The sequence below is a fragment of the Halichoeres trimaculatus genome, unplaced genomic scaffold (assembly GCF_033239565.1).
Source record: "Halichoeres trimaculatus isolate MK-OKI-2021-1 unplaced genomic scaffold, fHalTri1.1 fHalTri1_scaffold_10, whole genome shotgun sequence".
Classification (NCBI taxonomy): Eukaryota; Metazoa; Chordata; class Actinopteri; order Labriformes; family Labridae; genus Halichoeres; species Halichoeres trimaculatus.
Genome location: NW_027437187.1, coordinates 1,537,587 through 1,609,425, shown reverse-complemented (window position 1 = coordinate 1,609,425; position 71,839 = coordinate 1,537,587). Strand labels below are relative to the sequence as shown.

General features: G+C 41.8%; 3 protein-coding genes across 4 annotated transcripts; 2 read left to right on the top strand and 1 right to left on the bottom strand.

Annotated features, from left to right (window-relative positions):
- Positions 1-25,548: 25,548 nt before the first annotated feature.
- On the top strand, positions 25,549-39,057 carry gal (galanin/GMAP prepropeptide). Of its 2 annotated transcripts, XM_074678123.1 has the most exons (7): positions 25,549-25,687; positions 25,780-25,860; positions 28,594-28,648; positions 32,106-32,177; positions 35,662-35,748; positions 38,520-38,591; positions 38,714-39,057. In XM_074678123.1, the coding sequence occupies exons 2-7, from the start codon at positions 25,780-25,782 to the stop codon at positions 38,773-38,775; spliced, it is 429 nt and encodes a 142-aa protein (XP_074534224.1). In that variant the 5' UTR covers positions 25,549-25,687; the 3' UTR covers positions 38,776-39,057. The 2 variants fall into 2 exon arrangements, with proteins under 2 accessions (XP_074534224.1, XP_074534225.1); XM_074678124.1 differs by lacking the exon at positions 32,106-32,177 and having other exon boundaries at positions 38,714-39,053.
- Positions 39,058-39,062: 5 nt separating this feature from the next.
- Positions 39,063-49,629, bottom strand: LOC141796839 (C-signal). Its single transcript, XM_074678121.1, has 6 exons — positions 49,364-49,629; positions 47,864-47,915; positions 47,494-47,681; positions 44,444-44,599; positions 44,236-44,346; positions 39,063-41,756 (listed from the first exon to the last, which is right to left on the bottom strand). Exons 1-6 carry the CDS (start codon positions 49,508-49,510, stop codon positions 41,643-41,645), a joined length of 768 nt encoding a protein of 255 aa, XP_074534222.1. The 5' UTR covers positions 49,511-49,629; the 3' UTR covers positions 39,063-41,642.
- Positions 49,630-50,059: 430 nt separating this feature from the next.
- On the top strand, positions 50,060-65,131 carry tesmin (testis expressed metallothionein like protein). The gene is made up of 13 exons (XM_074678304.1): positions 50,060-50,243; positions 52,462-52,686; positions 52,918-52,998; positions 54,389-54,482; positions 54,570-54,668; positions 57,140-57,284; positions 57,427-57,455; positions 57,541-57,626; positions 59,236-59,289; positions 61,848-61,950; positions 62,932-63,069; positions 63,714-63,817; positions 64,751-65,131. The coding sequence occupies exons 2-13, from the start codon at positions 52,463-52,465 to the stop codon at positions 64,911-64,913; spliced, it is 1,320 nt and encodes a 439-aa protein (XP_074534405.1). The 5' UTR covers positions 50,060-50,243; position 52,462; the 3' UTR covers positions 64,914-65,131.
- The last annotated feature ends 6,708 nt before the right edge of the window (positions 65,132-71,839 follow it).

Sequence of the window (71,839 nt, the reverse complement as noted above, 5' to 3'; positions counted from 1 at the left end):
GGTTCCTGTCACACCAGTTGACAAAGTCAGAGACAACAGTCCTGTTTTCCTGCTCGTCCCCCTGTGATACGCATCCGACGATGGCCGCATCGTCAGAGAAAGATGAATTTGAGATTGTTACAGTTTTTCTTGATTGTTTACAGAAAATTTCTGAAACATGCCTCATTCTTCTCTCAAAACTCCATGCAGAAATAAAACACACACACACACACACACACACACACACACACACACACACACACACACACACACACACACACACACACACACACACACACACACACACACACACACACAAAGGCCTACCCCTCAATCCTCCCACAAAATGAAACTTACTGTTAAAAAAAAGACAGAACATTTTGCTGCCTCCTCTGTTCATCCTCTCATGATTTCAGTTTCCTGTTCAGGAGACAGTAGAGGTCTCACCACATGTTGGTGATCTTTCAGTTCTGCTACAAACAAACAGACACTAAAACACTGCAAATACAAAGTAGGACTTCATTTCCCAAATACACAGACTTTATTTTTCAGTCCTACAGAACAGTCCACAGGTCGTACTGTCCCACTGTACTCTCTGAGTTCTGTACTGATCTGCAGAGTAGATTTCAGATCTGTTCTCAGGTCAGAAAGTCCTGATGATGGATGTTTCAGTCTACCTGCTCACATCTGGCTGTTCCCTTTGCCTAGCCTCCCTCATTGTTAGACCATGGTGGACCTCATGGTCAACCAAGTGACCAGATAACCAGAGATTACAGTCCTTGTCGTCCCTGTCCTCCTCCTCTTGCTCTCACTCCTCTGGCTCTGGGTCTGTTTCCAGTGTTGGCATCCATTGTTCTGAAAGAGAAAAACTCACCTGTTGACTTTTTCTGCTAAAGCTCTGATTGCTGATTGTTAAACTGTGTGACAGGTGTTGCACAATGAGTCAGTGTGCACAGCTGAACAGTTAACTTTAGAGCAGGGGTTGGCAACCTAGGGCAGGGCTGCCACAGCTGGCACAGGAGGTGATTTATGTTGGCACACAGAGAACAATTACAATGAGGCAAAGGACAAAATAAATAAATTAAATAAATTAAATAAATAATAACAAAACTATCGTATTGTGTTCTATAAATGTTCTTACAAGTGTGAGAATGTGCCTTGCAAGTGTGTCACAGCAAATCTCTTGGGACTTCAGTTTGCTCACTTGCAATCACATTCATTCAGCAGTTATCATGGCAGACAAGCTAAGTTCCAGTAGTTCTTTCCAACATAGTTGATTTATTGAGTAGTAGATTTATTGCCAGAGGAGGTCAGGCGATTTTTCCCCTTTGCTGTGAAAGTGTGGTATGTAGGACATCAAATGTGCAGGTCTTTTTGAGACAAAACATGAAAAAAAGACACTTCAGAGATAAGAAGGGTAAACAGGAGTCAGTATAAACAGCGTTGGCAAAATACGCTCAATAAGGCAACACATTTAAGACGTTCTGCACTGTGAAAAACCAGGCAACAGAGGGAAGTTAGACCATTTCTCACTGTGTAGTGAAGCACAGAAAACCTCTAACTGACTTGGGATACAGAAAGGACATATTATTTGATGAACCACCAGATAAAGTTACGATTATGTTGAGAACAAAACAGATGCCCCTTTCAGCAAGAACTGTGGAAAGGTGTGTTAGTGGCACAGCAGCAAACTTCTGCTCACACTAAATTTAGTGTGGCTGTGCATCAAAGTGTGAACGTCAACGATGGCCCACGCTTGGCCATGTGGTGAGATACAGTGATGGAAGATAGATGAGGGAGGAACTCCGCTGTGGGCATGTTTAAATACTGCAAAAAATACCATAACAATAGATCATTTACTCATTATTTTATGAAAGCAGGACGTATTGGCACTTTGGGCACGAGTGTATTTTAAAGTGGCTCAAGTCATGGAAAAGGTTGCCTACCCTGCTTTAGAGTTTTGAATGTCAGTGTATATTGAAAAAAAAGAGATTTTATTGAAGAATATTGTGAAAAATGCAGGAAATTGTTGATAGTGATTTGAAAAAGTGTGTTTTAGAAACTGCAGTTTGAGTGTAAAGCAGGAATTGTGTCAGGGGGTTGGTGCATGGGTTACATGTTGTGGTCATTGTCTCAAGTACCAGTGTTTGTGTGTAAAGAAAGTTGTTTTTGAGCTGATATTATGACCAAATACGACATATCATTATTCAATAACAGGTTAACATGAGGAGAAAGACACTCACAGCCAACATGCAGTCAGCGTGAAGCAGCTGCAAGAGTCTCTGAACCAGACACAGCAGAGTACATGGTCCATTCAACAAAGGATCCATATGTTTGAGTCCTAACAGCAGATAATAGCATGAGGACAAAGAATGTGTGTGAAAGAAGAAGACTGACAAAAAATACACTGAATGAAATGTTCAGAAACATGGAAGTCAAAGTGACGACGTATGAAGCAGCAGACACACGTCATCTGTGGACAGTCAGAGAAATGAGCTAACCTGACCTCAGGTGTGTCACATAATGAGAGCTGTTGGTTGTTACACAGAGGTAATTTACTGTTCGTGACTCACAATGATCCTCCAGGACAGAGAAAAATCACCAGCAAAGGAGAAAAAGAGGTGGTGCTGATTGAAAACATAGCCATACACCAAAACTACTCGGAGCGTCTTCAGACAGAAACAGAGACTTCTGCTGAACCAGTAATAAACCTGTTTCCTGTTGTCTCACATCCACAGCTCCTGTTTGGGATCAAGTCTGCAGGCTGACGAAGGAGTAAACATCACATGGCTGAGTTTCATTTGTGCCCAAACAAAGAAATCCTCTGTTGGGCTGGGCGTATTACACATCAGATCAGAAGAAGCAGAGAGAGACTCTTCCACAAAGAGAGAAGCCATTATACCTTCTCTGCCAAATAACACATAATTGTTGTGTCACGATTTAATGTGTTTGGACGGCTGACGTGCTCAGTGTGAAGATGACATAAATGAGCTGTGATTAAGTGTAATTTGCACATATTAAAAGTAGGAGGTGACAGAGTGTCAGCTCTAATGGAGAGGACGCTGGACTACCTCTGTGATCAGGTACATCAAACATAAAGGATTACTAATTTATGATCACATACACTGCTCCGAGGTAACTTGATTAGAACTTGATCAAATGTGCTGATTAAATAAACAACATCGTGAACAATCCACGATCCAGTTAAGGAGCAGAAGATCAATGATGATCTTCTGCTTTGTGTTTTCTGGCGTGTTGACTGAATTCATGCTAAAACAACGCCTGCATCGATTCTGCATCACGACAAGTTTCAGGCATGAAAAAAATCAACCCAGCACACAAACCATAATCCCGACCCCTAAAAAGTTGGGGCATTGTGTAAAATGCAAATAAAAACAGAATGCAGTGATTCACAAATCTCATAAACCCATCTTTTATTCACAATGAGAATAAGACAACATCAGGTGTTCAGACTACAGAACTGCTCCATTTTTAAAAACAAATTGGCTTTGAATTTAAAGGCAGCCATGACTGAAAAAGTTGGGACAGGACCATGTTTACCACTGTGCTGCATCTTCTCTACTGTGGACTGCGGAGACCAGTTTCTGGGGTCTTGAGGGGACTGAAGGCCTGTTCTTCCCTGATGTGAGACTCTAGCTGCTCAGCAGTCCTGGGTTTGACAGATTCTTGGTTTTATGATGCACTAAACCTTTTAAGTGGTGAAAGATGTGAACTGCAGGCTGGGCAAATTAGCACCTGGACTCTTCTACTACAGAGCCATGCTGTTGTAAAGGATACAGTATTTGGTTTAACACTGTCTTGCTTAAATATGTAAGGCCTGGTCACACTGGCAAACTGTACCGTGCTTAAACACGCTTCAACCCTAAAGCCCAGATTGCTTGGCCAATATGACCAAAATAACAGTGTATCATTCGTTCATTCCATATCCATTTTAGAATCCAAAATCAGAAAATGGATAACAATGACGAGTAAGAGGGGAAGCATGCCACTCTTAGGAGGCATTAGTAACATGACATTTCCGCCTGAGGTTGTGTTGGATGCTCTTGTCTCACAAGAGCAAGGCTGGAGCTACATATTTTAGTACAAAATTCACCTGAGTTAAAGACAATAAAAACTGAACCCAGCCTCAGCCTGAGCTGACGATCCTGATATTACAGCCCGTCCTTTCACATAGATTACATATGAATGTCCCCTGAAAATGAATGGAAAAGTCATAATTCCATCTATTTGTTTACAAGCTGGATAGAAAAGATCATCAAGTACGGCTAGCTGCTTCTTATTTGCCTTTTGTTGCATTTCAAACATTAACCCCTTGATGCCTGTTGTCGCAAATTTGCGACATACCCTGTCTGGTCTTGATGCAGCTGAAATGACCATTGTATCTCATTTCTACCTATTGATTCATATTCTACACAAACCAAAGATTGTATCAGATCCACTCTGTCACAATACATTGGTCAGGGAATGAACTTCTCAGGTCTGTATATAGAATATACCTTACTTAAAACTATTGTGTGTACTAGACTCAAATTTACAATCTCCACTTAATTCAACAACTGTAAGAATGCAAAAACACATAAAGACATTCTATTTTTATAATTGTTAATTAATTCAGGCAGGAAGGGGTTAAACAACCTGTGCTTTCAGTAAACTCCCAGTTAGTCCATAGCTTATTAGCTACCATGAGCAGCTCACAGACACATATTTTCGCACTAAACACCAACAAAAGTCTGCATTTTAAATTAACTATGTTACTCACCTATTGACAACTTAAGTCCTTGTAAGCTGATGAATTCAGCTGTAACCTCTGTTCACCTTGAACTTTAACAACCAGCCATCACACTTTAGTCTCTTCATGGAAAGAGAAATGCTTCCTCTGGTTCAGTCAAAGTTAAGTGTTGTTGGTAGTTTACTGCCATCCTTTTGCTGTTTATCCCTCCATCAGCTGGAGCTACATCTTCACTGCTGTGAGCCTGGATTGCTTTGAGCATGCTCAGCTCCTACTTCATGTTTATCTCATCTATATTCAGTTAGCCATGTGCTGCTTACACAGATAAATGACTTTTGCTCAAAACACTCTCTGTTTTTCAAAAACTGTGGTTTTCCATGACTGTTATGGCAGCCTACAACCGCACAGATCCTCCCAGATTGATCATTTTTTTACAGTGATAAAACAAAAATACTCCATTTTCTGTTGATTCTTCTGACTGCTCACATTCAACTCTATGCTAGTTACGGGGATTTTTCCACCACAGTGATGGCAGATTGTCAATTTCCGGCGTTTCTAAGTAATGGTCTTTACACGCCCATGAATCCGTAGGGTTTCAGCCACAAAGCCCACCTTTCAATTCTTGCTGATGATTTGGACTTTGGTGAGTAGATACCACCCAAACGGATCAGTGTGTGTGTTTCAGCAGTCCTCCTGAACTCTATGATAACTTCCTTGGCTTTACTGGTGTTGAGCAGCATGCTGTGCTGGTCGTTAGATCGGCTGGTGATCTGTCTGGGATGTACTCCGCCTTTCATTCAGTGACAGTTGGATAGACCCCAGCCTCTCTGAATGAGTTAGGAAGTTAAGATAACAGATGGATCAGATTACTTGATTTTAAGGTTTGAAGCATTACCCAATTTGTGCAGTGAAAAATGAAACCTGCAGTCTGAAATTCTGGCACATCAGAGACCAAAGGTACACCACAGGTCTGAAAATACAAACACATGGCTGAAGTTTTCTCATTTGCACTTTTCATAAAGTATGACACACACACTCCTCTGGTTTCATCCTGGCACACAAAGGTGTCACACTGCTCCATTGTCACACACACACACACACACACACACACACACACACACACACACACACACACACACACACACACACACCGCTGTGAAGATGTTTGTCATGAGTCCATTATGGAGCACCAATGGAGTAGAAAACAGAATCAGGCATGAATACAGCTCCACCGTAATCGTTTCCATAGCAGAATCAGACTTACAGCGGCACAAACATACTCACATGTTTCAGGTTGTAATTTGTAAGCTTCACGCATCAGATGAAGAAATAAAAATAATAAATGGATAAAAATAAAATCTAAACAGCACATCAGAAAAAATTTTTAGACTTTTGACTGGTCATTGCCTCCTTAAATATAGGTTTACTGTCCATTTGTGTCAAGAGGACTCATCTGAATTCTGTTTGTTAAAAGCATTTTGGCTTTTATGTGTGTCAGGTGTATAAAATAATTCTAATGGTGCGGCCACACCAAACGCGAATTTGCGGCGCGACTACATACAAAGTCAATGCAAAGACGCGATTAGCCGCCGATTCGCCTCGGGCGGCGCGATTCGCGCGTTTGGCGCGACGTCATTGTTTTGACGACGTTGGGGGGCAACTGCCGCCTGCTCCGGCTCCAACTCCGCCGGAGGATGGAGGAGAAAACAATCTGTGTGGTGTGTCATCATCCAGAGTTATACGATACGACGTGTGTACTCTACAGAGACCGGAAAAACAGGAGCAGGCTTGGTTGAAAGTCTCTGAGGAGACAGGTTTTGAATGTAAGTTCTGAAAACATTTGTTCCCAGCTGGATCTGCCTGCACGGGCTATCACTGAGTCCGACTGTGTTTTCCTCAGCGGAGTTTTGAGCCTGATAGAGAGGAGGAAAGAGCGGGGCAGGGGCAGAGCCAGGGAAAAGATGGAGGTTCTCTGTGCTCCTCTCTTTCCTCCACCCCTTCATTATCCCCAGGGAGACCTCAGGGAACATAGGTCGGGGGGTCTGGGGTACGAGGGTACAGGGGTACGGGGGGTCGGAGGTTCGGGGGATCGAGGATGAGATCGCAGGGAACAGCCAGGCAGGGCCAGTGGAGGTGGATTACCAGGGAGAGGCAGCAGGCCTTGATTGTGATCTCCAAAGCTTTCACACACTCTCCTGTCATGCTTTGGAAACCACAGCTCATTGTTTTTCAGATGCTCTTTTGGACTTTCGGTCTTAAAATGAACGAGCTCTCTACTCCGCATGCGCAGTACCGCGCTAATGCGCATTCGCCCCTCAGTTTGTCAAAAAAGTCCAGCGACGAGACTCAGGTGTTCACGCGGCGCGTGACAGGCCATTCGCGCGAGTAAATTCACGTGTTCGCGTTTGGTGTGGCTGCGGCATAAGGCTTGATGATTTCCCTTGAGCTGATGAGGAGGAGGTGAGGACGACGTGCTGGTTCTCGGATGTGAGCTGGGAGGTGATGACGTGGAGCTGTCCTTCCATCCATCGTTGTTGGGAATGTGGGATCTATCTCCGGTGGGATGGACGAGCTAGCTGTGCTAGCCCAGCGGCAGAGGGGCTGCCGGAGGGCAGAGTGGCATCGTGTTGTTCACGGACGTGGCTGACAGAGCTGACATCGGACGCCGGCGCCACATTGGAGGAGCTTCACCTGCTGTGGGCAGACAGGATCATCTATTTTCTTGTGGACATTTTTGCACTTTCTATACACTTTCTTACTTTTGTTTTCTTGATTGCTGCTGTGACTCCTGAATTTCCCCTTGGGGATAAATAAAGTATTTTCTATTCTATTCAATTCTTTCTAATTAAAGGTTTACTTGAAGTCATCATGTATTTACATCCTTTTTTGTAACATTTTCTTTTTTTGTTCTAATTTTCATAGCACTGTTTGGGGTTTAAGTTATTGTTATAACAAAAGAATGGTAAAGTGTGACAAAAAAATACACAATAAATAAATAAATAAATAAATAAGAATATTGTAAAGGTATCTGAAGTGAGCTACAAGGCAGTGACACTGTTCTTATCTGAAACTATCCTGTGCACATGTACAGAGTGTTCAGGGGTTTTCTTCAGCATGTTTCCAGTCTCACATTAAAGGAGCTGAAGGCAGTCTGTAAACTCTCACTTCATGACTTCTTATCCCTTATTTACACGTTAAGCGTGAGCGCCGTGCAGCATGAGTGCAGTGCAGAGCAGGGCTGTTTTGGGCCCGCGCCAATTCACACTGGATGCGTCTCTAGTACATGTACTTGCATGGTAATGAGTTAGCATGTTAAAACCCCCTGGTCCTTCCTAAATTTCAGCAGCTTCAGTCCATGCCTTCTCCTTTCTGCTGGTGTCCTTATAGAAGATGTAACAGGAAACGAGAAACAGCGGACCAGGTGAAGTGGTAGAGAGCAGTAAGACGAAGGGGATGGGGAAGGAGTGACAGCTGGGATTGGCCCTCAGCCTCTGATGAAGACGACAGAAAAAAAGAGAATGAACTAATACAAGGGCATAAAGAAGAATAAGCAGAGAACTTCGTCAAACAACCCGTCCTGATGTGTCCTCCTGTGGCAGCGGCACAGTGATGGATGCTCGTCATCACGTAAAAATAGACTTTTAATCTGGAACTTCTGCTGATTGTCCTGTTCCTGCTTTTGTGTGTGACAGTAAGAGTCAGAAACTCTGCTGAGGATCCCAGGATGATCCCAGGCTCTCTAAATGCTAATGATGCCTCTGTGTGTGTGTGTGTGTGTGTGTGTGTGTGTGTGTGTGTGTGTGTGTGTGTGTGTGTCACAGAGAGTCACTGCTTTGGATCAGCAGGGAGGCACAGAGGATATAATCTAACCACAAATACACAGGCTTCTCATTTCAGCGCAGAATTATCACAAAGACCCAGCGAGAGCTTCGATCCCAGCTGCAGATTTCAGAGCTGTATTACCTGAAGAGACCTGGGCTCCAGGTAAATTACACATGCTGTCAGCTTCATTTCACCGTGAGGAAGGATCACGGTGTAATCCAGCTCAGATAAGTTAAGACATGAGCATGAGAACACTGTGCTACATCTCTGACAAAAAGCTCAACAGGCTGAACAATCCAACGCGTTAGAAACAAAGCGCTAGGACAGATCAGAGCCAGAGCAGGAGAAAGCTGAACAGGAGAGAGCACAGGCTAAACTACTAAAGGCTACATTATGGGTGAAACCGTTTGTGCTAATGTTGATTCCAACCCACAGTCAGCAGTTATTCTGCAGTGGTCTGTTCAAACTTGAGAGTCTATCAATAAAATGAAGAGTGAGGTTACGTTAGCTCTGATTGGAAGATGACTGAGAGGACATAACCAGGATTCACTAGATGGAATACAATCATGATAATACTTATCATCTTCTGCACTTTTCTGTTTGTCTCTTCACATCTGTGGCCCTGTTTCCACAACATTCTTTTACCCTACAACGCAAAAGATGCAGACCCAGAGAGACTGAAAACGCTGTAGTATGCATGCCAGGCCTGTAGCTGGCGGTGTAACTGAATGTACAGCCACATGACAGATTACTGCCTTGGAAATCCTGTAGAGCTTATGCTAGTATGTTCTCCTTTCTTCGGACAACTGTTTGCATCCCGATCTGCAATCATTTTTGGTAGCCAAGTGCATATGAAATCTTTTTTCTCTGTCTGACCGACAGCAAAAAATGGGTCACTGATTTACCATTTTGTGTGACAATAATCCTACACACCTGTGTACTGGATAGGCTCTATGCACAGATAACTTCTGCATTAGCACGAGGATGCTTGGGTATTTCTAGTTACAAAAAGAAACATTAGAAAGTGACAGTAGATGGTGTTATGATGATAGAGATTAAATAAATAAGGTGTTAGCCGGAGTTACCTAAAGTGTCTGTCAATGATTTATGGAGAATCGTCCAGGTATCTAGTACAAAACCATGTAGCAAGTTGTATAAAGGCCTTAAAATTTACGTGTCTTTATTTTTTTTGGAGCGTTGAAGGTGCTTTACTAACACTAGCTAGCCTGAGCTAGAAGACTTGCTTTTGTGTTTGAAGTTAAGAACTTCAGGTCAATCATACTTTACAGTACGTTTAATCATGTGTATATACCTCTGACTTAATGTGTTTGTACATTTATTAAAGCTTAAGGTAAAAACAAGGCTTCAAGAGATCTCCCTGAGAGCCCACTGATACAGAACTCTCTGACAAGATATGCTAGTTGTTAGCGTAGAACGGTAAAACTTCCATTTTCAAGCAAAGTTTCAACGTTCATCACTGAACACACAAACAAGTCTATTAGTCTCAAACACAAGATTCATTTTTGACCCATTTAACATCTTATATAGCTCTGAATTTACCAAAATACTATAAACCGCTTGGCACTAGCTTGATGCTAACATACATTGGAAATTGTATTAATATGTTAGCTGATGGTACACATTTATAAAACTTAGTCTTGCCAGCAGAATATCAACTTTCACCACTGAACACACCAACAATTAAACATAACTTCCTGACAAGAGATTCATTTCCCGTCCATTCAGCATGTTTTATCTCTGCTACAGCACAGATAAGAGATGGAGATGGCTGAAAGAGCTGTCATCCCGTCTATAAAAGGACATTATGTACGATCACACATTGTTGCTGAAAAAGCAGACCATAATTAAAAACATCAACGTAACCATTAACATTAACCACACAGAAACAAAGGAAATGCACCGTTTTGGATGATTTGACGACAAACATTCAATATTATCATTAGGTAGCACGGCACTCTACGATAACCGGAAGTTTACATGCCACCTTATTTTTAACCGGATATACACTTTGTGCATAAGACCTATTCCATTCTTTCATGAGAGTGCCCCTAACCCGGTTGAGCTTGAGTGAATACGTTGCATGGAAATGTCCCATACACAAAACAGGAGAAGTGCAGAAGTGGTGCACAGATGCATGTTTTGTTGAAATGCAGTCACCAGATTCAGCAGCAGTAGTACAACACGTTGGTCCGCCATTGTTACTGTTTTTGTTGTCTGGTTCCTGCACCTCATTTTAAAGACGGTGTGGAGAAGTTGTCGACTTTTGGCCAAATAGAAATGTTGCTCATAAGATATAGGGCACTAATTTCGTGGCGCAGCGCAGGGGGTGCAAGCCTGGCGCACCCCTCACAGTGCTAATTTCGTGCTACGCACCGCCGTGCGCTGCCAATTTGACAATTTGGTAGACAGTCTGCGCAGAGATGGGTGTGATGGCGCGCCAAGGGGAGGTGTCAGCAGATTCATGTTGGTGCAGTGACAATTTCTGGCCAAAAACAGCGCAGAAAGTGCGCTGAAAGCTCGCCAGCTCCAAACTGGTCTATCCTCGGCGCAAAGTGGAGCGCACCCTCCACAGCTGTTATTTGGTGACAGGCGCACATGTGCGCACATGTCAACAAAGCCTCAGAGGCAGGTTTCCAGAGTGTCAGGCACATTTTAATGCAGTAAACAATCACAGCAATCACTATTTAATGTAACTGTCTGAACCAGCATATACATTTATATCTATATTAACTGTCCCGTCACATCTGATGTCAGATTAAAGCCGTTTGTCATAATGGAAAGTTAACCTGACGGCAGCTGGAAGTTTGATGCACATCTTACAATTAAACAATAAACAGCCTTAACATCTGATACTGAGTATATATCTGGTTTCTCTCATTTCATTTAATTCAAAGAAAAGAGGGAGAGAAAAGACGAAGAAAAAAGAGACAAAATGAATGTATGTCACTCAGGATTTACCTGTGATTTCCCATATTTCTCTGTTTTAGTCTTTATTTTTAACCTGATCTAAAAAGATGGAGTACATTATTGTAAGGAGGATGAGGCGGAGACACCAGGAGAGTATACAGTATATCACCAAAGGTTCTGCTATTTGGCAATGACAAACCAGGAGTGCAGGTGGATCAAAAGTATTCTGAATGGATCAGCCAGCTGTGTAACTGTCTCTTCATTTTTTACTCCTATTAATGACAAAGGAACAGATTACATCTGTCCTGGGAGCTGGCCCACACGGTGACGTGCTTCGTGTCCCCGCTGTCCATTTTCCTGCAGCAGGGACAGCGGCTCTGACCGTCTCCACTACCAGCACTGTTTCCGCGGTGCTGGGGATCACTTAGACCAATCAGTCGTGCACCTCGGCTGCAGGGCATTTAAAGGCGAGGAGAGGTGCTCATTTGATTGGTGAAAACAGCGCTCGGCTGTGTTAAACCCACTCACGGCTTTTCTCCTCCCTCTCTGCCATTTGCGCGGAGGGAGGCGTGGACGCGCAGCTCTGCGCTCCTCTGCGCTCCTCTGCGCTCCTCTGCGCTCCTCTGCGCTCCTCTGCGCTCCTCTGCGCCTTGACGGTGCCTCTCTTTGCACTGCAGGAAACTTGCAAAGTGCGCCGGTCACGCCCTCTTCGCACGGCGAAGGCTGACGCAGGGAAGGTGCACCTGCGCTTGCGCTTGGTCTACGAAATTAGAGCCCATAATGTTTATATATGTATGGGAAGTACCTTATCTCATCAATGTAAAATAAGTTTATTACATCAGAAAAAGCTTTTTATAGTTACATAACCGCTGGTCTCACTTATGAAAGCAGACATAATGAACGGCCATGTTTGTCTATAGCAGATTTTGGGGGACAGAAAGAGCAAAACGTGTCCTGAAATCTACCTGGGGGTCAGGCAGAGAAAGAGAGGGTGTGGTTGTTGTTTTCACAGTAGAAGAAGAAGAAGACAGAGGTTGTTTTGTTGTTGAAAGAGAAGATGATGAAGAAGAAGATAGAGTATATTTTTGTTGTTTTGCAGGAAAGAATTAGTATTGAGAGTATTTTCTGATGAGGAATCACAAAAATGCATCACATGAGCGTGAATCTTCAGATTTTGGTCCAAAAAGATCAGGAAGAAATGCATTTTATCTGAAACTGGTGTTGCATAAACAGCCCCTGTGTCTTCACGAGTGGTTCCATTGTTTGAAACTGGAGCCATATGAAGCTGGACTGAAGACCCTCAAGAGACCCTGACCCCCTGTGACAGTGTGATCTTATTTTTTATTTTAGTAAAGAGCCGACACACCACAGAGTACCAGAGAAAGTCCTCTGAAGGTCAGTTCATCTCTCACACTGAGTTTAGCAAACCTGGTCTGAGGGTGCAGATCAATGCAGCTCAATACTAACAGAGTGTAAGAATTAATAACCTCCACTTTGACCTCATCCAGACCTCAGTGGAGCTCTGTATCGACAGCAGAGAGAAAAACCAGAGCAGGAAGCAGGACGAGGACCAATGGTAAGTGAATTCAGGCAGCTCCATCACAAAGTTAAAGCGGACTAACAGAGACAGGCTGACTGTACTTAAAAAACGACAGGTCCAGCACTGACCTGTACAGAGTTTAAACATAGACTGTATAGTAGAGTGGACAGCATGGCTCCGCAATTAACCAATGTACGGTTTTGAAGCCAAAATTCCCCCGTCACAGGCACAGCCATTGTAGCAGTTGTGCAGCCAGAGTCTGCGCAGCAGAGACTGTGAGGGATTCTGGGAGAATCCGAGTGGAACAGAGTGACAAAAATAAAATATTTTTTTCTTTGGAGAGTCCAATCTCCTCTTGGCTCTACCTACCAATATATTTTACAATCCCTTAAAAAAATTCACGAGAACGGCATCTGTCAATCATCATTAAATGTGACAAATTACCTTGTTTTTACATCACGTTACCTCTTATAACGAATGAAATTGAAACTTTTCTGAAAAAAGAGGACTTGAATACAAGGCAAAATATATCTTCAAATCACCACAACAATCGGACGTGAGAAACATTTCTACGAGGTGTATTAATGTCTTAAAGTTTGACCACAGCCCATCTGGAATGACTGGAGAGATGGATTTTTCTATACCTATACTGCAGCCAGCCACCAGGGGGAGCAGTTTCTGTGGCGAGCAAGATGACATCCATTGTTTTACAGTCTAGGTGCTCTAATTTCATAGACCAGGCGCAAGCGCAGACCCAACTGCCCTACGCCGGCCTTCGCCGCGTGGACAGGGCGTGACCGGCGCACTTTGCAAGTTTCCTGCAGTGCCAAGAGAGGCGCAGTCAAGGCGCAGAGGAGTGCAGGGATGCGTGTCCACGCCTCCCTTCGCGCAAATGGCAGAGAGGGAGGAGAAAAGCCGTGAGTGGGTTTAACACAGCTGAGTGCTGTTTTCACCAATCAAATAAGCGCCTCTCCTCGCCTTTACATGTGCTGCAGCCGAGGCGCCGCGTCTGATTGGTCTGAGTGATCCCCAGCACCGCGGAAACAGTGTGCTGGAAAGACCCGGTAGTGGAGATGGTCAGAGCCGCTGTCCCTTCAGCAGGAGAATGAACAGCGGGGCACATCGGAGGACACGAAGCACGTCACCGTGTGGGCCAGCTCCCGGGACAGATGTAATCTGTTCCTTTGTCATTAATAGGAGTACAAAATGAAGAGACAGTTACACAGCTGGCTTATCCATTCAGAATAGTTTTGATCCACCTGCACTCCTGGTTTGTCATTGCCAAATAGCAGAACCTTTGGTGATATACTGTATACTCTTCCAGTGTCACCACCTCATCCTCCTTACAACAATGTACTCCATCTTTTTAGATCACGTTAAAAATAAAGACTAAAACAGAGAAATATGGGAAATCACAGGTAAATCCTGAGTGACATAAAAACATTTATTTTGTCTCTTTTTTCTTTGTCTTTTCTCTCCCTCTTTTCTTTGAATTAAATGAAATGAGAGAACCAGATATATACTCAGTATCACATGTTAAGGCTGTTTGTTGTTTAATTGTAAGATGTGCATCAAACTTCCAGCTGCCGTCAGGTTAACTTTCCATTATGACAAACGGCTTTAATCTGACATCAGATGTGACGGGACAGTTAATATAGATATAAATGTATATGCTGGTTCAGACGGTTACATTAAATAGTGATTGCTGTGATTGTTTACTGCATTAAAATGTGCCTGACACTCTGGAAACCTGCCTCTGAGGCTTTGTTGACATGTGCGAACATGTGCGCCTGTCACCAAATTACAGCTGTGGAGGGTGCGCTCCACTTTGCGCCAAGGATAGACCAGTTTGGAGCTGGCGAGCTTTCAACGCACTTTTTTTGGCACAAAATTGTCACTGCGCCAACATGAATCTGCTGACACCTCCCCCTGGCGCGCAGTCACACCCATCTCTGTGCAGACGGTCTACCAAATTGTCAAACTGGCAGCGCACGGCGGTGCACAGCACAAAATTAACACTGCGCAGGATGCGCCAGGCTTGCGCCCCCTGCGCTGTGACACGAAATTAGAGTCCTTTGAGTTTAACCTGAAGGCTCTGGCAGGGTTAAGTTTGGAAGCCGTCTCCAAACATGTCTGTGGTCGTGGGGTGTGAGAGCTGCCGGCTGGTTCAGTGTGTGGAGTGGTTTCCTGGCACACAGTGGGCACTATGCTGACCATCAGTCAAACAGTGTACTTTCGTGTCGTTTCCAAACAGGTGCAACCCTTCTTTTAAACACTCTGCAGACAGAGTGTGTGTACGGTCACAGAGCACCCAGAGAGGTTACAGAAACCTGGAGCAGAAAACAACCACCTCATACAGTCTGAATTCACACACACACACACACACACACACACACACATGCACGCACGCACGCACACACACACACACCTTTAGAGCAGTCTGAGGAGGTTCACAGATCCACTGACCTTGTGGACACCTGTAGTTAGGAGACAAAGAGGCAGATAATGAAAAACGAGCAGTTAGTAATGAGACATTTTCATCTCAATTATCATCTTTTCTGCCCTGTGCTGCATGTGATGGTTGTTTTGGCTTTTATCTCCGTGTCTTGATCACATGGAGATATAATGAAGAGGGGAACAGCAGCATTATTCTTCCTTTTTGTTCCCTGCACAATGGATCTGACACATGTTCATGGTCATTTCCTGCTAATGGTTTTTACTGAACATAACACAACCATTACCTCAGGGATTGAATTTCACACACACACACACACACACACACACACACACACACACACACACACACACACACACACACACACACACACACACACACACACACACACACACACACACACACGAGTAACTGGTTGCTGAGAGCGTTCACACAGCTTTTTTCTGCATGGATGTTAAAGGAACAGCTGATCCTTGTGTCATCCATGGTAAAATCAAACCGTACTAAACAGGAAACACGTTAACCTAATCCTGTCTGAGGAGAGTCTACCACACTTCATGAGCTGTTCACTGAAAAGAGAAAGACTCCCCTTAACAACCCAACAACAGCCTTAGCCTGTGGGCAACATGGTGGTGACCATCTAATACCATACTATCTAACCAATCAACCCATCAGTGGAACGCCAGAGCCAAAAGTTATCTGAGGACATCTTGGCTGTGTCCAAACTCATGTACTTCTGCAGAATAAAATGGGATGTGCTTTATTATTGCCTGAAAGGAAATTCAGATTCACAGCAGCAATACATGAAAGTATATGGTACAAAAAAATCAGGAACATATAAAAAGAATAATATAATAAGTGCCAACTAGAAGGAAAGTCTATCAGAGATGACAGCTTGTCCATCATTGTCCAGTCAGCCAGTCTCCACCTCCACAGGGTCCAGGACTGAGCTTCTTCAGCAGTCTGTTCAGTCTCTGTCTCCTGGATCCTGTCTGCCCACAGCAGGTGAAGTTCAGTTGGTGTCTGATGTTAGCTCTGTTAGCCATGTCTGTGAATAGCATGATGCTACTCTGCCTTCTGGTATTCCCTCTGGTGCTGGGTTAGCACAACAATTTCCACTGCAAAGCTGCTGTGTGACAGACAAACACTGCCCTGTAAGGTTCTGTGCTCTGATTTTGTAAGTACAGAATGTAGTAACTAGTATCCCGTTGAAGACACAGCCCTAGTAACAGCCTGAGTCTAGATGTTACCTCTATACCAGTGTTTCTCAACCCTGGTCCTGGGGACCCCCTGCCCTGCATGTTTTTTATGTTGCTGACTCCAACACACCTGAATCAAATGATCAGCTCATCATCGAGCTCTGCTGGAGCCTGATAACGAGCCATTCATTTGAATCAGGTGTGCTGGAGTGGGGTAACATCTAAAACATGCAGGGCAGGGGGTCCTCCAGGACCAGGGTTGAGAGTAACTGCTCTATACAACTGCACATCTTACCTTAATGCAATTTGTTTCCTTGTTTTTCTTGTTCGATAAACTTTAAAGGGAAACTTTAACTTAATAATTGTACAATAATATGATGATGATAAAGGCATTTTGTTCTATTTCATGTTCCTACACTATGGCGGTACCAAATAGGCCACTAAGTGGGGCCACCTTTCTGTTTTGGTTTCTGTAACATACCAGCTGTTAAGCTCTGATACATCAGTTGTTATGCATTGACCTAGTGAAGGACTCTCATTGGTAACTTGATGGGGCTCTGGAGCTTCATGAGGCTCTTTGCCAACTTTGCAGTGGCTTCTTTTTGTTTAAAAAAATAATAATAATAAAAAGTTTTTATATTTCTTGCGGAGGGTATTGCTGATCAAAGACAGTGACACCAAATAGAATCGTTGAACTAAATGCACCACATTTTCTAATTTAGCTTTTATACTTTTTTTGAAGACTTTGCGATCTTGTGAATTTTATGACATTTTTCTTTTTTTATATATACAATTTGAAAATTAATATAAAAAATGAAAAACTGCGACATCACATGTACAATTTTATAAACCCCAAAACTTCTCATTTAGATAACTATTCACTAGATTTTTACTAAGTTGAGAATTATATATACTTTGTTGTTTTTATTGTGAAGATAATGTAGATTTTGTGGCTCCTGAATGACTTTAATCCAGGTGAGCTGAGGTAAAACGTCTCTTGTGAAAGTTAAGGTTGAAGACCACTGGTCCAGTCTAGCTTTTTGTGGGAAAGTTCCACTCTGTCCTCTCTTGGTGCTTGATGCTGACCTGCTATCCTGGGTATCAGCTAGCACCCCCCACCTACACCAGCACCGTTACAATCTTTCATAAAGGACAGGGAAGAGTGTATTTTCTTTGTCATTTATGGAAGCCATGAATCCACCCTGAGAAAAATCTGGATGAAACCCCGAGCAGAGCAAGACTGAGTGAACTGTCTAAATCTGATTCATTTCTAATAGTCGAGTCATGTGAGAAGAGTCCACAGAAACATCCATCAAAACCTAGATCTTCACCTTCTGTTAGCATGGACAGTCATTTGCACCAACCTGACGTCAGTTTTTGGTGCTTCACACCAAAAACAGCAAAGCTGTTACAATATGAACGCCTGAGTCTGTCAGTGTGGATGTGGATCTGTAGCAGGGGTTAGGGAAGCGTGTCTGTTATTCACATGCAGTGACAGGTTTTTTCGTTTTTGTGATAAACGTCAATATCCAAACTTGTGAAAAACCAACTCATGAGCACTTGAAAACTTTTAATCAACATGTGAGAGGTTTTTAGAGGTGTTGGTGTTTCCATAACCATTTTTTATTGTCATTCTTAAGTTTTGTGCAGTTCTAGTTGTAATGAAAACGCGACTTGTGTTTGGTCCTCCTCTCTCATGTAGCTCTCAGGTCATGAGTGTGTGTGTGCGTCCTTTACCTCTGATGCTCACATGTGCGGCCTCAGAGTCTGATCTCGGACGTCAACATGAGAGGTGTTGATGCTCCAGAGACAGGACTCTAAATTTCAGTGTGGACACAGGCTGTGAGGCAGAAGGCTGTCTGCTGATGGAGTGATGTCACTGTCCGGTCTGAAGCGATGATCCTGATCCTCCTCCTGTCAGTCTCACCTTCTGTGCCCTCTCCCTCTGACTCTCCTTTCATCTCTCTCTGTTCCTGCCTCTCTGACTCGACATGTGACCTCCTCTTTTTCTCCTGGTCTCATGTCTCCAAAGGGTCCCTGCTCCATCATCATCATCATCATCATCATCATCATCATCATCATCATCATCATCACCATCATCACCATCAGTATCATCAGGAGCTGCCCTGGCTCTGGTAATGTCACCATCATGTGTGATACCAGTGGCAGTCATTACAGCCCATGACGGTAAATCCGAAGGGAGGGTGTGCCAGGAAAGCCCCACACCAGTCAGTGTGTGTGTGTGTGTGTGTGTGTGTGTGTGTGTGTGTGTGTGTGTGTGTGTGTGTGTGTGTGTGTGTGTGTGTGTGTGTGTAGGGCACAGCTTCTTCCCTCTCTGCTCTGGGTCTGAAACAGTCAGGTTTGTTTGGATCACTGCAGGGAGGGTGTAAGGTATAGTTTTGATTATATTTGGTGTGAAACATTATGGGATGGCTGTCGTTATTATCACCTTGCTCCAGGAGTCTGAACAGGTGCTAACCACCTTTTAATGTAACTATGATGATAATTAAAGGCATCATTTAACAGTAGTGAGGGCTCAGAGAGGCTTTAATCTGACAGACACGTATCTGTGAAGGGCTGCGTATCAACATTAGACCTGCTGTGGATGTTTCCTCTCCCTGGCTCTGAGGTTTGATGGTGAGAGGTAAACAGCCTTTGTTCCTGGGGTAACGAATGTGAGGAGGATGTGTCACAGACTAAAAGCAGCTGGAAATAGGGTCCGAGTTGAATTCATTTCCAGCCCTGGCCCTCTGTTTCATGCCTCAGACCAGCCCACTTTAGATCATGACTAAAGGTTATACTGAAATAATGTAATAACAACCCCTTATGTTAAGTCTGTCCTCTAACCCCTAATAAATCAATAACGTGATAATATGTATCAGTCTATAAGTTAAATTCTAATTTAACATATCAGAATTTAATCCCCCTGGTCATATTTGATGGTTTTTCCATGGCAACACGCGCTGAATGGCTAACCTGCTCCGGGGCAGGTTAGGTTCCAGATTGAACTCGCGGACTATTAAAACCCCGCCCACTGACCAATGAGCCCTCACAAAAAAATGGCTTGTCCATTCTTAGAGGATCCCCTGGACATCGGAGCTCGCATTGCCCAAGGAGCACTTTGGTGCGTGAGAGTTTTCAGGGACCGCACCGACCCACTCTCTTTTTGGGAAGACCACCTTTATGAAAGTTACCTGTTTTCCAGGGAGGGGTTGATAGTACATGACACTTTCTACAGGTAGTTAAAGGGAATGAAGAACTCTCTTTGCCGTAATAAGATCTTCAATGTCAACACCTCTGTTCCATGACAATATTTTATTGTCTGTATTAAAATTGTGACAGGAATTCATGTAGGGCTCATGTGGGCTACATATCACACAAAAAATATAAACACGATAGGAATGAACAAATGAATAAATTCATCTAAGAAATAAATTAGGTATGGTGCATGTTACAGTAAAGGTGCATGGTGAACAGTGCTATTTCAGGATGATAATGGCACAAAAGATTTTTTTTTTGCTCTACACTTACGCATTTAGACTGTCAGTAATTTTCTGCCAGCACTCCTTCCGTGCTTTAGCAGCGGCGACGGTGTTGCTTTTAACGTTAATTACATGTTTCACCTCAACATACTTCCTCATGATCACCTCCTGCTCCTCCTGAGTGAAGTATGCGGTCCTTCTCTCTCCAGCCTGCTCTGACGCTCCAGACTGCTCCATGTTCGTGATTGGTCAGATACAGCGGGCTCCGCCTTATATGCTTGCACGCGCTCATTGCCTAGCTGGATCAACTTATGAGGTTGATAACCTGCATCGTCAAACCGTGTAGCGAGACCGCCGGCTACCGCGCTCAGTTCAGTGAGGTAGCTCCAAGGCTATCTCGCTAGACTGAACTTGCTTAGTAGAACAGGGCCCTGGCAGACTACCTGCGTTTGTTTATATACGGCACGCAACGCATGTGGACTGATACACCAAGCAGCGAGTGCCTCGTAGCCAGCTGTGGCTCTGCAGCGGAGGTAGCGCCGTTTTACGACAGGATGAGAACTAGAGCCTTATTTAGCTGTATTTTTGTGTGAAAGTAACGCGCTGAAAATTCTCTAAATAAAGCGTGAATGCAGACGATATCAGATTTTTTGGGTGGGAGTCCGTTTATTTGTGTTTTTGGTCAAGTGAAATATGGCCCCGTCTGAGTGCAGAGGAAACCGGCAGAGGAGCAGGGAGGGGGTGTTTGGTGTGAGCGCTCTGGGCTTCTGCTGCACAAAAACACTGCTGTAGGGGTAATTTCTGCCCTAAACCTTGTGATAGGACCCAACTTGCTCCATCCTGGAGTATCACTTTAAGGGCTGAGTTTGAAAACAATCACTCACCCCTACTCCATACAGTGTGTGCTGATAGTAAAATTAGCGACTCACACAGGAGGCATTTTTGAACCAGTAAATAGGTTAGTTTTTGATTTGCAAACAGCTTCTTTTGTCTTGGTGTGTTTGTGACTTCCTGTACTTCAGGGCCCTGTTCTGCGAAGCAAGTTCAGTCTACACGGTTTCGCTACACGGTTTGACGATGCAGGTTATCAACCTCATAAGTGGATCCAGCTAGGCTAATGAGCGCGTGCACGCATATAAGGCGGAGCCCGCTGCATCTGACCAATCACGAACATGGAGCAGTCTGGAGCGTCAGAGCAGGCCGGAGAGAGAAGGACCGCATACTCATTCTTGAGGGTTCATCGGTCAGTGGGCGGGGTTTTTATAGTCTGCGAGTTCAATCTGGAACCTAACCTGCCCCGAAGCAGGTTAGCCTTTCAGCGTATGTTGCCATGGAGACTCGCCTCGCTGAGGAGTGATCCCGTGTCGAAGAACAGGGAATCCGGAACCTATCCTCAAAGCTACCTCGCTAGGCAGTAATCCTGCTTCGTAGAACAGGGCCCTGGAACCAGCCTCAAGTGGACACTGGAGAAACAGCAGATTTCAGCAGATACTTCAGCATTGTCTCATATTCTTAGACGGGAGGTTGCCGCTTCATTTAGGGGAGGAGCCAAAAATGACCATCACATTCCTTCCCGCAACTTCCGTTCCTCACACGCCAACCTCCTGTCTCCCCCTCAGAGAAGCACAGTGTTCTCCATAGCCACCCCCTCCCTCTGGAGCTCAGTCCTCAATCATATTCAGACCTGCTCCGACTCCTCAACATTCAAGTCTCTGTTAAAAACTCACCTTGAAATTTGCTTTTGACTTGTGATTGTCCTGTTGTTCTGTTGACTTCTGTTAATTGCTTGTTTTGATTTTAACAATTGTACAGTATCCTGGAGTTTTTGAAAAACACTGCATAAAGAAAATGTATTATCATGATTATACTCTTATACTCTTTTTCTGTATGTTCATTATTTATCTATTTTATTATTGTAAACTAATTTATTTAATGTATCTTTTTTAATCAGGCAATGAAGCTGTGAGGCTAACTACATGCAAAAATGAAAAACCTTTATCAGTGCAGAACAGTCCTCTCTCTACAGAAGAGAGAGAGAGAGAGAGAGAGAGAGAGAGAGAGAGAGTGTGTGTGTGTGTGTGTGTGTGTGTGTGTGTGTGTGTGTGTGTGTGTGTGTGTGTGTGTGTGTGTGTGTGTGTGTGTGTGTGTGTGTGTGTGTGTGTGTGTGTGAGTCAGATTAAAAACAGTAAATCTTCAGTTTCCGTCCTGAGGATGACTTCCTTCATGTTCCACGTCCACCTGAAATCAGATTTGAATCCTCTCTCAGGTGTTTAACAGCTGACAGGGAATGACCTCATGAACTCTTATTAGTTTGGATCACAGGAGCTTTTCAGGGTCTTTAACCACCTGATGACTCTCTCTAATACACAGTGACGAACGTGATCATGGGCACAGAGATTCTTTAAGGTCTGCAGCTCTCACTCATTATGCAGATATGTTGGCATAATATTTGCTTCCTGTGCCCTGGAGTTAACCATGTTTTTCTGTTTCATGTTTTAAGCCGCTTGTAAAAACAAAAACAAAACAAAAAAAAAAACAGCTTCACTAAAAGCTTGTTTGGTTAAGACAGTAAGGAGAGTCAGATACTGAGAAAATGTGCCTCAACAAACAAAAACCAAACAGAGGATGGATGGTGCAGAGTGATGAGGGAACATGCTGATAGCTTCTTCAAGCTTTATCTGTAACCGAACAACAACCAAACTTTGTAAACTCTGAGTCTGAGTCTCGAAAGGATCCTTGAGTTGTGAGAGACTCCCCACATCATTCCTGTACCCAAGACGCTGCGCCCCAGTGACGCCAAGACCTACAGACCGGTGGCAAAGATGCCCTACATCAGCATTTCTCAGTCCTGGTCCTGGGGACCCCCTGCCCTGCACACCTGATTCAAATGAATGGCTCGTTATCAGGCTCAAGCAGAGCTTGATGACGATCTGATCATTTGAATCAGGTGTGTTGGAGTCGGGACATAAAAAACATGCAGGGCAGGGGGTCCTCCAGGACCAGGGTTGAGAAACACTGCCTTACATCATGAAGATCCTAGAAATACTCATTTTGGAGTGTGTGTGTGTGTGTGTGTGTGTGTGTGTGTGTGTGTGTGTGTGTGTGTGTGTGTGTGTGTGTGTGTGTGTGTGTCAGAGAGGTGGATGCTGTCAAAGCTGCAAAGGATCCTGGATAATGTAGTGGGTAACAAAATCCACATCCACGTAGGAGCACATTCAGTGACAGCTGATTTGACTGATTAGTCCCTGCTCTCTGCTTGAAGGTGGAGTAATCAGTGAAATCAGCTGGTGGAGTTGTTGGTTGGAAAGAAAACCTGCAGCCTCTTGGCCCTCCATGGCACGAGTTTGAGATTCCTGCTTTAAAATCACCTGGACAGTGGAGTCTAAACGTGGTCACACCAATTTAACTGAGACTAAATTCCCTCTGCAACTGTTGCTATGGGCAACATCTGTTTTAACACAATCCAAGTCCAACATCTGTTTTTTATAATTCATAACTCATCAGATCACATTCTTTATAAAGTATTGCTTTATCTTGTGTATACATTATTCTGGTACTTACTGCTCTTATATGGCTAACTCTTTACTCAAAGCACACTTTACTTATTTTATTTTATTTTTTGTCATTAATTGCTTGTTCTATTTCATTTCATTTTATTGCCTACTATATTACATTATGTTATTTTATTCCTGTTTAATTTCCTGCTGCTGCACTGTGTGATGAGCTACTGGTAACTCCAAATTTCTCCCCTGGTGATCAATAAAGTAATTCTGGTTCTGATTTGTCACTGTTGGTGAGCAGTCCTCAAAAAGCAGAGAAGCATTTTTACTTCATCTAAAGATCTAATCCTGTTCATTAAAGCTGTTCTAGTCACCAGCAAAGCCCTGGTTGTAGAGTTCCTCTGTCTAAAAAAAGACAGAAATCATCAGAAAGTCTCTGCTTATCTTATTAGTCATGGAGACAACATGTCATGTCAAAATAACATGATATGAAGAATAATTCTCCTGCTCCATGACTAATGTCAGACTGAAAAACCTCACAGACAGAGCTCTGAACAGAGGCACTTCAAGGAGAGGGATGAAGACCCACTCAGCTTCATTCACAGGACCCAACATTCAGAGTACTGAAATAACCACTCAGATCAGAACAACTGAAACCAAAAAAACAAAATAAGAATATACCAAACAGAAAATATAGTCAGGGAGTCCATCATTCTCCAGTCAGCCTCCATCTTTAGAGGGTTCCTCACCCTTCTAATGTGGCTTTGCTGGCTGGTGTTAGCTCACAGATAAACTCATTTTACCGTCAGGGTCATTCAAAATAAATAAATAAGTAAAAAAAAATATGGTAAGTGACCCCATTTTTAATAGAATACAAAACTGTAAAATTATCAGTCATCTGTAAATTTACAAACTGGATTTTGTTTTAGTATTATAACAATAAAGACACACAATATTTGTTTCTTATCTTAATGGAAAAATCCTGTATTATCTTTTCTGCTCTCTTAAATTACAGTCTGACTGATGTGAAGTGAGAATAATTATCTTTAACTGAATATGTAGCTTGCCTCATAAGGGTTTATGTTCATACTAACAGTCTAATGTTTTTAACTGGAATTTCAGATAAATCTTATTAGTTTTAGGAACCGTATGCAGCTGCCCCCATTCCCTCCTCACTCATGGTTGCAATAATAGTTACGTAGTTACGCTAAACGCTTCTTCTATCTATGACAGATTTGAACCCCCCTCCCCACCAAATATATGAGCTACATCTCCATCACACATCTCCACCCCCACCTATCAGACTTAAATATCACATGAATCACAATTTTACTAATGATATTTTTCATCTCTTTAAAACGCATCCTGTTCAGCACGCTTTTCATGCACATGTAAACCAAACTCTCACATTCAAACCACAGTGAACATATGTCATATGTGATAAAACAGAATTCAGCAAATGAACATTTCCAACATTTGAACAAGCGCTTAGAGTTGATGATGTTTCCTCTCTGCTTCTCTCCGAGCGCAGATGCAGAGGTGTTTAGAGGGACTTAGGCTTAATTAGAAGGTATTAGATCAAATAAAAAATATAAAAATAAAAGTATGCACAAAGTGCAAACAGTTTTAACTGCTTTTGGGTTAGTTTTCAGAGCACTGTGTGTGTGTGTGTGTGTGTGTGTGTGTGTGTGTGTGTGTGTGTGTGTGTGTGTGAGGGTGAGATATTTCCGTCACATCAGTTCAGAACAGAAGAACAGCACACTCTTCTCTTTCTCCTCTTTAAAATCCAATCTCAGGCTCGGGGGTGGGGTGGGGGTGGGGGCTGGGGGGGATGCTGATGACGCTGTCATTGGATGAGGCTGAGCTTCATCATGGATCTGATCGTGACCTGCAGGAGAGGGGCGGTGCTGACGCGCGGGTCCAACAGGAGCGCATAAAAGGTGGACGGTACCTGAGTTCATCCAAACTGTGAAGACTGAGAACAGAGACACCTCAGCTGCTCAAACACACCGAGGAACAGCAAAGCATCACGGTCAGTGGGCTCACCTCCTGCTTTGAGGTTTGTCAAAGTTGTTTTATCTGTTTTATCTGTGATGTTTCCTCTCTGCTTCTCCCCGGGCGCAGATGCAGAGGTGTTTCGGGATTGTCTGCGTGTCGCTCATCTTCTGCGCAGCTCTCTCTGAGACCATCGGACTGGTCATCGCGGTAAGACCACTTACTCTCACCTCAGCTGCTGTATTCAGAGCAAATAATCTGAAGTAGATCAAAGAGTATCAAACATAAATCTGTGGACGTGTAATCCAACTTTTGACAACAATAAGGACCAGATCTTTAAAGAAATATGTCATTAGATTTAGACTAAAATCACTGAGTGTTTGAATTATCATGTGGTTACACTGCAAAGAAAAACAGCAGGCATGAAGAGTCACAGCTGAATTTATCCCAACCTGTAGAGGTGAAGGAAAGTGTTTTAAACCACTTTAAAGCTTTTATATTCTCAGTGAAGTCGGAGTAGTGTCATGATTTTAGACTGTGGTGAAGTTTTCAGTCTGATCATTTCAGTTTTTGTGTCAGTTTATTTTAGTCTTAACAGAAGACAGTTTTCCTCTGGCCAACTTCCAGAAAGAAGACCTTTATTACCAAGTTTTGGTCAGAGACCTTTTTCAAGCAAATGTTTGTGCCAACTTCAATCGGATTGGCTGTGTGGCTCCAACCAATCGCTTCTCTGCATGTAGTTAAAAAGTGAAATTACAATGAAGACAGCGTCGATACACTGATAAAATACAAACATTTGACAACATCAAAAATGTTGTGACCCAGTACATTAGGTCCTAATGAAGGTAAGAGCTAGTCACAGCTGTCAGAAAGAGATACGGCAGGTAGATTAAAAAGAAACAGGCAAAATGAGGAACTAACAATCATACCTGCAAGAATCTGAAAAAAAAAAAAAAACAAAAAAAAAACACCTGCAGTGCTTACAGATGTAAGTGAGCACAAAACAACAGGTTTCATAAATAAAGATCAAAGGACCAGATGCTGTGTTTAGCTCTTAAACTTAAACTTTTGAATTTTGCTTTTAAATTAACTGAACTTACAATTTTAACTTGTGTTTACTCTACTGGAAGTTGCCCTGACTCATGTTTTCATGTTCTTTTAACGAAAATCTTAACCTCTTGTTTCTAACTGCAAGTTTTAGTTACTTGTAATCTCACATTGTACTAAATTAAATCATTAACTTCTTGCAACTAACAGAAAGTTGTAGTAAATTGTGAATTTAAATCCTAAAAACTTAAAGTCATTACTTTGCTTTACTTGCTGTAAGCTGCTGTAACTTTTCACAATCCAAAAACATTGTTATCCATCACAAGTAGTTCAGTGTTTAATTTCTGAAGATAGAGCCTAAATTTACTTAAGTTTAATTCAACTTCAACTTTAACTTCAACTTTGTTAAAAAAAAAAAAAAAACATTATCAGAATGAGGCAAATTCTGTCCCAAAATGTATAAATAAGTACAGGTGCAGTATATAAATACAAAACATGAGTTTTATTTGAACTGCACATTCATCTAATACAGCTCAAACAGGTAAACAAGAACTGATGGTAGGTCAGAAAGATCTGGAAGGGCAATGGTTTCTTTTACTGTAGAGATGCTCAGACACTGTCCCTTTCTCCTGGGTCAGCGGCCTTGTAATGACAGACAGAGAAAGACAAACATATAGTAAACAATATTTTCTTTACTCAGTGTTGTCTGTTTAGCAGAGGAGAAGCAGCAGGTCACACAGACCAGACTGCAGTCTGCTGTCAGAGCTGCCTGCTCTCTCTTTCATCTTGTGAAACAAGCTACAGTTTCTGGTTAGCAGAGAGCTACAGCTTCTGTCTCAGCTGTTCTTGAGTTCATGTTGTGATAAGTTAGAGCAGAGGTTCCCAAACTTTACTATGCCAAGGCCCCCCATAGCATTTGTTTCTGGCCAGGGAAATGTCAATTTTAAGAATGTATCTTCAAACTTTTATTCACTTTTCAATAATTATTACATTTGTTTAGAACAGGAAATTATTAACAAACTGACGTCAGACTGACACAAGGAGGTTGTTGCAAAAGGGAGAAGGTGTGTCAGAGCTCTGTCAGCCACATTAGTCAGTAGTTAGACAGGGGAAGAGCCTACAGGTTGAGTTCAGTGTTTTAGATAGCTCGATGCAGGCACAAACCACCAGGTCAACACAGACCATGACACCGTCATGCCAAAGGTGTGGTTGGATACAATCTTGAGAATCTGACGATAAAGGCACTTCAAGTGTTGTATGTTTAGGACAAATGGTTATAAAAATAAAAAAGCGAAATATAAAATAAAACAAATAAATAATTAAAATAATTACATCCTATTTTCCCCCTCCCTCCAATTTCCTGTTATTGTTTTGTTCAGCATTCTTTCCCCCTCATCTCTGCTACCTGTTTTTCCCTCTTAGATTTCTTTTACAAAGCTGTGTGAGCACATGATTTAACTCTCTAAAGTGTTTTTATCTGTCTGATGGCATAAAAAAGAAAACAACAAATTCTCATTTTTTGTGATTTGTAATTGAGCATTCAGCATAATAATGTGTGCACTTAACGAGAAAATGAATTAATCTGTTCTGGTAATTCCATGAATCGTTATTTTTGGTACTTTTCATACATTTTAACACATTTTCAGATGTTTAAACTTTGTATTTTCTATAGTAAGCGCTTTACTCCTCTGATAAAAATAAAAACATCTGAAATAATATCGACACAGGCAGTTCCCTCATAGAGACCATTGTCTGGTTTAATTTTATTTTCATTCATTGGTGTGTGTGTGTGTGTGTGTGTGTGTGTGTGTGTGTGTGTGTGTGTGTGTGAGTGTGTGTGTGTGTGTGTGTGTGTGTGTGTGTGTGTGTGTGTGTGTGTGTGTGTTGTTCCTGAAGGCGAAGGAGAAACGAGGTTGGACTTTGAACAGCGCTGGATACCTGCTAGGTCCTCGTAAGTATTGAAACACACACACACACACACACACACACACACACACACACACACACACACACACACACACACACACACACACACCCCTTCCATGTTAAGTGTCTTCAACTTTCCATCACACACACCTGCAGCCCCCTGACAGAAACACATCTCTGTGTTAGACGTGTGTGTCACTGTGGGGTTTACTTAAGCGTGTGTTGGTCAGCACAGTGCACATCACAGTCATCCAGGTGTGTACATACAGGTTAAATGCCCTGACCAGGTGGGATAACACAGACCATCTCTTACTGACACAGCTGCTGAGCGTCTCCAGTCCGAGTGTGTGTTTCATCTGTCTCTGCATCATTCTGCCTCTGTGTGCTCAGACAGCTGCTGCTTTACGCCTCACCGCCCCCCGACAGTCCAACATGATAAGTCTAACACATGTAATGAGCTAGCTCTTGTAAAATAAAGCACAAAATAAAATACGGATTGAGTAGAGCTGAAAATAAGGTGTGCTGGAGAAACCTCAGTGATGGAAAGCCATGATGCTTTTGGGACATTTTCAGGCAGTTCAGTTTAGTTTGTCTCTGTGTGAAAGCTCTCCTCGTCGTCTCCGCTGAGCCTCAGGTAAATAATCAGTTGTTATTATCACTGAGATGAATATGACTGATACACCTGCTCCTCCCTTTGAAAAGGCATGAAGCCAAAATACAACCTACACCCTCACTGACATGTCAGAGGAGATGTGACAGGAGGAGCTGTCATACTGAGGACAGTCAGCAGGGGGAGCTCAAAGTTTATACAGCCTGTGTTTGAATCATAATCACCTTTTGTTTTATCTGCTGAGTACAGACAGCTGTTAAAATAAATCTCAGACTAGCTTCAGACTGTGATGGGCTAACGTTAGCATGAGCAGCTTCATCATTAGGGGCTGCTGCATCACCAGCCGCTGTAGTTCCTTTCAGTCTTTCTCATCAGCTGTCTTTGGCCCTGGAGTGTGGTGCTGCACCTGTGACGCACATGTGTATGCACATGCGGAGTTAACAAGTGTCCCCTCAAAAACTGAAACCACCCCTGTCCTGTGACAAGTTTACCTCATAGTCAAATTCAAAGCTTCATGAATTGTTTACCAGGCTGAGCCTCTCAGCACAGTGATGATGTTATAACAAGGAAACAATCAGTGATAGTGCACCTGTAAATATGTGCGCATAGATTGTTCTGGTCTGCTCAGTGTGTAGAGCATTACCAAACATTCACCAGTTAGACAAATGCAGGATTCAGAGAGACCCATATCTGATGTTGTCCTTAGCAGAGCATCCAGGGGGAACAAACTGGATCCATAAAATGAGTATAATCTCAGATATCTGAGCCAGAAAACAGTAGTATCTAAAGGTCTTAACAGTAAATTTCCTCTGATTAGTTTGAGTATGCAAAACCTTTCTTACATATTTTTGAGTAATTGCAACCTAGATCGTATTTTGTGGTAAATTTTTTCTTGTTTTGTACTCTAAAAATATTTCTACGGTCTACTTAATTTGACCAGTGTAAAAGTTTCCACTTGATAATAATGAGTAAATCTAAAAGCTGTGTATCATTTCAATTTTCTCTGTGAATTAAGTGAATGTGGCTAAAAATCTGAAGCAGCTCTGAACAATTACATTAAATAACATTTTTGAGTCCAGCAGGGTCTCGTATCCACTGCATTCCCTCCTCCTCCTCACTCAGTTACAAAACGCTGTCACAACAAAAATGACTTTGCTAAAACCATTGTCTTTACATGTAAAGGAGCTATTTTTGAGGTTTGGTTACAGAGAATATTTCATTGAAAAGTAAGGAAATTTAGCTTAGCTTGTTTTGAGTTGAATTAATACATTCTGATGATTTGAGGTGATTCAAATGACTAAGTACATGAGACTTAAAACAATGATGTTAGTCCAACAGAAAACAGTTACTTGAAAAAACTTCAACCATTATTAAGGTGGACCGACAGTTTGTTTTTTACAGTGTGGACTTATTTGCACATATGTGAACTAATCAAAGAAAAGCATCATGCTAATAAGTGTATCTTTGGTTTTGTAAGCACTGGTGAGAAATGCTCCTAAATTAAGGTTTTGAGTGCTGCAAGCTCGTCTTACTCTAACATACATAGAGATGGGCATCGAAAACCAGCCCCTGTTAAGAATGGATAAGAAATTATTCAATCCATCGATATCGTTAGCCTTTGTGCTTAACAATTCTCTTATTGATACTTTACATTATGCTCGACCTTATGCCGACTAGTCGGACCCAGCTATCTTAGCTTAGCAGATAACAGTTTCCCAAGAAAGAAGTTTGATTGATACACTGAACACACAAAGAAATGTACATTACTTTCTCACACCAGATTCATACCCACTACATTCCAAACGTTATACTTCTCCTTATAGCCCAAAAACCATATTTGAAAAAAAGCGCTAACTTGATGCTAATGTAAATGAGAAATTGCATTGATATGCCTGCGGTTAGCAAACATCTGTTTAACTTTTACTTCAACAACTCAGAGAAATGCTATAACCACTTCAAGACACTAGGTGGCCCACTTCAGTCAATAACATATAACAAAACAGTACATCAACGTCATGTTGTGATGTGTGATTTTTATTCATTTTTACGTATTTTCATCCAGATATATCCAGATCCAGTGACTAATTTTATCTTTATTTACTTATCAACTCAATTGAATGTTGTTGACACAGAAAACCTGTAAAACTACTTATTTATTCAGAGAAAATTCACAAGAGGAATTAGTAAGGGAATAGATAAAGAATCTGATTGATAAGCAGAATGGATTAGAGCACTGATATCAATAAATCTTATTAATACCCATCATTGATGGACCAATTCAAAAACCTGATCCTGATCCAAAGACAGCTGATCCATAGTGTCAGTCTTCTGTTTCTAGTTGATTCTGCACACAGGGTAGTTGACTAACTTTTTATGAGCTTGAACCAGAAGATAAGTTTTAAAAAAGCACCTGTAGTTTCTGTAGTTTCAGAGCGGTCACTGCAGACCCACAGCCGTCCTGCTCTGCCTGAAGATGTGGTAAAAAAGAAGAAAGTCTGTCATCTGTCAATCTCACGTTCTGTTTTGTTTCTGTGTCTGCTTGCTTTGTACTCCCTCTCCTCCGTGCTGGCTCATACTGCTTTCTGTTACTGCTCATAACCTACAGAGGACACGTTCCCTCATGTGTGTGTAGGCTTACTGGTCTGTGGGGTCAGCCAAGGTCAGAAACCCCCTGGAAATGTTGTCCCTGTGTGTGTGTGTGTGTGTGTGTGTGTGTGTGTGTGTGTGTGTGTGTGTGTGTGTGTGTGTGTGTGTGTGTGTGTGTGTGTATGTGTGTGTGTGTGTGTGTGTGTGTGTTTGTGTGTGTGTGTGTGTGTGGAGAGAGAGAGAATAGCCCAGGTAAAGGTTGCTCCTGCCTCATCCTGTGTTTCAGGTCGTATTGATCACCTAATTCAGATAAAGGACTCTCCGAGTGCCAGAGGCAGAGACGAGCTGGTCGCTCCATGTAAGATAGAAACAAACGGCCGCTGCAGGCTCTTGGTGTCAGGCAGTGAATTGCTCAAACATCAACCTGCCTGTTTGCTGCTCCTCTCCGTCATCTGTGCTGTCTGTGCTTTACATCCTCACATCTCATTTTCTGCATTTCTGTGCTTCAAACCCAGAAAACACGCTGATCTCATGAGAGGGGAGGGATGGAGGGTGTGATCCTGCAATAATTTAAAGCTGTAGGGTCAAAATGAATACTGTTAAAGTTCAGGGTGGTCACATCCACAATAGAATAGAATAGAGCTTTATTTGTCAGTGCAACAAGTTCAACGGAATTGCAAAGAGAATCAGCTCTCAGATATGTGTGAGTGTTAATGAAGAGTAACCCTGAGGATCAGTCTGTCTCTGTTTTCAACTCATTTTCATCCAAACTTTGATTCATTTACAGCAGAGTTTATTGGAAATATCATCATCAGTATCATTAGCCACACAGTGATGGGTCAGCATTCAGAGGGGGAGCAGAGAGGGTCACAGAGAAGGAACAGAGAGGGTCACATAGGGGAAAGAAGAGGGGTATCAGGGAGGGTCACAGAGGGGTTACAAAGAGAGAAAAGGCTCAAAGAATCGCAACAGGAAGGGAACAGAGGTGGACACGCAAAGAGTCTCATAGGGGATCACCGAGGAAGAACAGAGAGGGTCACAGAGGAGGTCATAGAAGGGTAAAAGTTAGGGTTACAGAGAAAGGACATAGAGGGTCGCAGAGAAGGAAATGAGGGTCACAGAGGGAATCACAATGTGGTCACAGAGAGGGAAGAGAGAAGGTCACAGAGAGGGTTGCAGTCAGTGAACAGAGTCACAGAGAGAAATCGAAGAGGGTCACAGAAGAGTAACAGAGAGTTTCACAGTAAGTGAACAAAGGGGTCACAGAGGAGTAGAGAGGGTACAGGGAGGGTCACAGTAGGGGTCATAGAGGGGAAGCAGAGAGGAAGCAGAAGAGGAACAGAGAGGGTCGCAGCTAGTGAACAAAATGAGCCACAGAAGAGGAAGATAGAGGGTCACAGAGAGTTAACAAAAAAGTTACAGAGTGGAAGCAGAGAGGGTCATAGAGAAGGAACAGAGAGGGTCATAGAGAAGGAACAGAGAGGGTCATAGAGAAGGAACAGAGAGGGTCACAGAGAAGGAACAGAGAGGGTCACAGGGGGATTGAAGTAGCTATCACAAACCACACATCTCACAAACTGTTGTTCATATCCACCAAACAAACCTGTGTGTCCTCCAGCAGCTCAGCTTTTTTTCATCATGTTTTTATTTATTTATTATTTTTTGTTTGTTTTGCTTCCAGTGTTCATTTTCATATCTAATACAAAGCCTATTTTTAAATCAAGACAGTGTACAACACCCTTTTTCCAAAATACACTGAACAGTTAAATCATGTTCTGTTTTACCATGCAGACCTGAAAGATTAAAGAACACAGCATGTCACATTGAGAGCGACACTCAGAGTATTTCAACACATCAGTGAGTCTCCTCCTGACGTCACGTCAGGGTCAGGACTTTAATTGGACTTTTAAAGTGTTTACTTCAAACACCTGCTCAGAGTGCAGAGGATACCGGCTCAGGCCATTCTCCATACAGGCATGTAATGGTTTATATAATTTATATAATGGTTTAGATAATGAGGAGGCCTGAAGATGAGTTAAACCACTTAACATTTCCTATTTACTGATGTCAGGAGCTCTCAGAGAGTCACGATGATTTTTACATAAATTAAAAGAAGAGGGGATTCAACTGGCAGAGTTGCCTATGCTTTGATCAAACAACCGTCCTAAAGATTGCAATAGCATTCTAATGAAAACAGAAATATTCACACTTATCGATACTGTAAAGACATTTAAAATCACCAGAGGCAGGGCTGAAATGGACAGCACACAGTCTTTTGGAGGAGATGAAAAGGCTTACCTTGAAGCTAGTAAAAATCAGGCAAACAAATCCAAAACAGGGGTAGGTAGTATTATTAATAACTAATAATTTATGATTTGGAAAAATTAATCCTACTTATAAATCAGGAGAATGAGATTTCAAAAAGGCATGAATAATTTTAAGCTATAATAGTGTTTTACATGATATATTTCTCATAAGTATAAGTATGAGTGCATTAGGAATACAGACATTCATTAATACAGCATGAAAAGGTTCAATACAATATCAAAAAAAAAAAAGAAGAAAACCTATAAGGCACTGGCAGCAAAGTTTCCAGACAAGTACTGTAACACAACAGCCAGGCACTGTAACACAGAACTCTGTTCTAAAAATACAGGACTACATTTTCGGTCAAAATTAATTAACATACAGTATTTCTAGCAAATGTCTGCTACAAAGTTAAATAACATAAATTTAGTCAAAACACATTCAATTCAGGTTCCTTTGAGGGTAATCTCTGTAAGTTCATGGTATTAATTATTTTTTAGGAAACAGTCAAATCAATCTACAGTCATTTCCTGTTAAAATACTATTTCCCATGTACAACAACAGATTTATAATGTATGAAGACACACTCTGTGTATAAAACTAAAGCTAAGTGTCTGCAGATTTACAGTATTTATATGTAACTGAGGTAGCCCCCTCTGCTGGGGGTGTCCTTTATTTTTCTGCCTCAAAGGTGACAACCCTGATCAGCACTCACTGTTTATGAAGAGGCTACACTTGTGAGTTTTGTCCATATAAGGGCATGGCTGACTTGACTGACAGACTAAAGTGCCCCCTCTCACTTCATCCAGGTTTGATACAGAGTCTCTGATGAAACTAGCTGTTTCATTTTTAGTTGTGTGAGAAGTTTAAAAAATGAGTCACCAGGTGTTACGTCTGGTGTACTTTGGCTTCTGTCCTTGCCTGGTTTGTTATTCAAACACTACCTGTGGAGCTCTTTGTTGTTTTTTCACTGACTTTGGCTAACACAGACCTCTTTGCCTGGTGAACAAGGACTCACTTTTCTTGCTTACATTTTTGACTGCTCCCCAGGATAAAGTAGAGAGTAATCGTATATATTCCTGTCTGCATCATTTTTAATCCACATGCACCAAAGATTCAGACCCTCTGAGTGCCTCTGTCAGTGCACCAACCATCACGGCTTAGCTCATCACTCTGCATTATTTCCCTCCCCCTCTTTTTATTTCCTCGTCATTATTACCTGAGCTGATTGTTTGTATGAGCTGCAGCTCATCCTCTTTGAAATTTGTGCATTTTCTCTTTTTTCCTGCAATTCCATGAGCCAAGCCCTGCAGCCGGTCCCAACACGTTTGGACATTCAACCAAACACAGTTACAAACAGAACACAATGCTGAAATAAAGAACACTGTCCTTGGGTACAGGTGTGCCCTGTGTGAACTGTAGATCTGTATGTTCTGTCAGAATGAACTACTGCAGCAGTTTCCTGCTGATTGAAGGCTCAGTGACCTGCTGCAGTTTGACTGACTGTGTGTATCTGATCACTCCTGGTTGTTCAGATGGAATAGACGGACACAGGACTCTTGGAGACAAGGCTGGTCTCGCTGGAAAAAGGGACATGGGCCAGGATGAGGACTTCAGAACAGGTCTGTCCAGTCTTTGCAACAGTTTCTTTCTTTTAAAACAAGATTTGTTCCTTTCTGCTTCAAACAGTTCTCCAGTCTCCTCCTGGGCTACCTCTTTTGATATCAGCCCTGATGTAATAATCTCAAAAAGGAATCCTTTTAATGCCTCCTAACAACCAGGGCTGTCAAACTATTCACCTTTAAATCTTGTGTAATCTAGTTTTAGTTGCATTTTAAAATTCAACTGCTTTGCATTCCAACCCGTATTAGGTCTACATTAAAGGCACTCTTAGGACTTCATAAGAGACCTTGCAATACACTGTACAAATAATAATGATAATGATAATAATAATAATAATAATAATAATAATAATAATAATAATAATAATAATAATAATAATAATAATAATAATAATAATAATAATAATGATAATCCCAATATTACGGTTGATGACCCTAAATTTTTACAGTAGTTTTTCAATACAAAACTTAAATTAGAGAAATTATCTGTAGATCATAAACCTTTTTTTTTTAAATTTTGTAATGACATACTGTCATTTGTGTATTTCTCTGTGTATATATCTCGTTTTTTGATAGAAAAAACATTTAATTATTTTTCTGCTCTCTTAAATCAAATTCAAATTGAGGTAAAATGGCAATAATACTTCTGTCCACACATGTGCTGGTGAGTGCGGCTCAGAGCATGCCAGACCCATATTTGTGAGCATTTTTCAGACCTGAAACCTGTGCCATCCAATCAGGATGAGCTCCATCATTAAGCTGTGATGTTTGAGAACTGAAAACTCAGTTTTCCAGCACCTACGCAAAACCATGAAACAGGAGGTTTTCATAATCTTCACTTTGACCAGACTTTTCAGAAAACATTGTTTTTAGTGACGTAAAACTGAGGTTTCGTGTGGACAACGAGCTTAAACATATAAAAATATATGTGGTTTCCCAAATATCTGGCTACATGTGGACATGGCCTAAATATGTCGCTCATAACCTAAGGGTTTATGTCTGTACTAACAATCTAATTTTTATTACTGTGAATTGAAGTTAAATCTCATTAGTTTTATGTTAAGTTGTATATACTGTAAGAAGAGTCTGTAAAAATAGGGTTCAGTGTAGCCCAGGGATATGAGACCCCTTCAGTTGGTGCATGCAGAGCAGTGACTGGCTGTTTATCCAAATGGCATGGTCCATGTATGCTTTTCTATAGTGAGTTCTCTGTTAGTTAATGTGATGTGTTGGCAGATGAGCACTGGTAGGACATAACCTGGATACACTGAGCTGAGAAGCTGAGAGGAACACTAAACAGTCTGCTCACTTTCTGTGCAATGGCTCAGCATAACTACAAATAAATATATTATCTTATTGCTTTGCATCCTGGGAAAAATGTCTGTAATGAAGAAAAGTAGAGTCAAAACCAAGCAGCAACCACCGGTCTAAGAATATGAGACAATGCTGAAGTGCTAAAATCTGCTGTTTCTCCAGTGTCCACTTGAGGCTGTCTCCAGAAGTACAGGGAGCCACATATATACTGAGACAAAGCAGAAATCAACCTATTTACAGCCAGGTTAAAAAAAAAAAAAAAAAAAAAAGAAAAACGTCTCCTGTCTGAGTCGTTAATTTTACTTTCAGCACACACTGTACAGGGAGTGACTTTTTTTCTTTAACTCAGCAGTTCAGAGCAGGGGTCTTCAACCTGTGGCTCTGGAGCCTCATGCGGCTCTTTGACTCCTTTGCAGTGGCTCCTTGTAGCTTTGAAATATTATTAAAATACAGTTTGTTTGTTTTTTTCTTACAGAGGGTATTAATGAAAATGACAAAGAAACTAAGTAGAATCATGATTTAACATTTTGTACTAAAAATGCAACACCCCTTGAAATAAAGCTTTTAATTTTGGGGGGATTTTTTTTTTGAGATTTTTGGATATATATATATTTTTTATTTCCATTTTTTTTACATGCAGATTAAGAAAAAAAAATCCCCATTTTTTTTAGATACAACAATTTTTTGATTTTTTTCATGCAAATACCCCTTTTTGTGATTTTAAAAAGTTTACATTTTTTGAAACTTAGCAAAATTTTGAAACAGCACGATTCAGGTTTTTTTTTTTGCAAATTTAAGACATTTCAGCATTTTTTTGAAATAGCAAAATTTTGAACATTTTTAATTTCATTTTTTGTCAGCTAATTGAATTTTCATAAATTTTGCATATTTATGAATTCTATCACATTACAAATTTCTTTTTTTCCTTAAATTTGCAAATTTTTTTGAAAATAAAAAACTTAAAATTTACATGTACAATTTTATTAAAACAAAAGCTTATATAATTATTTAATAGATTATAAACTTTTTTGTCTTAATGTGAAGATGAAGTTGATTTTGTGGCTCCCGAATGACTTTCATTCACGTGAGCTGAGGCAAAATGGTTCTTTCAAAAGTAGAGATTGCAGACCCCTGGTTCAGAGGATATTAAGATCGCTAGCTTGCCCAATCAGAGGCACAGCTCAGGTCATGTGACTGACAGGCACCCCATAGCTGTACACAAAGCCCTTGCCACTACCAATATGGCTGCGAAAGCCGATGTGCTTCATTTTCAGAAACAGACGGGTGACATCAGGGAGACTACATCCATGTTTTATACAGTCTATGGTCAAAACGAAGATCTGCAGTCCAAAACAAATGCAATACAAATGTTTTTGAACATGAAGAACATCACTGTCCTCCGCAGACTGCAGATAACATGTCGAACAGGCTGAACTCTGATACTCTGACCCCTACAGGTGCTCTGAGAATAGCAGATGGAGACATCATCCACACTGTCATCGACTTTTTGTCATACCTCAAACTTAAAGGTAGGTTCATGGTGTCTCCTGTAAATACACCTGAGAAAAGATGTAGTTGGTGTGTAATAGGAAGATCAGCTCTTTGTGATGGAGTTTTAAAGATAATGCTGTCTCTGTTTCTGCATTCTCAGAGATGGGAGCACTGGACACCCTGCAGTCCTCTGTGACATCAGAAGAACTGGCCAATCCCTAATCTTTCCTGAGTCTGTTTCTGCAGTGGACCCCTCTGCCCCTCATGTCACATCCTGTTGCTCCTCCCATTCTCTGAAGCTGAATTAGTCATGCCACCAAACTCATGATTTTATATCAGAGATCATTTGTTCCCCCAAATCCAATAAAAGTGATATCAGATGTTTCTGCTCCTGTGAATAAATCTTTAACCCCACTGAAGGTCAGAGTGTGTCTGCTGGCTGAAGGTGGAGCTGGAAACCTGAATTTAATATTGTGTGACTTCAGAGAATGGACTAAATAAATCTACGGCACTGGACTCTTTGGAGAACTTGAGTTTATTTCTGCAGCATAAGTCACAATCACACATTTATCCTGCATCTTCTCCTGGTTAACTTCACAGGCAGAGTGATCTGTGACAAAGGAAAGCACCAACACAAGCAGACACTCCACATCCTCTGCTACCTCCAACAGCCTGAGAATGTGAAAGTGGTTTAACATGAACTCTGAGGGCTTAGATCTGTGACTGAGCTGTTACACATCTGATTAGTGCTTTGGTTCACAGTCAAGTCACAGAGTGGAGATAGATACTGCATTGATTGTCAAAGTCAGAGGGATCATATCAGTTCATTCACAGTGAATTTGTCAGCCTCTGAAGCCGTACACTTTCATCTGACTCTGGTTCATATTTCTGGGAACAACAGACAACTTTCTCAGAGGTCAGATGTAGCGAGCAGCTGGAGATAAACAGGACTTCTTGCTCTATATACTCGATAAATTCACATCTTTATGTTACAGTGGTAACATGGCAGGTCTTTCTGCCACTGAATAAAAACAAACTACAAAAGAAAAGAAAATAAAGGTACTGATTGTCTTTCATAAGTATAACCCATACACACTAAAACACTTTATCTGATTTAATCCGTGAAACATTTTACACTTAATATTATTGAGTAAATCTGTAGCTGTGAAATTGTTTGGATTTGTCCTGAATTAAGAGACTGCAATTGAAATATGAAGCAGATCTAAACAACTACATTGAGTTAAAAAAAATAAAACTTAGTTTTTTAATTAGAATTTTAAGTTCAAACCTAAGCGGCAACCTCAGGTCTGAGAAAATGAAACAATGCTGAGGTGCTAAAATCTGCTGTTTCTCCAGTGTTCGCTTGAGGCTGGCTCCGGAAGTAGCGGAAGTTCAAACACACCAAGCCAAAAAAAGCTGTTTTCAAAGCAGAAATTAACCTATTTACAGCCTGGTTCAAAAAACGTCTTCTGTCTGATTTGCTAATTTTACTACTGGCTCCCACTGTACGAGGGTGAATTTTTTTCTAACACGGCCATTCAGAGGATATTAAGATCGCGAGCTCCCCCAATAAGAGGCACAGCTGAGGGTCACGTGATGGCCGGCGCCCTATGGCTGTAGGTGAAGCCCTTGCCACTACCAATATGGCCGCTATAGCCGATGTGCTTCATTTTCCGTTTCAGAAACAGATGGGTGACGTCGGCGAGACTACGTCCATGTTTTATACAGTCTATGTTCAAATTACTCAAGCTTACCACTAAGCTAACATAAATTTCCATACTCTTCAATGAAACATTGTCTTGAGCCAAACTTCAGAAAATGCTCCTTTACATTAAAAAAACATGGTTTTAACGAAGTCATTTTTGTTGTATCAGCGTTTTGTTACCGTGACTGGGGAGGGAACGTAGTGGATAGGAGACTCTGCTACACAATGTGAGGATGTGTGGGAAACGGGCCAGGTGTCTGCTCCACACAGCACGACCTGGCTGTCTTTGCTTCACATGGCACGAACTGACTGTCTATGCTCCATATGGCACAGACTGACTGTTTATACTAAACATGACATGGATTGGCTGTCTACGCTTCACATGGCTAATGATTTTGTAAATTAACACTAGTGGGACAGTATTAGAATTAGTGCACTGACAACTGGTCCATGCCATGTGAATTATTGACAGCCTGTGTTCCTGCACATCATCTTAATTTACAGCAGGTACTCACATCCACTTTGTTCCCTCCTTACTCACGGTTACCAAACACTATCACAGCAAAAATGACTTTTCTAAAGCCATTGTCTTAAAATGTAAAGAAGCAGTTTCTTGAAGTTAGGTTACAGAGAATATTTATTTGAAAAGTATGGTCAATTTTAGGTTAGCTTGTCTAACTTTAGAGTCGATTTATTCAAGGTGATGATTTGAAATAAATCAAATTACTAAGCACATGTGACTTAAACCAATGATGTTAGTCCAACAAAAACAGTTATTGAGAAAAACTTGTAATATTTGTATGTTAACAGTTGAAACAATTTAATTAAGTTGGACTAAACGATAATCTCATTTTCAGTTGCATCTATCAAACATTTTAGTTTATGCACTTGTTTTTTGTACTATGCACTTGTTTGAACTTACAATTTTTTTATTATATCAACTCAGTACCGATACTTAATGCAGTTGTTTTGATCTTCTTCGATACTTAATTACATTAACTTAATTCATCAGGTAAACTGAAATGACTTACAGCTTTCAGATTAACTATATTATCAAGCATCAAGCATTGCAGATTAAATTGGGTAGGGTGTAGGAATAGTTTTTGGAGTGTGAAAGAGTGCAAAAACAAAAACTTTGGACCATTTTCTCAAACTTTCACCCAAAAACTTTTTACGGATTTTCAGTTGTTTTTTTAAAGGTAAAGTCAGCTGAGAGTATTTGCTTTCATCACAGCTTAAAGGAACTTCAGCTGTTACAAATAACACAATAAGAAAGTAAGTAGAAAATGCTTTGAGTGTGCTGGCTTCATTTTGAAGAAGCTGTTGTGTCATCCATGTTTAATTCAGCCCCCGATCAGGACCTGCAGCCTTAGACGGCCTGAGTTCACCATGGTAAGTCTTCCCCACGGTAGTCCTTAAATCCTCCGTGGTCCTTTTCTGACAGATCAGAGAGGACAGAGAGCAGAGCAGAAACACTCTGCTCTACTGACAGATCAGCCTGAAAACACACACAAACACACTGTAAATGTCATTTATCCAGGAGTGAGTGAAAAGCTGGTCCCTGACAGTAATGAGTTCATGAGTTCAGCTACAACACGCTCCAGTCTGACTGAGAATGAAACTGAGGCTCAGTGTGAAAATCAGTCCGACCTGAAACGTGTTTGATTTCTGTGAATTAACATGTGAGTGTCACTATCAGGACACCCTGACACCACTGTCTAATGACTGAAGCTCAGTTAGCATTAATCAAACTCATGCTAGCCCAACAGGATTTCTCACCTGGAAACAATTGATGCAGGAGTAAAAAGAGAAAGACATGATGCCCTGATACTTGGAGCCCTTACAGTCATTACTAAGATCACCTGGAAAGTGTCTGAGTGCACGAGTCTGCAACGGCTCAAAATGGTGTAACTCAGATTGAGACAGTACTTTGACACTTCCTCCATATCCTGCATGTCATCAGCTCACCTGAGCAGCAGTATCAAGTGTTAATGAACAAGCTTTAGTTTGAAATAATCAACATTTACTGATAGTCTCCTATTAGTAAAAATAGTTTATCCACCAAACTGAAAGAAATATGAAAATAAACCCTTCAACTGCAGATACAGTATGTGTAAAGGTATTAAGATTCAAGCAGATTGAGGCTGTTGAAGACTTTTTTTCTTAAATGTAGTGTGGGAAGGATCTGTTTTAACTGGACTGTATTGCCACCTTTTCACCCAGGGTCTCATGCACACTGTGGTGTGGCACACAGTCTTCTCTGAAACAAAGCTTGATTGTTCTTTGTATCAAAGAGCTTCATGCCAATCACAAAGAAGACAGATTGCTGGGTGTCTTCCGTCATTGCTCTTTGTTTACTGTGTCATGTTTTACTTCTTCGTTGGATTTATTAGCTAGTTCTCTGTGTCGCGCTGCTAAGGGGCTATATTATTATGTAACTGACACGGCTATCAGCATCCAGCTTACATGCCACCTACCAAGTAGGGCAGGGTTGGCTGTGGAAGCACAAACAGGATAGGGCTGAAACGATTGGTCAACATAATCAACTCGTCGGCTATAAAAAAATCATTGTTGCAAAATTTAACAGTCGACGCATCGTATTATTGTTTTTATCGTTGTTGTCACATGGTGAAATGAAATAACAGGGGGTAATGCTCACCTGTAACTTCAGTTAACTGCATGAGGTGCTGTGTTATTGGATACTTATATGGGAAGAGATCACTAAGTTCATAACTGATAAATACTGATGAGGAAAAATTCCCCTTGCCACCGATGGCACGGAGTGCGCATGAGCAGAGTAGCTCATGTAGAGAAACTAAACTAAACGCTTGTCATGGAGAGCTGGGAGCTCAGGCGGGATCATAAAGCCAAGACCTGCTGATTCCTTCCAAATCCAACCGCAGTCTGATAGCAGTCACACTATCAACGTGTGTTGATGGAGCTATGCTCAGTATGGGTCCGGCTCAGCTGTTTACAAGCATTATAATTATCTGATCTAATGCTGACTGAGCTCACAGGCTGATTTCTGAAGTGGCATTTATACATACCCACTGACTCTTGGTAAAGTTGCCTGAAAGTATTAGGAGGACAGGGGAACTTTTCAGAAGCTTGGCTAAGAAAACACTCTTACTGCATTAATTCAAGACATTCCATACATGATGTTTTAAACTGTTAAGATGCATCTATGAGTGAGAAAGACTGTACAGTGGCAGCTGTAGCATGTTGACATCTGCAGAGAGTAGCAGTGAGGAGTCCATGCAGTTCTTATATTATTTTGTGCTTATTGCAGCCATGTGATAATGTGTGCTTGAAGAAGGTTGAGAGCTCCTGAGAGACTGCAGATCACTAAGTATGAAGTAAGAGTGGACACCATTAACAGGAAAGGTTTTGTTTTAAAGCTAAATGATTAATCTTGTTTACCAATCTACTTAAATAACTGCATGATATGACTGCTGTTTCTGAGAAGGTGTGTGTGCTGATGTGAAACTTGGGCGATGCAGCCGCAGGCCTTGAGTTGAAGGGGAGTAGGACACTGAGTACCCTGGCACCAGACAACAATTTTAATAAGGCAGCATGAAAGTGTGTGATGTGTGTGCATTTAACCTTTATTAGGAAAACACCAGACAATGCTGGAAAATGAGAGGAGACATCACTGGCTCACCCTGAAGATGACAACATTTCAGATCAGTAACTGAACAGTTATAGCACAGTAACAGAGTACCTGCTCCTTTTAACAGATATTGCAGTAAGGGTAAACAGTAAAATTATGACTTGCAGATAAATTGAAAACACCATTTCCTTTCAGCTGTTCATTCTGCATCACATAATCACCACTATGTAAGCACACAAAAAATGGTTTGCCAGTATGTTAGGCACAAAAATATATTGAACACCAACAGCTTGGAGTCGTTGTTTTTCCTGTGAAATTATAAAAAAAATTACACCAGAGTGACATCAGGAAACAAAGGAATACTTACAAGAGGCCCCCCCATGTCAGTCCTGACCCAGCCAGGGTGTAGAGACATACACAGGATCCCATCTGACCCAAGATCAGCCGCCAGACATCTGGTCACCATGTTGAGAGCGGCCTGCCGGGATCAGGAACAACAAACAGGAAGTTAGCTTCTTGTGCTGCTGTTTCAGGTGAAGCACACGGCTCTCTGGCCTCCTCTGGTAACCTCTGACCTTTGAGGTGCGGTAGGCGTAGCTCCTGAAGTCGGCGCCTACACCCCAGTTGTGTTTGATGGAGCCCAGGATGGAGGAGATGTTGATGACAGCTGCTCTGTGAATCCCCATCCCTGAAGACCGAGCTGCAGCTGTCTGCAGCAGAGGCAGGAAGGCCTACACATCAGGAAGACAAGTCATCAGGACTCCATCAGGTAACTGGGCCAAACAGGGTCAGAACTACAGCCATCAGATCTAAATATGTTAGAGACCCATTAAACCCTGCAGCCTTCTCTGTCCTCAGAAAACCCCAGGCAGGATGAATCCTGTTGTTGTATTTTTCTTATCTTAAAGAGTCTAGAAACTTGGCTTGAAAAAGGAAGACTACGTGCTTTATCACAGCTGAGTCCAATCAAACACCCAGAAAACTGGAGGGAGATGAAGCTTTCACAGCTATCAGAAGATACTGCCGGCAAGCAGCTAGCAGGAGAGCTCTACTCAGAGTGAAGCAGAACAGAAATCTTCCTGTGTTTACTCTGTGTCAGAGAGCTATCAGCTGTATCCAGAAGAACCAGGCTTCAAGAGCAACTCACAGGTTTGAGGCTCCAGGAAGTGAAGCAGAGAGGAAGATGATTTTTTAAGTTTCTTTCATTCAAATGTATAAAATGATACACTTCAGTAAGATTGATTTGGCTTCACATCAGGGTCACGTTGGTTAAGCTTGTAGCAGGATGTTAGTTGTTACAGTGAAGATACAGATAGTCCTTAGAGGAGATGAGCAGATAGGACACAGAGCTGTCTTTGTCTCGTGTTAAACTCAGTGAAGGGCTCCTCTTCTCCCATATGTTCACTTATTCTCCACTATATGAGTTAATGCGGGTGGGAGAAAATATCAATATACTGTAGTACCAGGATTTTTTTGTTCAGAAGTTTTTTGTTTTGTTTTTATGTCTTTCATTTTAGTCTTAGTTTATAAACTGGGTTGGAAAGTGTTGAGCTGTTGGATCCCTTGAATAAATCTCAAAAAGTGACTCATATGTGATGTTCATTTTATGGGTAAATATGGCTCCTGATATAGTCTGTAGACATCATCATCTTTTAACTTTTCCACTTGGTCTAGAGTTAAAGTAAACCAAAAATCGCAAAAAATCAGAATTACCAAAGAATGGCAATTTAAGCAGACGTCCAGAGCGCTCGCACCAAACACCCACTCCCTGCTCCTCTGCCGGTTTCCTCTGCACTCAGACGGGGCCATTTTTTACTTGACCAAAAACACAAATAAACAGACTCCCACCAAAAAAATCTGATATCGGTCTGCATTCACACTTTATTTAGAGAATTTTCAGTGCGTTACTTTCACACAAAAACACCGCTAAATAAGGCTCTAGTTCTCATCGTGTCGTAAAACGGTGCTACCTCCACTGCAGAGCCACAGCTGGCTACGAGACGCTTGCCGATTAGTGTATCAGTCCGCGCACACGGCGTGCCAGATGTAAACAAACGCAGGTAGTCTGCCAGGATGAAGAGACACGATGAGAACTAGCTGTGTTTAGCTGTGTTTTTGTGTGAAAGTAACGCGCTGAAAATTCTCTAAATAAAGTGTGAATGCAGACCGATATCAGATTTTTTTGGTGGGACTCCGTTTATTTGTGTTTTTGGTCAAGTAAAATATGGTCCCGTCTGAGTGCAGAGGAAACCAGCAGAGGAGCAGGGAGGGGGTGTTTGGTGCGAGCGCTCTGGGCTTCTGCTGCACAAAATCACTGCTGTAGGGGTAATTTCTGCTCTAAACCTTGTGATAGGACCCAACTTGCTCCATCCCGGAGTATCACTTTAAAGTCTTGTTGACTTGTAATTTAACTATCATTAATTACCTTAATTAAATCAGAGAAAGGAACAAAGAACTACAAAAAAACGGGCCTGATATGAACAATAATGTGAAAAATAAAGATCATTTTTTGCCAGAAAAAACAGCAAATTGACTTTTGCTGGGGTTTAGGAAAGAAAGAGTGCAAGTTGCTTTATTTCCTCCAGGTCTGTGTATATGAACCTTTTTTTTTAATTGCAGCCTTTGGGATTTGAAAATTGCATTCTATTACATTGCGATGTCTGATTTAATTTGATTAATTGTTCAGCCCTAGAAAAGAGCCTATCTTCTCCAGGGCCTCTACGGCTCTGTGAGGAAACACGTCATCATCTTGACAGGAGCATCAGCACGCTAAAATACAAACTAGCCACACACACTGCTGATGTTCCACGGTTGTTGTCCTTCACCGTGGAAAGTGGTGAAGACCCTGAATGAATGAATGAATGGAGACAAGGAAACTGGTCACCTACCGAGTAAGATTAAAGAGAAAAAATTGATCACAATTCACGCATTTGTTTACAACTTTGGATGGCAAGAGACTTTTTCCCTGTGAACACAAACAAACCAAGTGAAAACTGCAGCATTGCCCCTGAATCAGAACAAAGCAAACAGTCTCTACATGGTTGCCCATTTAAAATTCTCCTCCCCTCTGTATCACACAAATCAGAGATCCAGCTCAGTGCATACACAGACACACAAACAGGTGCGCACACACACACACACACACAGACAAGCACACTCCATGTAGGGGACAGAGAGTCGGAAAAAACAGTGTCAAAACCACCACAAAGAATGCAGAAAAAAATCTCGGGGTGAATTGACAGCAGTGTCCAAAGAGTCTGTCCTGATCGTTTGTCGCTCATGCTGCCATGGTCACAGAGGATACAGAAGTGTTGTTACTATAAATAGGTTAATATTTGTACATGGGGACAGAAATATATTTCTTAACAGGTCTACACCAAAACTGTTGATTGATTACCCAATTAATGTATTACGGTTTTCTGTGATTCAACATGCACAAATATAATTCTGCCAACGTCATAGCCTCAGATCATTTAAAGGCCTGTGCTCCCCCTGAGCTCTCTGCCCCTCCCACCCCAGGTCTTAAGCACACTTTGCATTTTAAGTCTGGGCAGGTGAGGTATAACTCAGCTAAATGTTTATGTCTGGCTGTAGTGATGTCAGTCCTCAGGTAGGTGCCACCTACCTTTGTGACAAAGAGAGGAGCAACAGTGTTGATCTGGAAGCTGGTCATCATGGCCTCGGGTGTGACGCTGTGTAGGTCTACTGTGATCCCGATGGCAGCATTATTGATCAGACAGCTAAGTCCTTCATTTCCCACCAGTGACTTGACCTCCTGCAGAGCTGAGCTCACGCTCTGCTGACTGTCAACATCTGCAAGAGTCACAAAAAACTTCCTTTAAAATGGGCAACCACTCCATGTTAGACACTGAATGTATTAGTCACCTGACATCTACAGGGGGTCATACATATTGTCTGCGTGATCCCTGTGATGCTTACATAGACAGTAAGCACGCTGATGTATAAAATACCTTTTGGATTAACTCCAGACTCACCTAACGTCACAATATGAACGCCTGGGTAGGTTTTGGCGAGCTCTTGTAGATCCTGAAGTAAGAAGAAAAACAGGTTAACATGGTTTATTCTGTACATTTTCAAACTACTGATAACACCCCCATCCCCAGTGATATTTGCTTTTTGAGACCAATGCCAGCACGTTACAGTTTAGTAAACACTGATCACTCATACAGCAGCTAGTTTATGGGAACTCCTGAAAATGAATTTAAAGAGCTTTTTTATGTTCACAGGGGTGTTATAAAAAAAAATGGAAATGCTGGGTCACACTAACATAAAGTGACTGACAAAGAGTCGCTGAGTTGCCAAATGTGCCCTTATAGCTTTTCTGACACATAGACTCACATTTTTTCAAAACATTTTGTTTCATTTGTGCTAATGGTCAGCAAACTATGAAATCAGAACACCCTGTGCTGGTCAAATAGCATGATGACACCATATATTCATCACACTAAATATTTTCTGTAATACATTCACCAAGTAGTCAACTCCAGTGTTAAAAAATGAAGACAATGAGGAGATTTATAAACTGTAGTTCCACACATGTCCACTTGATGATATCTCACTTGGAGATTTTCAAATTGAAATGTTTGAGCTGAAGTTCCACTGCAGACAGAGCTGTCTTTCCCAGACAAACATATAACCCACTGTGGATATAATCTATCAACACGGCTGTTAATGAGGGACATAGTACCACACTTCTTCTGACACCTGTCCCAGCACCAGTTACAACACAAGTAAAAATAACTGTGACATTAAAATATGAAATGTTACTGATAATTGTTTGGTCTGGTCATAGCAGGACATCAGCAAAAATGTCAGTCTGTTATATAACTAGACACTTGGCTTCAACCTGTCGTCCAAGACCAGCATTGGAACATATGTGAGGCCTTTAACAGCCCAAAATTCACTTTTTGGGCTTCAATAACAACCCTTTGTTTGCACCATTAATTTTCTCACAGTAAACACGGGGAATAAAAATATTCAGTATTGATTCTAATTGAAATTTATACCAACTTTTTAATCTGCACAGGTTGCTAGAAACACATAAGCTGCAAGCATTTCATTTAATTCTGCATTAAACTAGACATATATTTCTGAAATTTGTTCAAAGGTCCAACTATCTAAAAAAAAAAAAGTGGAACTACTTTAGACTTTGAGATCAAGAACTAAGACATGACAAATATTTCTCTTAGACAGTATAAACTAGGCCCAACAGTTCTGGAAATACATCACAAATTAACTGCTCGGTTTGATGTGTGGTCATGTTTTAAGTAGTGCTACAGGCACGCCGCATGGTTACACAAAATACTGTGACATAACTGTTAAAAGAATAGACGGTACGCACGAAAGAAATAGAGCAAGGGTGTGTCTGTGCACCAAAACAGCAGCTTTAAAGTTAGTTTTACAATCCACCATGTATGGTGCCTGTGTTGGTGCACAGCGTTTAAAACAGTCACTAAATGCAGCCGTGTTGTTACCGAAGAGCCAGTCGGGTTGCGGGCTGACGCTATGATTGTGTCCGGTCTGCTGGTGCTCTTAGCCAGCTCCTTCACCATGTGCAGGCCGATGCCTCTGCTGGAGCCCGTTATCAGCACGGACTTACATTTACCCCAGGTCGCACTCATATTAGGGTTTTATCTCTGAAGGTACAGATGACGACTAGTCCGTGCAGCAGTTAGCTCAATACTGTTCAGTGAAATATTAGTGCGGGTTAGCTGGACGCATGCTGCATTCACGGAAACTCGTAAACCCAAACACCACATTTCTGAGGGCATGTTCCCTCCAAAAAGTGCTTGTAAACACTGTCAACACATAGTCACAGCAGTTACACGATATGAGTTTTAACTTTTTCCCTTTGACATGTATTTCAAAAGGGTTTTATGTGGTTGAATCAATTTCATTCACCTTGAGATTTTATACCATACGGCGACTCATTTATAGAAATGTAACGTTATTATTTGACAGATACATGATGTCTTTCAATAAGAACAATTACCCATAACACCTTATATTAGCACTCGCACACACAGCCCAACTTTTGTTCCATTATCTCGCAAAAAAATGAAGTAGGGGATTAATAATCTAATTACGACGCATCTGGTGGGTTGTGAAGATAACAGTTTTTTGTTGCTATTGGCAACAGCACTTTTCGGCTAATCCATATTTAGGCCACATTGATGATGTGGCTTCGTTGGGTCTTATTTTTATTTACAGGGTATTTATCAGACACTCTGCTGTAAAATAAATGTATATAAACAGATAATTGCCTTATTAGTAAAACAAAAACACATCTTTCATTAGGTTTACGTTTAGCCCAACGGCTAACTTCAGAGAAGAAAACATCGCGAGCTAAAGTAGGTAAGTTAGATTTATTTCATTAGTTGCTTCACAGCCGGGTAAATAATGTCATAATTTTTAATCAGTTACACAACAATCATAGCTGAATTTATGCTGAACAAGACAGACAATATATTTAGCTTTATTAGTGCTAGTCACATTACGCTAATCTTTTAGCTTGGGGGTGGACAGTGAATTTTACGCACATTAGCGCATGCGCAGAGTCACAAGCCTTAGTTAACATTTTTCTCATCAAATCTTTAACAGTGGCATTGAATGGGAGGATAACAACGCGACCCCCATATTCTGACAGTTATTAAAGGTGTGACAGAAAGTGAATAGTGAATAAGAAGTATCATTCACCCCTTAGATGCCCGAGTGATTGGACCCTACACTCTTCCATAAGAGAGTCAAAAATGACCCATATAAAAATAAGTGTTTTTGTGTAGCATTATTGTTGTTTTGGTCAAGAATATATTTATTTTTTATCACAATTTGGTCTGCACAAGAATTTCTGGTAGAAAAAAATATTTGTAACTATCTAACCCATTTGAACATTTTAATCATTAAAAAAACCACCTGTTTCTGGCTGCGATCATTAAACACAGGTAAATTACACTTCCTACTCAGACTTTACAGTCTTTGTCACTCTTCAGATAACCCTTTCTATTTCTTTCCATTTTCTTAAAAAGAAAAAAAAGGAATATCTGGAATATGAAATCATAACAGCGATTCATTACAAAGATATTGCCAGAAAACAATGTCACTGGTTTATCACTTTACTTTGCATCTCAGGGTAAATAGGAGACTTTGATGGGCTGTTTGCATTTTTTGACCCAACTCCTCTGAACTTCTTTCAGTTATTATCAGACTATTTAGCTCAACTGAGGAACATAATCTGGATCATCCAGCTCCAAAACAGCTTCTCACTGTCGCTGATGGTCAAAAATGTACAACTTGATTTCTTTAGATACAGAGAAGATCCACCTGGTCAAATCTTACTCCAATAAAATCTGGTTTACTTCAGCCTAAGTACTGGAGGACCTTCAGGTTGCATGAGAACAGGTGGGAATACATGGTCGTACTTCCAATGCATTTAGAAGTCATCATTATTATCCCTTTTTAAAATAGCATGGTACAGAGAAACCCCTTACTGCCTGAATTATTTATAGTTTGTCGTTTTTACAGATGCTAAATTAAGTGGGGATTGAAGTTAAGTTCACCCTCTGACCAATATATTACGACGGAGTGCACTTGATATGATCTTTGGTATGTGTAGAATATGAATCAAAAGTCATCTTGGCCGCATAAAAACCTGATGTTGCAAACCAAGTATGTTGTGGCAACTGTCATCAAGGGGTTAACAGATCTACAGCTCCAAAATGACGGGAACATTAACAGGAAGAACTAACCACAGAATCAAAACAGCAGCTTACTTCCTCCAAGCACAGTCAGCTCGTTTCAAATGCTGAAAACTAATATTTAGCTGCAGACTTCAGCTAACTTTGGAGTACAGATGGTAGAAAATAATTAAAAACTTGCCAGCTGACTTCAGGGCAGAGAAAGAGAGGGACAAGAACATTCAGGCAAATGTAGCTGAGTCAGAAGATCAATGTTAACCAAATACTAATTCTATAATATTCTCCACATAGAGCACAGATGATGAAGAAACATGGTCCTGACTACAATACTCAAGTAAAAACACTTTGCTACTCTCCACTGCTTCATGAGGACTGTGGGGGATTAAAAATCACTGTTTAGTCAGTTATAAGCTGCATTCGACTTTATGTTAACAAAATGGATTTATTCAGACAGTGACAGTCATGCTCTCAGCTGACTCCAGTTACACCCTATAATGATAGGTGGAGAGTAGGGCTGCACGATTATCGCAATCGCAATCGCAATCGCAATGTCAGCACATGCAATTACGTAATCGCAAAAGAGGATATTGCAATCGCAATCGCAATGTCAGCACATGCAATTCGGATTTTTCTCCATGATAACCAAGCAAATCTGTAGACTCATCATGACACAACCTTTCTTATTAAATCGCAAGCATAATCGCAATCGCAATATTTTCCACCTAATCGCAAATCGCACCTTTTCCCCAAATCGTGCAGCTCTAGTGGAGAGTGATGAAATCAAGCTAACTCCAGTGAGGAATCAAGCTTCATTAGCTTTATAGACAGTGTAATACCTGATTTATATGTCTTAACATGTCTGTGTTTACATGACGCAGCATGATGAACAGCCACAGGACAGAGCTGAACTCAGCGCAGAGTGACTGGGAACACGCTGGAACTGATAACTCTCCATCCATCGGGGCAGATCCTCATGTCCACATTGACCCTGTAGGGGCCCCTCTGTGGGGCGGGCCCCCCTCAGCCTTCAGCCTACCTGGAGCAGCTTTCTTTCCTCAGCAGCAGGGTGTCCACACGGCAACAGTGGATCCTCTCAGCTTCAGGTAGGTCGTTCATTCATACATACAGGGAACTCAGTTATTGGGAAACATGACTCCGAATAGATTGCTACAGCCCCTGGGGCAAACATTCTACAGTTAATTTGAGTTTTTAAGATAGGTAAAATGTGTGTGTGTGTTTCACTTTTAGTCAGTTAGGAATCAAATGTCATAGTTAAACATGCTCAAAGAACACAGGAATGAATTGTTATTGTTGTTGTTGTTGTTCTGTTTCAGCTTACACTGTCCATACCAGTACTCTCAGTGTCTGACTGATTCAGACTACCCCCAGGCCAGCCAGTATCATCTCCCCACAGGGTGAGCTAACTGTCACTAATACCCGAGGCCTGTACTACCAAGCTGGATTGTCTTTTAGCGAGAGAACTTCTTAAATCACCACGGTAACTTGAACAGCTTAACCTGCTCCAGAGCAGGTTAGGTTTGGGATAAGTATTAGGGTATCATTCGTTCATTCCTTATCCATTTTAGAATCCAAAATTGGAAAACGGGTAACGACTTGTAAATCAATTTTTCGTTTTCAAATCAAAAAACAAATAAGGGTCTATTTTCGGCTGTTTTGATTTTGTTTTGAAATTAAAAATAGAATATGAGAGAATGGAATTATAATGGGATTTTTAATCTGTGTACGGTTTGTTCTTTCGTTATTCTGTTTCCAAAAAAAAATCAAAAAATGAAAAAAACGGACTTGTTTTTTTGTTTTTCTGTTTTAAAACCAAAACGGACAAACAGAAAAACGTGGTTTTTCTGTCCTGGTTTTAAAAATGAAAAAACAAGAAATAATAAAAGATTGTGTCAAAATAGTTTGTGTGATATTTTGATATTAAATGTGAACCTGATAGATAAGACATCAGTAAGTATAAAATCACTACATCCTGACCAGTCAGCTATGACTATTTTGAGCCTCAAAAGAACTCAATGGAAAATATAAAGCAAAGGAAGCGGACAGAGGAAGAGCTCTGCCCCAAACATTTGTGCTGTAACAAAGTCAAACTGAGTGATCAGAGAAAACAGAAACAGAGTTGGTAGTTTTTTGCCTGTATTCCTCCCTGGATTTTGCTGCAAGGGCAGTGTTGCTTTTTGTCCTGGATGATGTGTATGAATTCTTTGTATTGTTGAAGAATAACTGTCAGCTCCTCTGGGGTAAAGGAGGCTGTTCTGCAGAGTTTCTCCATGTTTGAGTCTGTGAATACTCTATGTTGGGTCAGTCACTGCAAACTCCACCCTTTTATATGAGCACGCACTGATCTGACTGTTAAACTCCTGGTTCACTAACTGAATTGATAGCCAGCTTTGCCGTACCGCTCATCAGGATTGCAGATGTCTGGGTAGGTCAGCCCAGATAACAGAGAGAGATCCGGGGTGTGTTAATCCTGTTTGCAGTACAGGCCTCTGGTCAGGTGTTGTCTAAAGAATACAAACTTCATACCTCATACTTTTGCCCCACCTAGTGGTGGTTTTAAGAATGATGAATGGACAGATGGACAGGCTGCAGGTGTCTGAACATACTTCACTTCTCCCTGTGACCATAAGATCTTACTCTGGTGTAGTATAATGCTTTTATCATGTAAAAACATGTCCCAAACATGCTCTGTTTAGTTTTCACCTGGTCTGAGTTCATACAGAGCACAGACAGAGGGAAAACGATTCAAGAATAGGAAAGTGATGTAACATGCCCTTGTTTCCGTAGACCTGCTCCTGGCTCATCAGACAGCAGCTACGTCAACTTGGCTCCTGCTCTGTGGTGCTCTTATGATCCTGCTCTCTATAGCAAGATGATCCCAGTAAGTGTTCACAAACACACAACGCATTATATAGAAAGCATTGTTTGGAGGCTGTGTATGTTTGTGAGGGTGCCCTGTGTGTTTTAGGGGGACGTTCCCTCCTCTGGTCTCTTTGTACCACCAGCAGTGGACCATCAGCAGTTTCTGACAGGACAAACTGAGTTCTCCCCCCACTACACTCAGCCAGTAAGTTCATTCTGCTCTATCCAACACAAATGATTAAATATTTACAGTGCTCATTCAACAGGTTCCCTCTGCAGAACTCATCAACACTCTGAACTGATGTGTCACTGACACTTTTCCCAAGCAGACTCAGGGGTACAGGGGCAGCAGACTGACATACAGCCATTTCAATCACAAATCATAAGCTTGTGTGTGTGTGTGTTTGTGTGTGTGTGTGTGTGTGTGTGTGTGTGTGTGTGTGTGTGTGTGTGTGTGTGTGTGTGTGTGTGTGTGTGTGTGTGTGTGTGTGTGTGTGTGTGTGTGTCAGTGGCGAACCGTGAGTACTACAGCTGGGCCTTCACCTCAGCCCTCACAGCCCAGAAAAGAAATCGTCACTGAAAAAAGTAGTTAACAAAAACATTTTCATTGAATAAATAAAATAAAATAAAACAGAGGCTTTACATAAAACAATGACTAACATTATTAAGTGAGTTTACAAAACTTTCTAAAATAACCTAAAATGATGAAGAAAATGTCTCTACATTTTATCTTTGTCAATCTGTGTCATACATAAACTCGTTACTTTTACCCATGGAGAGTACTGGCAGGCTGCCAACACTCCTGAATATGGAGGGAGTCTCCCATTTTTTAAACCCCTTCTCTGGCTGTTCTCCTGGCTTGTGATTTCTCCAGATTGTCCCCCCACTTAAAGTTTGCTCCTGTGATCGCTAATACTTTTTGAAAGTGAATCAAGTCCCGTACTTGGGCGTTTTATCGAAAACTCAAAAACCATCCACCCCCTCTCTCTTAGTTGGTTGTATCCACAGACGCTGCAGGAGACCTCAGAGACAGAGACAGATCACTGTGCTGCACTTGTTGATGAAGAGTTTATCAGAGCCGTAGCTGTTTTCTATCTTTCTTTTTAGGTGTTGACATGTCGTGAGTTAAACTGTAGCTCTGCTCTAACGTAGCATCCTCTTCAATTAGGAGAGTTTAGAGCAGCGTGAATCATATAGTTAGAAGGCTGACTCTGGAATAGTGAAACGTGTGTCGTTGTGAAGTTCTGTCTTCGGTGTGTGATGCACATAAGAGCTGCGTGTGTACGCGACAGCGCTCTGTCTTTAGAACAGGAGAGAGTTCAGGTGGAGGAGACTGACTGAGCCAGTGAAAGAGAGGAAGAATTCAAACCACAATGTCTTACACAGTGCCCGTGATAGATGAAGTATTAAGACATATCCACTCGCACGGGCACGACCAGATGAAATTTTTACTCGCACACGCTGAAAAAATGCTAACAGGCTAGCCACAACTCCGCTCTCATCTTCTGCCATTCCTTTCACCGCTCTCACCGCTCTGCCCACTATCATCGTAACGCCATCTTGAATATTTAGCGTGTCTAATGTTTTGTTTCAAAAGAGTGTCCCTTAGAGAGTATCTGTACCAAATTTCATACTTGCATCACCATTAGAACTTTTGAAATAAGAATTGTCTGATAGAAATGGCGTCCATCTATAAAAATGGCAGCCATCTTGAAATTGTGTAGTGTCTAACATTTTATTTCAAAAGAGTGTCCCTTAGAGAGTATCTGTACCAAATTTCATGCTTGCATCATCATTTGAACTTTTGAAATAAGAACCATCTGATAGAAATGGCGTCCATCTATAAAAATGGCCGCCATCTTGAATATTGGCGTGTCTAACGTTTTATTTCAAAAGAGTGTCCCTTAGAGAGTATCTGTACCAAATTTCATGCTTGCATCATCATGTGAACGATTTTTTCACTTATCTGCTCCACTACATTGTTCAGACTTCACGAAGGCCTATGCTCTTCTGTTTTTGTCCCGCCCCCCCAAAAAATCAAATCGTGATTGGTCAATTTTCCTGTCTCTCTCTAAACCAAAACACACAGCCTGGCCTTCGTGAAGTCCTAACCACTAAACGAGCCAGCAAACCGGGCTCCGATAGAGATGACGTGTTTCAAGACAGTAACCCTTTCATTGCTGAAGTGAGCTTTGCAGTACACTTAATTTTAAAACTTAGATGATGTATTAAATGTATTTTATTCAACTAAATGAGAAATTATATAGAGAGAGATATATGATACGAATATTTTTTGGTCCAGATTTTTTAAGGCCTTCTCTGAAGGCCTAGAAGTCCCTGAAGGTTCCCCACTGGTGTGTGTGTGAATGTGGCCTCAGGGTTCCCCAGGAGGAGCTGGAATTTGTTCAGACTTCTAGGGCAACTTGCTTATCTTCTTTGTTGTTGAGGCTGTAGGTGACAGAAATCACTTCCTGATGAGTAATTATGTTCTGTTTTTTTTTTTGTTTTTTCGTTTTGAGTTTTATTTCAGTGTTACCTCATCCAGTGACTGGATTTGTTGGAGTCAAAGCCAATGCAGTGCCTGCTCTGTCCCACAGAACATAAGAGAACCGCAAAGTCCGACCTTTAAATACCTGAAAGCAGGAACTGTTTGATGTCCCCTCCCTCTCTGTGCAGATGCTGTATAATGTGGGTGGAGTTGAACAGGAGGGACAGGTTCACCCCTGTGAGACTGGACCCGTGTTCCATACCCTCAAACCAGCAACACTCAACAGAGCCAGCATCCCCACTCATGGGAGGCCTGAGGATCAGTTTACATCCAGTAAGTTAAAGGTGATCATCCACATGATCACTTTCATTTCTCCTTTTAACCCAGATTAACGTCTTTCTACTGATTTGAAGACATAAAGTACCATGAATCCTCATGTATCTACTCAATCTGTCACCCTCTCATGTTTCTTTAGATATGAACATGTTGGCGACTCCAGAGCAGGTTGGACACCATTCTTTGTTTCATTTGTATCCAGTCTTCATCAGCTAAAAACATCTGTCACTACTTAGTATTTTCATTTGCACAGCTACTCCTGTTTGAGAAGGCAGCTGATATCCTCTATGAGTACAGCAATCAGGCCCCCAGTGTGAACCCTGAGGCCCCTCCACAGGGGTAAGATCCAGAGACAAATTGAAACAACGTTTCACCTCAAAGCACAAAAATCTGCGTCTACACCAAACACAGTGGGACTGAAACGCTGTGGCGCTGTAACTGTCTTGTCCAGAAGTGGCTTTTGGTAGATCTCCACTGAAGTAGAGTTGCTCCTATCATCTGGTGTATAAGTGCAAAAGTGGTGCAACCAAGAGGCAACATCCGGTCAGTAAAAATGAAGCCTATGCTGGAGTGCTAAAAGTTGCTGTTCATCAAGGATCCACTTAAGTCTGGCTACAGAAAGACCTGAAGTCACGTACACACCCAGTCATAAAACAGACTATTACGGCATCAAAAACATATTTACTGCCTGGTTCAAAAAACAGCTTGGGTCTAAAATGTTGATTTCATTATTAGCACACACTGCACTGTAGTTATTTTTTTGTTACTATCTGTGCGGTTATGAAGTTATTAGGATTGTTTGATTGTCCAATCAGAGACTTAGCTCAGCTCACGTGGCTGCTGGGCGCCCTGTAGCTGTTAGAAAGAAAGCTCAGAGCCGACATCATATCAAATGTGGCTGCACCCATGGATCAGCTTCAATTCACTGTTTCAGGAACAGATGGGTGACGTTGCAGAGACTGCGTCCATGTTTCATACAGTCTAGGAGCAACAGATGCATGTTTTTGTTAAGAGACAGTCAACAGCACAAGCACAACATGGCAGTCAACAACAGTACCGTTGTATGTGCATGGAAGAGGAGCGTGGTGTCACCGTTTCCACTGAAAACTCCATCTTGCTGTTGACACGGCCTCCAGAGTGGCAGCAGGGTTTCAGGAAAAATCCACTAAGGAGGTCGTTTTCAAAAGTTTCTGTTTTAGGTCGACTAATATGGTAGTGTATTGAGGACAAAATTCAAATGAAAATTCAAACATGAAAATGAAACACAGGAAATATATTTTCATACACTTTTTTGGGGTTACTTGCAGTGTGGCACGTACACACTGCCACCCGCTGATGATTTCTATTTCATTTTCATCTGAGGATGGGTTGGAAAATGAAAATGAAAATGGTCTTTTCCTTTTTATTTGGACTATGTCACACATTGTGCTTGCTGAAATTGATAATGAAAATGTAGTTTCTTTATTGCATTTTTATTTTCAGGTTTGCAAAAAAATGAGACCATTTCTTGAAAATGAAAATGCAAACACCCTTTTCATTTAAATTTAGATAATGTCGTGTAAAGTGCAGTCTTGAAGATAAAGATGAAAATAATAAATGAATCATTGGCATTTAATTTAAATTTTGACTTGAAAATGTGCCTTTATTCTTGAAATGGGAAAGTATATCCTGTATTGCATTTTAATTTTTATGTTTGCATCTTCTTTTTAATTTTGTCCTAAATACGCTTCCATAGACTAAAACGTTACTGTGTAAGCAAGAGGCTGAAACACGACAGTACTTTTGAGTTTTATCCTAAAACCATTGTGAGTCACACACACACACACACACACACACACACACACACACACACACACACACACACACACACACACAAGTTGTTGATAAAACCTTCTTCAACCAAAACTCCAAACACAAGTCAGTGAGTCTTCTCCTTCTTCTGCTACAGAGCTTCTGGAACCAGGAGACCTTGTCGCTGCACCAAATCTCAGTGCCTCAAGCTGTGAGTCCATCATTTCCTTTTTACATCAAGTCTTTTGATGCAGCTCTTTAGTCCCAGCATCATTCTTAGAAACCAGTTGTTCATTTTGGCAGGAAAAACTTCAAACTGCTGCTGCCACAGATCTTTACAGGAGGAAATGTCCTCAGTCCTTAATGAAGGTTTTGTGTTTGCTAAATAAAATTACCACAGCACTGCTGATACATGCACACTGTTAGAGCGTTACAGACTGACCACTGCAGCAGAGAGCGTGTTTTTATCCTGAACAGCTTCGGAGCAGCTCTTCAGAGCTCCTGTTGTTTCATACCCCAACAGACTGAAACTCAATCAGTGCTGATCTGAGCTGGTATTTAAAGCTGTGTAGCTCATACTGTTAAACACGTCTTCCACTTTGTTTGATTCCTGATTGAGATGATTGAACAAATAGCTGCTCTCAGCCTGTTGAAGAGAGGAACCTACATCCATCCAGATTTGTACATAAAAAGAGTCTTCCCACTCCTGCTCTTGTGGGTGAGCTTAAACATCAGGGGCTCTAATTTCATGGCGCAGCGCATGGGGCGCAAACCTGGCACACCTTGCGCAGTGTTAATTTCGTGCAGTGCACCACCGTGCGCTGCCAATTTGACAATTTGGTAGACCGTCTGCGCAGAGATGGGTGTGACAGCGCACCAGGGAGAGGTGTCAGCAGATTCATGTTGGGGCAGTGACAATTTCGTGCCAAAAACAGTGCAAAAAGTGCGCTGAAAGCTCGCCAGCTCCAACCTGGTCTATTCTCGGCACAAAGCGGAGCGCACCCTCCACAGCTGTAACTTGGTGACAGGCGCACATGTGGGCACATGTCAACAAAGCCTCAGAGGCAGGTTTCCAGAGTGTCAGGCACATTTTAATGCAATAAACAATCACAGCAATCACTATTTAATGTAACCGTCTGAACCAGCATATACATTTATATCTATATTAACTGTCCCGTCACATCTGATGTCAGATTAAAGACGTTTGTCATAATGGAAAGTTAACCTGACGGCAGCTGGAAGTTTGATGCACATCTTACAATTAAACAATAAACAGCCTTAACATCTGATACTGAGTATATATCTGGTTCTCTTATTTCATTTAATTCAAAGAAAAGAGGGAGAGAAAAGAGGAAGAAAAAAGAGACAAAATAAATGTATGTCACTCAGGATTTACCCGTGATTTCCCATATTTCTGTTTTAGTCTTTATTTTTAACCTGATCTAAAAAGATGGAGTACATTATTGTAAGGAGGATGAGGTGGAGACACTGGGAGAGTATACAGTATATCACCAAAGGTTCTGCTATTTGGTGATGACGAACCAGGAGTGCAGGTGGATCAAAAGTATTCTGAATGGATAAGCCAGCTGTGTAACTGTCTCTTCATTTTGTACTCCTATTAATGACAAAGGAACAGATTAAATCTGTCCCGGGAGCTGGCCCACATGGTGACGCGCTTCGTGTCCTCCGATGTGCCCCGCTGTCCGTTCTCCTGCTGCAGGGACAGCGGCTCTGACCGTCCCCGCTACCCAGTCTTTCCAGCACACTGTTTCCACGGGGATCATTCAGACCAGTCAGACGCTGCGCCTCGGCCGCAGCGCGTCCAAAGGCGAGGAGAGGCGCTCATTTGATTGGTGAAAACAGCGCTCGGCTGTGTTAAACCCACTCACAGCTTTTCTCCTCCCTCTCTGCCATTTGCGCGGAGGGAGGCATGGACGCACACCTCTGCGCCTTGACTGCGCCTCTCTCGGCACTGCAGGAAACTTGCAAAGTGCGCCGGTCACGCCCTGTCCGCGCGGCGAAGGCCAGCGCAGGGCAGGTGCGCCTGCGCTTGCGTCTGGTCTATGAAATTAGAGCCCCAGGTGTTGTATCTCCAATAGATAGAGAATGTTAGCAGCTGTAGAAGCTATGAAGTTAATAATTCTATGGGCAAATTAATGTGAAGTTAAAAGAGAGCATATTTCATGTGAATGTTATTTGTTTCATGTTTCTCTGTTGACTTGTGGGTAGGAGCATGGTTTCACAGTTAAATCTTTAAGCTGGTTAAAAAGACCTCATTACCCAGAATGCACTTCTCTGACTAAAGAGGAGGTTGAGCAAAAAGGTTTGGCGCAGCAGATGCTGTAAAAGTTGTGAATGAGTTAACATGCAAGTTTTCATTCAGTAAACCAAGAGTTCAGTCTTTAAATCCAGAGTCACGTAGATAAGAAAAACTCTACATCAGGATACCCTTATCATGTCTTTTATTTTAACAATCATCTGGACTGCCTTATCAAACATCCTCATATGCATGAAACCAGCCTGTCCGAAGCTGCTTGTTGTGCTATGAATCATGTACATGTGTAACTGAGGGAAAGATGGATGTTTCACTTTAACAGACTGAATATTTACAATAATGTCTCTGTGGTGAAACACAAGGTGTGCACTGGCTTTCTCTTTTGACACAATGTGATCTCTGATATAACAGGATAACAACAATACACAGCAGTCGTTCTCTGAAAACTGATCAAGTGTGATTCCTCTATCAGTTGTTGTGTTTGTCTCTTCCAGCTACTGTGAGTGTTTTGCCAGTGGACTGATGTGCAACAGCTGTGAATGTTCAAACTGCCTCAACAACAAAGAGCATGAGCCGCTGCGTCAGAGGGCCATTAAGGTGGGAGATGTTTGTGTTTTAATCAGCACCAAAAGAAAATCTGAACCTCTCTGCTCATAGGATGTCATCAAACAATAAGGAACGGAGCCTCTTTGTCCTGTGAATCCTCTGATTGGGGATGTGCCTCTTATCTTTCAGTTAGTTATTAGTTGAGCAGGAACTGAAAGTTAACGTTGGACATGAGACAGACCTGTTTCAGTACAAACCATCTCCGTCTCAGTGAGGGCTGATGTGTGACTGCTGTGTGAGCTGCCTGTTGAACACACAGTTTGAGTCTGATCAACAGTTCGAGGCTGCAGCAGACGGTGAGTCAGGGAGATAGGGGTTGGCTGCATCGATGGTGTGTAATTGGAGCTTCAGGCAGGGTGACGGGTGTCACTCTGTTAGCAGATCAGATCTGTCAGCTCAGGGACAGGGACACACTCACCAGGAGACATGTTCAGCCTCATCCTCTGCTGTGGGTTACAAATACACATCTTTGATTCATGAAGCTTGTGAGGACCCTGTATCGACCCCAGTCTACGTCATACACTCTTAAGCAGAACTACCACATGACAAACACACCTGTCCCTGAACTTCCTCCAGGTGAAACCAGCCTCATGGGTGGACGGGAAAACTAAGTTTTATCCTCTCATAAGAAGTTTATTTAAAGGGATTATTTTGAAGCTGAGGGAAAATAAACTAAACTTAACAAACCAGGGAGAAAAAAAACATCATGATGTACTGTGACCCCCTGAGACCTGGACTCCTGTAGACCTCTAAGGAGTGCTCTGACTGTCTGAGACCTGGACTCCTGTTCACTCTAAATGACAGAAAGTTAAGATGACCATGTTTAAGTCCTGGTTCATGTGGATGTTATTGTCTATTGTTATTGTTTTCTGTGACCCTGCTGACCAACCCCTGAAGTCCAGACTGGGTCCTCTCTCAGATCACCTCTCTGTTTCTGGTGCTGTGACCGGTGCTTGTGTTGTCTCTCTGTAGTTACGCTCCAGTAGAAACCCTGTTGCCTTTCGGACCAAAGTAGTTGGATGGCGCTCAGGAGAGGTCAAAGGCTGGCACCAAAAAGGCTGCAGCTGCAAACGCTCGGGCTGCCTGAAGAACTACTGCGAGTGTTACGAGGTTAACACACACATTCACACTCCATGACCAAACCCACCTTAAAACCCACCTAAATAGGTGTTCTAGAAATCCTGAATGAAACATCTGCAGACAGAAAAGCAGAGGAGAGTATTTGGAGCAAGAGTCGTGATCATTATGTCAGTGAAAACTCAATAAACACGAAATGCCCCATCTCACATCAACCTGTCATTGCCATTGGCTAAAGGTGGAGTAAGTGGAAGCCAGTCCCCAATGCTACAGCATATGATGTCATGTTGAAATAAAGGCTTTTTAAACAGCTGTACTGTAAACAGCCACTTCTCCCTCCAAATTTGAGCCTTTTTTGTTGAGTAACAAATAAAATCAATGATTGTCTTATTCTACTGCCATTATCAGACCATGTTAAGTATAAATAAATTACCCACTATATGCCCTTTAAAGGTCACTGCCCTGATTCATTCTATGAGATGTTAAGAAACAGAGGGCAGCTCTTGACTGGCAGGGGATTAATCATCATTGTGAAATGAGTGTTTGCATCAGGCAACAAAAAGGAACACTTTTAATATTAACCTCACTTTTTTCTGCTTGATTCTGTCCCCTGATTCCATGACCTGAGGTTCAGTCCAGTTCTGTGCCTGTGTGTGTGTGTGTGTGTGACTGTGCAGGCCAACGTCATGTGTACCTCCAGCTGTAAGTGTGTCAGCTGTAGAAACTTTGACGAAAGGTCAGAAATGGAAAAGACTAAGGTGGCCATCAAGGACAAGAGCAGGTGAGTCAGTTTCTCACACACGCACACACTCACACACACACACACACACACGCACGCACACACTCACACACACACACACACACACGCACGCACACACTCACACACACTCAGGTCGAATGTTCGTCAAAGAAGCCACACCCCCTAGTTCTCTTTAATCCTTAATCTGCTGTATCCAGGTGAGTTGTACACAGCTTGCAGATGTCATTATGTGGAAATAAGCCATACAGAGACCAGGCTGTAAGGTTTTAACATGGAGCTCTGTGGCGAATGACCCACAGCTGGAGACAGACTCTAGTGGACACTCAGGGAACTGCAGTTTTTTATTAATATGGAGCTCTATGGGGACTGACTCACAGCTGGAGACGGACTCTAGTGGACACTCAGGGAACTGCAGTTTTTTATTAATATGGAGCTCTATGGGAACTGACTCACAGCTGGAGACGGACTCTAGTGGACACTCAGGGAATTGCCGTTTTTTTTTTTTTTTAACATGGAGCACTATAGGGACTCACTCACAGCTGGAGATAGATATTAGTGGACACTCAGGGAACTGCAGTTTTTTATTAACATGGAGCTCTGTGGCGAATGACCCACAGCTGGAGACAGACTCTAGTGGACACTCAGGGAACTGCAGTTTTTTTTTTTGTTTGTTTTTTTTTTTTAACATGGAGCTCTATAGGGACTGACCCACAGCTGGAGACAGACTCTAGTGGACACTCAGGAAACTGCAGTTGGACACTCAGGGAACTGCAGTTTTTCTATTAACATGGAGCTCTTTGGGGACTGACTCACTGCTGGAGACAGACTTTGGTCATCTCTAGGTTTGACAGAGCATTTTGCAGCAAACATACTGAGAACATAAAACCTGTGTGGTGTGTAAAAGGTTGGTGGTGAAGGCTGACCCTTAATGAATGTATGTGTCTGTGTGCTCAGAAGCCGTCCTCCCTCAGATATGGCTCTGGATCTGGTGAGGGCTGTGTGTGGACATCTGCTGACTCACGCTACAAAGGCAGAAAGAGAGACACAGAGCCTCGCCGCAGCTGAGCAGAAGATCCTGGAGGAGTTTGGACAGTGTCTAAAACAGATGTTCAAGTAACACACACTCTGATGTTTGGGTAAAACACACTGTGATGACTCAGAGGTGTATTCTGTGGGGACTCCTCTGGGTCAGACACTCAAACAGGGCTTGGTCAGAGCTGAGGAGACAGCGATGAGGAGAGAGCAGGTTTTAGTGCAGACTGGTACAGTGGGTGTTGGATCTGTTCAGTCTGAAGACTGTCACATGATGATTACAGCTTTACATGAAGCAAATGTTCTGAAACACACACCTCAGTCCTGTTATGAGACTGTTAGCATCTCAGGGTCAGAGTCAGCCTCTGATCAGTGTGCTGCTCTCTACAGTTTGTTGTTGACTCATGAGAACTTGTTGGTTTATTTACAGTTCCTCTAATAATTTTAGCTTGAGGTGAGCTTAAGAGATTTTATTTCTTTACAAAGTTGTTGTTGCTGTGCTGTTGTTTTACCACTCAGAGAGTTTATATTCTAAAACTGACCAGATGTGTCTGTGTATCTGTAAAATGTATGTAAGAGCTGTTTCAATTTTAACCTTTATATTTCTGTTACATAGGGTGGAAGTATTTTTTTAATCTAGTTGTTTGTTTGTCTGCTTTTTAAAAAGAACTCCTGAGATTGAGTTCACGTAAAGGCTACACAGGATTACAATAAAAGTGAAATTTTGACACTTCTTCACCTGCATGTTTGGCTCATCAGTGATAACTGAATCAGTCTGACTCTAAATACAGGTCACAGGGGATCTTGATTCATGTCTTTGTTTGTTACACAGGAAAAATTGCTCAGTAATTTTTCCAGAGTATCCATTTTCTTCTGGAGGAGTTGAATTTTCTCATTTTAGAGTAAAAGGTTCAGATTCAGCAGTAAGAGTAGGAGTAAAAACGCTGAACGCTGATTCCAGTTAATTAGGTCACCACGCGCACTAACCACACTCATGGTTACAATAACTGGTAGGTTACAATTCAAAAATAGTTCAAGCTTTAATGGTTGCTACAGCATTTTGTAACTGAGAGTGGGTAAAGACTTTCTATGCTGCCCATGGCATGGACCAGCTGTCTGAGCTTCACGGCATGGACCAGCTGTCTGAGCTTCATGGCATGGACCAGCTGTCTGAGCTTCACGGCATGGACCAGCTGTCTGAGCTTCGTATGGTACAGACTGACTGTCTGACCATGTATCTAGCAGTTTTGTGTTGCAATTTTAGTTTATGTCGCAGGAAACAAACATCATTGTTGATCCAGTGGATGGAGTTGACGGAAACCACAGAGTGAGATTTCAGGGGAGCGACTTTATCCAAAATAACTGAGCGATGTGAGTTAAAAGTTTGAAATGAGCCAGTCCATATGTAAAAACCAAGTCCAGGGTGTTGCGTTTCACAGGCAAGGTAAAATGACCAAGAAAGAAAATTTTCTCAAATTTGATTACTGAGGCAGAAAAATCACCGAAGTCAGATAAAAAAGATCCGTTAAAACACGGCAGTAAACCAAGACACAATAAAAATGATAGGCACGCCCAAACTTAGTCACTATGGGCTCTAATTTCGTAGACCAAGCGCAGGCGCACCTGCCCTGCGCCGGCCTTTGCCGCGCAGACAGGGCATGACTGGTGCACTTTGCAAGTTTCCTGCAGTGCCAAGAGAGGCGCACTGAAGACGTAGAGAGGCACAGGGGTGTGCATCCACACCTCCCTCCGCGCAAATGGCAGAGAGGGAGGAGAAAAGCCGTGAGTGGGTTCAACACAGCCGAGCACTGTTTTCACCAATCAAATGAGCGCCTCTCTTCGCCTTTAAATGCCCTGCGGCCGAGGCGCAGCGTCTGATTGGTCTGAGTGATCTCAAGCACCTTGGAAACAGTGTGCTGGAAAGACCCAGTAGCGGAGATGGTCAGAGCCGCTGTCCCTGCAGCAGGAGAATGGACAGTGGGGTGCATCAGAGGACACGAAACTCATCACCCAGTGGGCCAGCTCCCGGGACAGATGTAATCTGTTCCTTTGTCATTAATAGGAGTACAAAATGAAGAGACAGTTACATAGCTGGCTTATCCATTCAGAATACTTTTGATCCACCTGCACTCCTGGTTTGTCATCGCCAAGCAGAGCCTTTGCTGATATACTGTATACTCTCCCAGTGTCTCCACCTCATCCTCCTTACAATAATGTACTCCATCTTTTTAGATCAGGTTAAAAATAAAGACTAAAACAGAGAAATATGAGAAATCACAGGTAAATGCTGAGTGACACACATTTATTTTGTCTCTTTTTTTTTCCGTCTTTTCTCTTCCTCTTTTCTTTGAATTAAATGAAATGAGAGAACCAGATATATACTCAGTATGAGATGTTAAGGCTGTTTATTGTTTAATTGTAAGATGTGCATCAAACTTCCAGCTGCCGTCAGGTTAACTTTCCATTATGACAAACAGCTTTAATCTGACATCAGATGTGATGGGACAGTTAATATAGATATAAATGTATATGCTGGTTCAGACGGTTACATTAAATAGTGATTGCTGTGATTGTTTATTGCATTAAAATGTGCCTGACACTCTGGAAACCTGCCTCTGAGGCTTTGTTGACATATGCACACATGTGCGCCTGTCACCAAATTACAGCTGTGGAGGGTGCGCTCCACCTTGCGCCGAGGATAGACCAGGTTGGAGCTGGCGAGCTTTCAGTGCATTTTTTTGGCACTAAATTGTCACAGTGCCAACATGAATCTGCCGTCAACTCCCCCTGGCGCGCTGTCCCACCCATCTCTGCGCAGACGCCTATCAAATTGTCAAATTGGCAGCGCACGGCGGTATGCAGCACAAAATTAACACTGCGCAGGGGGCGCAAGCCTGGCGCCCCCTGCACTGGGCCACGAAATTAGAGCCATAGGAGTAAGGGGAAATAGTCCTTGTACACCACAGCAAGCCCACCTTCACGGCTTGTGGTCCTCAGGGCAGAGTGGGTATTCAGCAATGCCAGCTTAATGGACCTCAAGTCAACCGGGGTAGTAGTAGGTGCAGGTGGTGTTAGACGTAGATACGGATTCCAATCAAAAGTAGATCTAGTTGGAACCATATGGAGTGAGTTTCTATAATCAGCACATAGAGAGAAAGGTCTGTGCAAAATATTTGATCTCTCACAGGGATGCTCTTGGGAGTTGTAGGACTGTTGCACAGGTGAGGGGAGCTACACTGGATCAGAGTGAGTCAGGTGGGACAGGTCCGTGTTTGTTTATATGCAGAGGCTGCAGAGTGACTCTCACCTGACCCTGCTGCTAAACCAGGTCACCTCCTGTTACTGGGAAAACCCTAATGGAGGTAAAAACAGAGGTGAAATACTTCAGACTGTTACTGAGTCACACATTGCAGAAAGCCAAACACACACACACAGACACACACAGACACACGCTGCGTAGAACCTCACTGCAGCTCCACACTATTGATGTTCCTCTCTGCAGATCACGGCCCGCTGTGACGTCAGCTGTGTTTTTGTGCTGTTTTTATGTCTCTAGTAAACAGGAGTCCTGCAGGGCCTCACAGGGAGCAGATCGAACCTCATGATGCTGGGGGGAATAAAAGCAGCCTGATCACTCCTGACACACACTTCCAAACACACACTCACACACACACACGCCGGCTGGACTGGGTGCTCGACCTGCAGGAGACATGGTGAGTGAAACAGCTTTTTAGGACTTCTGTAAATTATTACTCATAGTCAGAGATGTGTTTGTAGTTTGGGCTGGTCACTTTGTGAGTGGAGCAAAAATTGTCTGTAACACACTCTACAGTAGTATTATTACGCTACAAAAAATATTTCTAAAACTTTTTTATCATGATTGATAAAATGTTAAATGATTCTACTTTTTAATCAGCTAGGGTTGCTCTGTCATTCCAGACTGTTATTACAGTTACAGAGTAAATAAATAAAGTAGTTATGAGTCATCACTGTAATACTGATTACCACAGCAGCAGGCATTTTATCCACCACAGCACAGACTCATGTGGAATCTTTGTGGTGAAGCATGAGTCTGAAGGCAGAGAAACACACATGAAGTTAAACCAGTGCTGAGCACTATTTATTTTACTTGGAGAGTTTCAGCTGTCCCTGGAGCTTTGACCCTTTTTGGACTTCTCTCTGTGTTCCTTGGAAGCTGGTGAAGCTGTGCCTGAACCCTCTGCGTCTTCGGTTTGCATTTCGTCATGATGAGCAGAGGAATGAACAGAGTCATGAAACCATTACTGGATTAGAGCCTGGTCGAATTGTTTAAAGAAACGTGTTTCTCAGTCTGACGCCTACAGCACTCCCTGCATGTCCAACCAGTTTCAGAGGACAGGTGCAGGATGGAGTCTGTGCAGGGTCGGACCAGATTCTAGTATGTTTTCCAAGATGCAGTTGTTATGTGTACAGAGCAAGTAGATATGATGAGGTGAGCAGGACTCTGAAGCACAGTGCAGTCCACAGCAGGGATTCTTCTTAGCCTCATTGTTGGATGAGTTCATCTCAAACTGAACATTCTTATTCAGGGTCCACTTTGGACCTGATTCTGTCTGATTTTTGCATTTGGCATTAAAGTAAACATTTCCAATGTGAGTGTGAGGTTATGAGAAGGTGAGCAGGACTTCTGTCCTCAAGGAGCTTTGTCTTTACCACAGTCAGCAGGCAGACGGAGAAAGAGACCAGTGACCTTTTCACCCTTTTCACCACAGAGTGAATAGACAGAGGAGACAGACTCTAACACTTAACCACAAAATGTACAGGATGGATGGATGGATGGATGGATGGATGGATGGATGGATGGAATGACACAGTAAGAACCAGTTGTCTTTTCCATGTTTTCACATTTTCTGCTTTCTTTTTTCTATTTTAATCATTATTTTAATTTATTATTTTATTATTATTATTCTATTTATCTTTATTTATTATTTTTATTATTATTATAATATTTTCTATTTTATTTATTTTCCTGAATTTCCCTTTGGAATAAATAAAGTATTTTTCATTTCATTTCTTCTTTTCCTATATAACTGTTAATCTGCCCTTTCACTCTGTGTAAACTTCTATAATTTGTTTTGTATAACCTTTAAACATGTTTTTGTGATTTTAATGCAAGTCATCATCAGGTTTCTGCCAGCCAGAGGCTTTGATTGTTAATGAATGAACAGGTGAATCCAGCTTGGATGATGTGTGATGTTTATAATGTGTGTTTTCCTCTTGTTGATGCAGAAGATTTACCTCGGGGCAGTATGTGTAGTCATCTCATTATTAGTACACTCCTATCAATCACAGAAGGTAAAGCTCAGAACATCACTTCACATTTCACCTGCTTTATCCATTTCAGCCTCCTCCCCTTTAAACTGTCTCTCTGTCTCTGCAGCTGACTGTAAACTGGGGTCCTCAGTCCATGATGTACCTGAAGGGGAAACGTGAGTAGACCTGACCTAGCTATGACTGTTTACATGCGCTGTGTTTTCTCATCAGAGTGGAATCCATTCAATCTAACAAAATAGATGTGATTTACACAAAACTACAGAAGCTAATTTAAGTCTGACACAAAGAGCAGATACAGAATCTGCTCTAAAGTATAAACTTATGGAGAAAATAAACCACTGGAGGAAATGTACAACAAAAAATCATCAGGAGAAAAAAGCAAGGAAGAGAATCAGAATCTCTGATACATTAAAAAAGAAGAAGAAAGGAGCCATTGTGCATTATTTTCGCTTCCTTGGGTTTCCACTAGAGTCGTTTCCCTGCATTGACTCAGTCCCCTTAAAGCTCCTGTATTCAGATCTAAAGTGTTAAATGTGTTCAGTCAAATGAAAAGATGAGAGAAATCATGCAGTGCATGCACAGACACAGGTTTATTCATGGAGATGTTTAGCATCTGTCAGTTAAATCCTGTTTCTGCTCTTCTGGTCTGCAGATGGACGGAGGTTTGTGCCTGATGAGAACAGTGTTCTCAAGTTGCAGGATCTGCAGGGTCTGCAGGATCTGCAGGGTCTGCAGGGTCTGCAGGGTCTGCAGGGTCTGCAGGGCTGGTATGCAGTGCTGAAAGGTAAAGTCTGACTGTGTGTCCCTGTGTCATTGCAGATTAACAAGCTTAATTTGTGTTCCTTTGTAGCTAGCAGGTCTAGATCTGCTGATGTTTAATGAAAGCCTTTTTTAATATAAATGTGTTTTGATCTGGTGCTTGGAAGAAAAAAAAAAGATTAATTGATTTTCATCAAAGCTTTATTATTGTTTGCCTTCTTTAAGTCCCTGTGAGGAGTTTGTCAGTGATCTTGAAAAAAATCTCTCTTCTAGATATATGTCTGATCCTAATCCACACTTTAAAATGAGATTATCAGCAGACAGAAAAGGGACAGAAGAGCAGAAGAAAGAGAAACAGGAAAGTGAAAGAGCTTGGGCTAGAGGTGTACAACCCAAACTAAAGGCTAAAACACAGATAAGGCTTAAACATGAGCCAAAGGCTAAAACACAGGCTAAAGTCTAAAACATAAGCTAAAAGTGAAAACAAAAGTTAAAGGCTAAAACAAAAACTAAATGCTGAAACACAGGCATAAGGCTAAACACAAGCTACAGGCAAAATCACAAACTAAAGGCTTAAACACAGACATAAGGCTAAAACACAAGCTAAAGGCTAGATCACGAGTTAAAGGCCTAAAAACCAGGCATAAAGCTAAAACACAAGCTAAAGGCTTACGCATTAGCTAAAGGCTTAAACACAGGTATAAGGCTAAAACATGAGTTAAGGCTAAAACACAAGCTAAAGGCTAAAACACAGCCTTAAGGCTAAAACACAGGCATAAGGCTAGAACATGAGTTAAGGCTTAAACATAAGCTCTAGGCTTAAACACAGGTTAATCTGTTTGTGCTAATGTTGATTCCAACCCACAGTCAGCAGTTATTCTGCAGTGGTCTGTTCAAACTTGAGAGTCTATCAATAAAATGAAGAGTGAGGTTACGTTA

Excerpts from the sequence above, each read along its gene's own strand:
- gal (XM_074678123.1), top strand. The coding sequence starts at position 25,780 with ATGCAGAGGTGTTTCGGGATTGTCTGCGTGTCGCTCATCTTCTGCGCA. Across the intron at positions 35,749-38,519 it reads GGATGAGGACTTCAGAACAG|GTGCTCTGAGAATAGCAGAT; the intron begins GTCTGTCCAGTC and ends TGACCCCTACAG. Across the intron at positions 38,592-38,713 it reads GTCATACCTCAAACTTAAAG|AGATGGGAGCACTGGACACC; the intron begins GTAGGTTCATGG and ends CTGCATTCTCAG.
- LOC141796839 (XM_074678121.1), bottom strand. The coding sequence starts at position 49,510 with ATGAGTGCGACCTGGGGTAAATGTAAGTCCGTGCTGATAACGGGCTCC. Across the intron at positions 47,916-49,363 it reads GCAACCCGACTGGCTCTTCG|GATCTACAAGAGCTCGCCAA; the intron begins GTAACAACACGG and ends TTCTTACTTCAG. Across the intron at positions 44,600-47,493 it reads CTCCTCTCTTTGTCACAAAG|GCCTTCCTGCCTCTGCTGCA; the intron begins GTAGGTGGCACC and ends CCTGATGTGTAG.
- tesmin (XM_074678304.1), top strand. The coding sequence starts at position 52,463 with ATGATGAACAGCCACAGGACAGAGCTGAACTCAGCGCAGAGTGACTGG. Across the intron at positions 59,290-61,847 it reads AAATCTCAGTGCCTCAAGCT|CTACTGTGAGTGTTTTGCCA; the intron begins GTGAGTCCATCA and ends TGTCTCTTCCAG. Across the intron at positions 63,818-64,750 it reads GCCATCAAGGACAAGAGCAG|AAGCCGTCCTCCCTCAGATA; the intron begins GTGAGTCAGTTT and ends CTGTGTGCTCAG.